Raw genomic sequence first — 72,089 nt, 5'->3', positions numbered from 1 at the left:
CATATATGAAGTATTATCTCATTATCACAGCTGAAGACAATGGATTTCAATGTTGTTATTTGTCAAATGTCAATTAGCATTCAGAACCAGAATTTAGGTTTCTCTGTGTCAAAATTCTCTTTCCAGTATAACATGTTTGAAGAAACCAGAGTTCATTTACAAATAAGGTTACTGTTTTATTTTCCTCAATGAAAGCCAGTGAAAAATTTATAATTATTCTGTCACTTGTTGAATTACTTAAATTAAAAAAAAATTGAACACTGTTTTTTTTTATACTGAATTTTTAGTCCTCTGCTTTGAATCTTTGTGATGTTTTATGCCAATTCTAGTAGTAATTCATGTGGATGCATACTTTAGTTTAGAAGATATTAGGCTAGATGGCATCAAGTTGCTAAGTGAGCTAGTTTCTTACTAGATTTAATACCCACGCTGCCTTGACTCATGTTATTCTGAGGCTTTGTCTCCATCCCAGACTTCCACAGTCCACAAATTTGTCATAATGTTTCAAATTGTATATCAGCACAAGAAAATCAGCCAGAAGTCTAAAAGAGACATCTGTGTCATCCTTGCTTAGAATTCAATCTTGACATTTTAATACATATTTATGTAATATAAAAATAAATGTTATTTATATAAATAATTCAACTGAAAATTCAGTTATCTGTTAATTAACAGGTCGACTAAAATAAAGCAGTCTTCCCATACTCAGTTGGCTAGCTAATTGTCTGCTTATGTCTTATTAATAATTCAAATGATAACCTTTCTGTGTTAGTACTGAGAATATACTTTTCCTTTAGTGGTCAGACATGAGTATAAGGTTACTGTAGATATGTGAAAAGACACAAAACAGGCCCAAAGACTTAAATTACTGGAAACTAAAGAAAAAAAAAAAAAGACTGAAAAAATATTTATCCTCTTATACCCAAGGCTGTATAAGAGGCTCCATGAAAGCGGGAATTTTGTGTTTTAAAATGTCACTATTAGAAACAGTGGTAACTACATGCATTTTGAAAAATAATGGCATTTAAAATTTTTCCTAACTTCAAATATGTTGTGTAATTCCTACATATACTTTTTCCTACACAGTAATACCAGGAGCAAAATACCCCATGCATTCTCCACAATTACTATAAAGTCTGTTTATTTCACATATCTACAATGAGACACATATGAATGTGTCCTTTTTCTTCTTCTTTTATCTTCAAGTACCTTCTCAATTAAAATATGAAGTAATTATCAAACATAGATCTAAAATGATAGGAATCATGGTAAATTGCTTTACTTTGATAATAAAGGTAAATATTAGCTTCAAATTACTTAAGCAAAAATTATTATTTTACCTTAGAGTTTTAAAACAATGTTAAAACCTTGGATAGTAATGCACAAACACACATGCACAAACTTCCTTTCAGTAATATTCTCTCATTTTCTCTCTCCTTACACCTGAAATCTTTATTTCTTGTTATTCCAAAATTATTTTATTACACAATTTTTCTATTACACAAGGCATTGTATACAGACAGCCTGGATTTTCACTGTGGGATGAAGATTAAAGGAAGTCAAATATATCCGAGAGGGCTTCCCTGGTGGCACAGTGGCTGAGAGTACATCTGCCGTTGCAGGGGACACGGGTTCATGCCCTGGTCCGGGAAGACCCCGCATGCCGTGGAGCAGCTGGGCCCATGAGCCATGGCCGCTGAGCCTGCGCGTCCGTAGCCTGTGCTCTGCAACGGGAGAGGCCACAACAGTGAGAGGCCCGTGTACCACAAAAAAAAAAAAAATATATATATATATATATTTATGTATATCTTTGAGATATGATTGTATAAGATTTCTTATGTGATAACAATGAACAAATTGTATGTGTATAATAATCAAGACTATTGAACATTGTAGAGATATGCATTATCTATTTCTTAAATTTATTTTCTAAACAAGCATTTCCAGTATTTCTATAAGATCACTGTGAAATAAATAGGTTCTTTTACTTTTAAATGGTGAAATGAATATCTGTTCACATAGTGAAGTGGTGGTCCAAAGTTTAGGGAAGAAAAAAGCAATTAGGAAAGATATAACTTATGTTAATATTTAAGTGATACATTACCTATTATTTGAAAGAAAGGATTTAAACTTTTATTTATTGTTTTATTTTTCTTCATTCATTATTATAATAGTTCTACTTTCCATTTGTAAATAAGACATTTCATGTTATTACTTTAGTAGCAACATAGTGAACCTCTATGAAAAGTGTAATTTGTCTATCATCTTGTACTCCATTGCATCACTTCCCTTTAGTCACTTCATTATATCTGGGCCTTTTTCTTTATTTCTGTATATAAATAGATGAAAACCACTATGCAAAACCCATTCCCACTTTCAAACAAAACTGTTCATTTATATTAAAAATTTGTACTAATTTTTAACCAGTACAAATTTGCAATTGGGTGCCCATATTATTGTAGAAAAACTTCAATGAAAGAAAACTACCTCAAATAATTTCAGACATTTTTAATGATGTAGCAAAGAAAGTATCACCAAATAACCAAAGTTCCCACTGCTTTATCTTGTTATTTTTTCCTTTGACTAGATATTCAGTTAGACAAAAATCTGGAAAGCCTCCTTAAGGAAACATGACCTTTATTTCATACGTCATTGTTATAATTCATTTATTCCTTCTATAAACATGTACCTTTAGCTCTGTACTACATTCTACTTTATGAAAAATTAATTTAGAAATTAATTCAAGAAAAGTCATAGAGTAGCATGTTTGGGTTTCCCCTCAAACAGACTGTGACGCAAGAATGTAAGTGCCTATAGTTTATTTTGGAGTTGCATGAAACACAGAAAGGTGAGGAAGTGGGAAGTGAAATGGTAAAGAAATGTAGTTAAAAAAAGGATGTTATTGATCCCATAAGGAAATTCTGGGAAATGCTGGAAAACACCATTGAGATATGAGAGATTTGAGACATTTAGGTTGAAGCTACTTGGGTGGGCTGGGAGGTAAAGATTTGGTAGCTTAAGGGAGCAGAGAGAACTTGGTTGGAGGGTGGGAGATGGTAATTCACAGGCACATTTTGTCTTTCTGGATACTGGGCCAGAAAATGTTCTATAAAGCCACCTAGTGTCCTAGAAAGAGTATAGAAATAGATGCAGAAATTGGCTGTTTGGATTAGGTTAGAGGGATTTGGGCAGGACATTGGCATCATCTCCTACAACATGACAGATGTCTTTAATATGAGTGTTTATATTAGAAGTGATCCTTTGTGTAGTGAAAAAAAGCCTAAAAGATGGAAACATTAATCTGGAAGTTAAATCCGTATTCTGATTCCATATTGATGACTATAATGGGCTTTGATGTTCTTATTTTTATGTAATCTGTGGTCAACAGATATATTCATAAATGGAAAATAAACAAGAGTTATATGATTTTACATGCATTGTGAGAACTAGAGCTCCCTTCACACCTCTGCCAGCTCATTCTTTGATTACGTAAGTAGTATTTCACAACTTGGCCAAACAGTGCAAGTTGACATACTCTATTCTTCATGTTTCCAGCTCCATTTCACTAGGGTGTTATCTTGTATTATAATGCAAACTCAAAGTGGCAAAACTAACACCAATGGCCACTAAAAAAGTGATGCTGCTGCCAACACCCTTGCTGTGAGTGACCTTTATCAAGTCCTTGAAGGTCTACATTAAAGTTGCAATCATGTGCTCTAAAGGTGTCTTCTACTGCAGAATTTCTGAGATTTTCAATGTCCCAACATACACTTTTCAAAATTCTTTTTGCAGGCCTTTTGCTTTACTACATGAGTGCATGAGGGGCTGGGTCAGAGGATATTCTATGTGAGATATGATGGTGTATTAAATATCTTTTAACCATTCTTCCTTTTCTGAAAGTTGTGTGAGATTCTCTTAGAGGATAAAGGTTGATTCACCATAGAGCCTCTTACTCAAGTTTCTCTATCTGTTCAGAGAGTCATCCAGTATTACTCAAACATGCTACAATCCTGGGATAAACAAAGTTCAATCAGCTTGCCCTGATTGTGCTGTAATACTAAAAAGCTATACATCTCTAAGTGTATCTTAAATATATCTGAATAGTAATATAGTGAGTTAAACTCCATTAAGTCTCTGGTATAAAGGTATTATATGTTTTTCAAATTTCAACACTAAAATGATGTGTATGTCAGTTTGATGAATGATTATTCAGAAAAATCAAACTGGAAAACACCCTGTGAGTTTTTTGCTGAAAATTTATCATGATTGAAATAGAATGTCTTCTGAATTTTTAACATAGATAATAGTTTGTCCTTATGTTCTCCTTCAACTAAGATGGTGTTGCTGACCTCCCACAACTCACATCCATCATAAGATAAAACTCCATTAGCAAAGTTCTCATCAAAATTCATTGTCATTAATGCAAGTTTGTCACAAATAATTCCCTGTCCTCCCTTGTGAGATTGTGAGGTAGTCATTATGGAGAAATGCATCGGATATACTTAAAGAAATAGTGCATTGTTGTGATAAACTCATTAGTACTGCTATTACTTCAGAATATTTTTTAATATCACCTATAACATAGAACACACAGATACCAAATTTCATTAAAATTTCAATGGTTATCCAACACTCAACAATTTATCCCTCTTTGTTCACAAGAAGGTACCATCCATATATTTTTGTTACTGACAAAACAAAAATATATTCTGTATATTTATTTTCCCCATACTTTCCCTTAGTTCTTAAGAATGCTTTATCTGGATGGTAGAACACAGGTTCAATTGTACTGAACCAGGAAGAGGTGTTTCTAAAGGAGAAAATTTATGTTCTTGGTTTATTATTGAAGGCGTTTTTTTTTTTTTTTTTTTTTTTTTTTTTAATACCAGAACAGTCCAAAATGTAACTGACAGATGGAAGCTGGAGTCTTGGAGGGCAAGGCACTAGTTTCATCTAGTTTGATTCTATACAGAACAAGCCCAATGCCAACTATAATGCTTTCTGATGGATTTTGATTACCTGTGCTTGGCTAGCTCCTCTTTACATTACTTCAGTTCACACTCATTTTAAAGACTAGATGGAATTTCTCCATAGCAGTGGCATGTCCATTTGGGGCAGGGGATAATCAGGCCTAGACATTATTTCTCCTGTGTGCTCACATACACAATAATCTGCTTCCCCTGCTGCTTCACAATAATTATTGAAACATTTTCTCCCTGTTGCCAGCTGCATCAGTCTCTGTGACATCCTTATATTTTGATTCTAAATATTATTTCCAAAAAAATGCATTATTCCTTAGAATCCAAAAATAAGACTGGAAGTCACCTTGAGTTTCACTTATTATTTCTCTTGTCTTCAGTGTAAAGCATAAGAATTTTATTCTTAATAACTTCAAGGAAAGAAGAGTCCAATACCCTTCAAAATTCTATCCTCTATTTATCAAGCTGCAATATTGACTTTTTAAACCTGCTTCTTGAGATTAGGTTTATCTCACTCTATTTTTTTTTACCCACTCAGTGAAGATGGGAAAATATATCTGTGTCCGGGGTTTTCTTTCTCAAGCCAGTGTGTTTTCATTAATGTTTATATGACTTGCAGTTAGGTAATATTTAGCCTATTTTTTTTTTTCTTTTATTTTCTCATTGAATTACTGTTCTATTCTTAGAGCAACTAAAATAGCCACTTTTGAATATCCAGAATATGGAGTCATTACATTCAACTTAATAAAGTTAAATAAATATTATATTTTTGAGCTTAAGATCACATTAAAATTTAAGTATTCTAAAGTGTTAATGTAAAGATTGATACTTAAAGTTTTCTATATATGACATACATTTTTTCTCACAATTTTCTTAAAGTAAGAGATATGGGGAGAAGTCATTTGTCTCAGAAAAGTAATTCATTGTTATTTTAACACATAAGTCAATTATTTTATTTCAATTTTTAGTTCAAATTAAGCACATATAAAAAGTTCACAAGATAGTGAGTGAGGGGGGTCAAAAAGTATAAACTTCCAGTTATAAACTAAGTCACAGGTATGTGATGTATAGCATTGTGACTATAGTTAATAATTACTTATTGAATATTTTAAAGTTGTTAAGAGAGTAGGTCTTAAGAGTCTTCATCACAAGAAAAAAAATTGTTACAGTGTATGGTGATGGATGTTAACTAGACTAACCTTCGTTAACATTTTGCATTGTATCTATGGTTATTCTGACACTTATACACATACATTAGGCTCTTTTTAAATTGTACCCTTTGAGCAACGATTAAAATTAGTATTAATATTTTCTTACTATCCTGATATTTGCCTCTCACACATTGCATAATTATTTTTGTTATTATTGCTCTTGTTTTTAAGCATTTTGTATTTTCTGATATACCTCACCTCCGTTTTTATTAATTTTGCTTTCTTGTTAATCTTTTCATCTATTTGCTTATGTCCGTTGCTCCCTTATTACTATAAGACATGTTTTAATTTTCCCAATTGGTTTCTCTACCTGGCAAATTAATTAAGATTGTCACTTCCTCACTCCACTGTTCAGCCTGATTAATCTCATTCTGTACACATGAGGTAATGGAATGATTGGTTAAAATAGCAGGAGAACTTACTTCTTGTTTGTCAGGAATGATTCTGATTAATCAGAATTATAAAAAGTAATAATGAATATGGAACCATTGTTTGAGTGTAAACAAGTATCTGAGGTAAAACCACAAGAAACTGGTCATTGAAATTTCGAACTCAGGTGTGTGTTTGACTGCAGTGATAGTGGCTTAAGGGAAAAGTAGAAATGATTTTGTGCGTGTGTTTGTAAATAAACTTCTCAAAAAGTTTCTAAAATACATCCTTCAAGTAAAGTCACAACATATTCTGCTTTATTAACATATTAAGAAAAATAAGAGTATATTCCAGTTCCAAGTAACTTCCCATGCACTGAGATAGGAACATATGCACATTGTGAAATGTGAGGTACCCCAAATCTCCATCTTATCAACATCTCTCTTTTGGAATTCTATAATGTATACTACATAAATTCACTTTTTAAATATGACTTTGTAGATCCCTATGGAATTCAAATTAATTATCTGAGAGAATGTATAATGAACAAACATTACATTTTTGGACTGATTGTAATAAATAAAATAATATATTAGGTCTCTGCTCTGAAGTCAAGGAAACTGGATTTATACAATTTTATACTTTGAGGAGTAGAAGAAAAAGGAAAATACTGAAATATTGGGATATTCTTGAGAAAAATATATCACAGATCAAACAGGGGACCAGCTCAAAAATATGAGATAACAACAATAATGATAATGGTTTAATCATTGAATATTGTTTCTCATAATGTGGTTTATAAGTAACAAATATTAATTTTATTCTCACAACTTCCTTAGGTAATAAGTATATCATTGATACCAATTTTACAGGCAATAAAATATAATAAAAATCAGTTTCAGATAGATAAATATTACGTGCTAAAGGAGTTTAGTTTTAGTATTACTGATATGGGGAGCATTGGGGACATCAAGATTTGAGTGACATCATTTGACATATTTTATGTTAGGGTTACTCTGGCTATTAGGCTAAGAATAGAGTGAAAAGGGCAAGAGAAGAAGCTGGAAATTATCAGGAGGTTATTGTAATAATCCAGGCCAGAGATTATGGTGGCCTGAATTAAGATAATAACAATTTTGGTGGTGGAAAGTGGTTAGATTCTAAATGTGCTTTGAAGATAAAGCCTATAAAATATATTGATAGAATGAAGGTGGATTCTGAGAGAAAAGGATATATCCGGGATGTCACTGAGGTTTCTATTTAAAGCAAGTGGAAGTTTTTATTTAAAGCAAGTGGACTTCCCAATAACTGAAATAATGAAGAGCAGTTTTGACAGGGCAGGGAGAATGGGAGCTGAATTTAGGACATGTTAAGAGTGTAAGAGTATATTGTATCCTTGTATTATTCCTGAATTTAGAGGAACGGCTTTCAGCTTTTCACAGATAAGTATGATATTAGTGGTGAGTTTGCTATAAATGGCCTATATTATGTTGAGATATGTTCCCTCTATACCCACTTTGATGAATTTTCATCATGAATGGATATTGAATTTCATCAAATCTTTTTTCTGTGTCTATTAAGATGATCATATTGTTTTTGTCTTTCCTTTTGTTAATGTGGTGTATCACATTGAATGATTTGCATGTGTTGAACAATCTTTGTGATGCTGGATACACCAACTTGACCATGGTGTAAAAAGCTTTTTATGTATTGTTGGATTTGGTTTGCTAAAGTTTATTGAGGATTTTTGTATTCATATTCATCAAAGATACCTGCCGGTGATTTTCTTTTTTTGTAGTGACTTTGTATGGTTTTGTTATCAGGGTGATGATGGACTCATAGAATGAATTTGGGAGTGTTCCATTTTCTTCAATTTTTTGGAATAGTTTGAGAAGGATAGGTATTATCTCTTCTTTATATGTTTGGTAAATTCCCCTGTGAAGCCATCCAGTCCTGGACTTTTATTTGCTGGGAGTTTTTTTTATTACAAATTTAATTTCACTATTAGTGATTGTTCTCTTTAAATTGTCTGTTTATTCTTGATTCAGTCTTTGCAGGTTATATGTTTCTAGAAATTTACCCATTTCTTTTACATTGTCCAATTTTTTGGCATATAGCTGTTCTTAGTATTTTCTTATGATTTTTTTATTTTGGGGGTATCAGTTGTTATTTCTTCTCTTTTATTTCTTATTTTGTTTATTTGGGTGAGTGAAAGCATTTAATATCCTGTATTTTATCACTTCTTTGTAATTAGTAATTTATAAATCTCTATAATGGTTGGCATTTTTCTCATTATTCCTCTTTTACTGCATCTGTCACTGATACTCTTTATAGATTCTTGACCGATGGCTTTTGCTTATTTGTAGTTTCTTCTTACTCACAACTTACTATCAATCACTGTCTCTCCTGTTTCATATCTTACATTTATACCCAGTTTAATTGTCTATTCTAACAGCTGCTTGATTATTTTATATTTTCTAGTTGTGCTTGCCAAAGTGGAGGATGTCCTTGTATCCAACATTTTCTCTCTCTGAGAACATAGTTATTTTCATGCCAAATTGCCTCATATGTTGCTGGTCAGCTTCTGAATTGTGAGTCCTGGGTCAGTTGTTCTTCCCTGGCCCACTCAGTTGTTGTCAAATGATATGTTATGGAATGTGACCCTTTACAATTTCTCTCAAGAAAGAAACTTGGTTTAGGTTTTCTAAGCGAATATGCATGGTAGCTTTCATGATAGACCTATATACAATAATCAAAGTCTGAGGAATATTTGTAAACAGTGAGGTTTTATATGATAATTCATTTATTATTGATCACATTTTGACCCAATCTCTATCTTATATGGAGCAGATAGATTTCCAATTTTATCTGCTTATCACTTACTTTTGCTGATATACACATAAATATTCTTTTGGAATTCCTTTAAAGAACTCAGATAAAATAATAAAACTCCAGTGTTAGGCACTGTATAGAAATACAACATCATTAAATAAGTTGTTCAATTCTACTAAACTCTGTTAATTTAAAGTAGTAAGTGATCCTGTTCTTTCAGTTTTCATGCTTTCTTTCCATATACTACTTGCAAGAATGAAAGTGGAGGTTTGATTATAGCAGTTAATAGTAATATATCATAGTTTTTTTTAAAAAAAGGGAACAACTTAAGAAAGATGAATTACTTTCCAAATGCTAAAATCTGCTTTGAACTAACAGATCTTTAAATCATTTTTTCAGACTTTATTTGTATATAATATGGCAGTGCAAATAGGTCACAAGCACTGTTACACAGAAACCTGTATAATTTGGTCTTATATTTTACACTTCATATGGACATGAAAAAGAAGATTATGAGATAACATTAATAATGACTTGGCACCATTTTATTGAGAATAAAATGTGAGGTTGAAAAATAGAAATTGTGATTATGTAAGATTTATTATTTATTTCTTGGAGTCCAAACCATAAACTTAAAAATACAAATTTTTCTATCTTTTATTTTCTTTTGGTCAGGAATTTATAAGTAGCTTAGTTGAAGTGTCTCTTCCTCTGTTTCAGAGATTTTCATGAGTTGACAATCAAGCTGTCAGAATGGGCTGCTGCAACCTGTAAGTTTAGGATTAGGCATAGGCTGAAAGTTCCTCTTCTGAAATTGTTCACTCAGAAGGGTGATTGGGTTCAATTTGATAATCCAGAGTAATATACCTATTTTAAGGTCTGTAGCCTTAATTACATCCACAAGTCCCCTTTGAGATGTAGTATTACATATTCACAAGTTTCACTCTAAGAGGGATGACTTTTTAGCACAAGAAAATGTTTTCATGCTTCCAATTTGTGTGTGTATCTTTTCAATAATTTTTGATACTTGGAGGTAGAACTTTTCTATTCCCAGAGTCCAAAAAGTGTTTCACAAAAATTTCAGAAAATAAATGCACGTGTGTTTGTGTTTTTTGTGTCTGAAGGGTGTGGAGTACATTTCTATTTATACACACACCTATGTGGTGATGAGGAAAAAGGTGGCATTCATCCACATTAAATATTTTCCCTTTAATTTGTACCCCTCCTTCCTCTTTAAGTAAAAAGTACCATCAGTTTTACAAGGCTATTTTGGTTTTTAACTAATTATCTGAAAACCATGATAAATATAACAAAAAGGAACAAGTGTACAGGAATTATTTTAAAAGTAATTTTATTATTGATTTTGTCACTTGATTTTCATTGAAATGAAAATAATTGTCACTTGATTTTTACTGAAATGTAAATAGAATGAAATTTGCCCTTTCTTAGCTGCCCTCTTAGTCCTGCACTGATTTGCTTTCTCTGACTCTTGTCTTGAAATTTCATCCTGTGGAACACTTTCTTCTCAACATAGTATTCTATGCATATATGAATGATAACATTTATCATTCTCTCCAATGACCTTGACTTCTTATCTCTCTCTTCTTCTGTTCATTACTTCAGAGTTTTAAAGGAAAAAGACAGTGTCTAACTCATTTCTAAATTTTCAGAGACTAACGTGACAGAAATAAACTAAGAATGTGTATGTGTGAGTGAGTAAATGAATGAATGAGTGAATGTACATACTTTGGATTTTCTCTTCTCTCTTTGGTGAGTCTCCATCTCAGTACACTACCATAGCCTAAGGAGGTACAGTAGGCAATATGTGTCAAATGTTCACACAATAGATCCAGAGAGATCCTAAAAAGTAATTTACATCTTACAACAAACTTCTTATTATCTCAAATGTATAATATATAATACAGCAAAGTTATGTTATGCATTTCCTCATATGCTGTCTGAAATTTAATTTTTAACACGTTGATAATTTTTTGCTGAAAATACATTGCTTTGTAGAAGCACTAAAATGATCATTGGCTTAAGCATAAATAAAAAAATTGTATTTCACTTTCCTTTTTATCATCAAAGTGGTTACTTTTTTCATTTAAACTCTTAGTAGGTTCAACCAGTTTCGACCTATCAAGCTTTCATTTCCTGCTGTCTGAAATGAAACATCTTTCTCACCTATAGCTGACAAGAGTCACATATCTTGTGGGATTGATTTCTTTCATCTTGTCCTTTCTTATCCCTTATCTTTCTTTTACTTCTTTTCCTTTCAGTGATAAGGTCTCTACATTTTCTTGTTGTGTTCATCTTCTTCTTGTTCTTCATTTATCAATTTCCAGCTTCTTAATTTATATATTTTGCCTCCATTTTTTCTCCATTTGCAATGATTTTACCTTTTCTTTTCTCTTAACATTTTGTATTTCCCCCCCTATTTATTATGCTGAAAATTTTCCCTCTTTATATTGCTATCATTGAATCTTAGGTCACTGTTTCCATTTATTATTATTTATAATTATATACCTCTTGGTCAACTTTTCTAACTTTATGCATATTTTCATCTTATTCAACTTTCTAACCTCATTATCTGCCCTCACTATTCATTTAACCTTAACCAGTGTTTACCAGATTTTTAAAATCTAGCCATGTATTTTTAGTCTCCTTATTATGTAATTGCACATACTCTTTTTCTCTCCTATATCATAGCCATGGAAATTTTCCACTGCTTTGTAGCAAAGCTTAGGATAACTGGGAGTCTGATATTAGCATAGAAAAGTATGATTATTTGGCTTCTAGGAAAAGCTTCTGTGGTACAGTATCATCAGTTTCAGAAATCAACTGTTCCTATAATAAATAGGAGGAGATGTAGAAACCAGTAAGAGAAGTATGAAATGCATAACATCACTGTGTATCTGTCTGTGGCCAAATATGCCTGAATTGAATAAGAAAAGATATATGTTGCACCCACTTGCTCTAACCTAATTGTTCTCTGATAGCTATCTTAAAAACTTCCTTACCTTTTAAGATTGTATGATGTAATTTAAAATATTGCAGTACCATAATGTATTTACAAATATATTGATTTTATATAAATCAAGTAAATCATGTGACAAATAAGTGACTATTACAAAGAAGTTGAATATTTCCATTATAAATTTTTCCTCAAGGGGAAACTGTCTTTTGACTAATCCTTTATACACTGTTTCACAAGGTCCTCCTGTTTACTGTCCATCTCTACTTTGTCAGTAAAGCATGAGAATAATCTCCCTGCCTTGTGACCAATTTCCTTGTGAATTACACCCTAAGCAACCGAGGTAACTTAGAAAAGTAGTATATTACTCTGATTCTGGAAATCAATTAAATGTTTTCTATGAAAAAAGAAAATCTTGACTTGTAGTAACTCATATAATGTGGCAGGCAAGGATTTGGTGTACATTAACATGTCTTGGACACATATTGTAGAAGCAGTTAACATTCTGAAGTATGCCTTTTAATAACTGATATCAAGTTCTGGAATATAGCATAAATTAAAGAAACTTAAAATGTCTAATTTCTATTTTATCTAATTTAAGCAACCTCAATTATAAGACAAACTGGTATTTTATGTACCTCTGAGAAAGAAACTGTTAAGAAAAAAAAAAACAAACTGTTCCCACTAAAGTATGGTAAGCCATCAATTGTTGGACAGGTTAACTTTATAGATATTTAAATATAAAAAATATGAATCTTAGAACTGATAAAATCCAATATAAACATATTTATACAATCCAATATAAACATACATAATATACAGACATATTGATTCTAAAAAAACAAGTTACTTCATTTTCAAATTATTCAACAATATTTTTATTTTCATTCTCAAGTGGAATGGGAGATATTTTCCTTTTACGATCTTTTTAAAATTAATTAATTTATTTATTTTGACTGCATTGTGTCTTCATTGCTGTGTGCGGGTTTTCTCTAGTTGCAGCAAGTGGGGGTTACTCTTCATTGCAGTGTGCAGGCTTCTTATTGCAGTGGCTTCTCTTGTTGTGGAGCATGGGCTCTAGGCATGCGGGCTTCAGTAGTTGCTACACGTGGGCTCAGTAGTTGCAGCACGTGGGCCCTAGAGCATGCAGGCTTCAGTAGTTGTGACACATGTGTTCAGTAGCTGCAGAACGTGGGCTCTAGGACGTGAGGGCTTCAGTATTTGTGGCATGGGGGCTCAGTGGTTGTGGCTCACAGGCTCTAGAGCACAAGCTCAGTAGTTGTGGCACACGGGCTTAGTTGCTCCATGGCATGTGGGATCTTCCCAGACCAGGAATTGAACCCATGTTCCCTGCATTGGCAGGCAGATTCTTAACCACTGTGCCACCAGGGAAGTCCCTCCTTTGATGATCTTAATTGACTATGTTGATATAGAAAAATGTTTGGCACACACAAAGTGTTAATAACAACAACATTTTAAGACTATCTGAAATCAAAATGGATTAATCCAAGTGTTACGCACAATGGTTCTCAATCCAGAAATTAATATTTAATTTCTTTAAATTAATACAATCCTGATTAAGAGCACCCACACATAATAAATGAGAAAAATCCATATTATTGATTACTGAAACCACACCCACTTTTCTTTCTAGAATATAGAATGATTAAGTGGTGCTTAATTAGCAAGAGCAATTTCAATGCATCAAATACAGCTACTGCCAAAATTCAGTTTGTTCAAATTCTCAGTGCTCTTTTGTGTCAAGCAATTCTGCTTATCTATGAGCAATGGGAAACTTTTCTGAGTACAAAAACCCCCTACCTGTGCCAGGCAGACATCTTCTCTGAGGTCATACTACATCCTTTGTGCAGTGCTATGAAGCAGCACTCAGCTTCATCTTTCATAATACCCACGAAAATCTTGGGGTTCTAAGTCTCTACTTCCACTAGTTTCACAAAGGCATTTTTGCCTACTCCACTCCATCTAAATTATTAATCATAATCTCTTCAGTGAGTTTGGGCTATTTATAAAATACAAAAGATAAAAAGAGTCATATATTTAAGGCAGTTATTTCTTACTACCCTTTCATATTTCTGCAAGCAAGAAAATACTATTCAAAATCAGGAATCAGGATAATACATAGCTAGCTATTATTATAACTATTATTCTTTGGGTGATATACAAAATCTTGGATGCATGAATTCAGTTTGTGAGGTAAAATAAAATGAAGGAGTGTGAAAACACAACAATCAAGGTGAGACAGTGATAGAGAAAATGTTAATAAATCGTGTGCTATGAAGGTTATTTTCATAGGCCCTCTGAGATATATGCAAAGTGCCTTCCTGATTCTTTATTCCAAAGGATGAAAGCCTAGAGCATGTAGACCTTTGCTCCCCTCCCCTGTTTTTTTAATATTGCTCCTGGAGTTAACTTTGGGTGGGTGAAGGAAAAAAGAGCTCTACTTTGAAGCCCAATATGGTGCTCAGTTTGAGGAGGTTCAACTCAGAAAACTAGATTTCTCTGATCATTAGCCATCCAAATCTAGAATGGGAGTAGGACAGGAAATAATGTCTATTAATCAATACCTCAAGAGCAGCTGCAGAAGAAACTGTAGCTTATTCCAATCTAGTTTTCTTGGCTAGCCTACTGTAGCCATGAGGCCAAAGGAATGAGAAGAAAGATAGAGGAAAGTATAACAAAGCCATGTTACAAAGGGGTTTGGCCTAGTCATTGAGGTAACTTACATGTTTTGTCCTCCAGTTTTAGCTTCAATCCCACATGTACCATTTCTATTGTACAATGTGTTGCTGCAATGCTTGCCTGACAATTATGATTCAGTAGATTAGAAAATACTTATGTAGTTCATTTTTGACAGCTCCAATCCCATAATCACTTGATGTCCCACGGGAGGGTATTGTCTCTACCATAGATTCAGGAGGTCTTTTACAAATTTTAAGTTTTCTTCTGTTGTAAAAGGCATGGCTTTGCTGTAGATTCTTAGTGGTTGGTGTTGCAACTCTCCTATTGAGATTTTCCAGAAATTCCATCCATTGTATTTATCCTCACAAAGCAGAGATATTTATTCACCATCTCTAATTTATCCCTTATTAAAGATTCCTTCAGAGGCATTTAATTCTTTTCTCACCCAAGGTTGTAGCTATGTATGGTGACCAAGCTCCTATATAAGTTCAGAGCAAAGCCTTGAAACAGAAAAACAGATTCACTTTGCAGTAGCCAAAAATGGAGGGAGCCACAGGGATGTGAGGCAGGCCTATAGCAGCATGAAACCGGAAACAAAACATCCTAGGAATTTCTTTAATCATTCAAGTAAGAAATATCACAGTTTTGTAAAACTATATAAAGAAAAGGTAAAAATAAATGAGGTTGGATTGGAGACTTGTTAAGATGTCAATACTACACTTTCCAAAACTTATAAGAGAAACCTGTGAATTTTTCTCATTTTTAAAGTTTTTAATGAACTGGATAGAATTATTCTAAAAATATCATAATGTTTAAGCTTTCATAGTGTTTAATGTTTTCTCAATTGAAATTGACCTATTAGATATTTTGGATATATTTTGTTGATCTCATCCTTTTTTTCTTGGAATAGATGACAGATATATTTTACTCTTTGAAATCTTAGTACCAATATTGAAGATGTATAATCTGCCCTTTAAAATGAAATTTTTTATTTCTTATGGGACATTCTGTATAAAGGTGTGCCAGTGAATGAAAAGTTTCTCACCAAATTGTACATAAGCCAATCCTCATAATGATGAGGGATAAAACTGGCAGCACCTTTATTCCTGTCTCAAGTTGTGGTCCAGAAGTGTATTAATTAACATGTTAATGCTCTTTAACTTACCTACCTTAGAAAATCTCTATCAAGTAAAAATTTATTTCTTAATTTAATCCTTAATGTAGAATTCTTATCTTGAACATTTGACACTTGTGATTCAAATGATGAAAAGGAAGGGGAGAATTTAAAATACCAAATTAACATTCATCACACTAATTTAGTCAGGATGGGCACCCAACTTGATTTCAAAAAAGGGTCAAAAGAAGATTTCTATTCGATAGTACATGGATTTTTTTTTTCATTTTTAATGTATGGATGAGCTTAGAATGTTAATAGCATATTGGTTATTAGGTAAACGTCTGATTTTTTTCCATCCTACACCTATTTTTTAGTAGACAACTTGCACTTCCTTCACTTTCAGCCTATGTATTTTGGGTGAAGTAACTATCATACCTTCCTTCAGGAGACTGCATGTGGCTATTGACTAATTAATGAGAATACAATGCCCACTGCCATAATGACTGGTTCTGTAAATATTAAACTATCTTTGCTGATGATATCAGGGAAAATACGATCCCTATCATTTACTTTGCAAACAGTAGGATGTACAACCAGAAGTAGTAATTATCTTTGCTACTGTACATAGGTCTCAGGTATGAAAAGCCTGCCTATCATTAAAGTCAACACACTTGTAACAGAATATCCAAAAATCAGGTAGACAGTAATGAAGTGGTTGGAATTTTGGACTCAACCTTGCCTAATATACATCAGTATTTTTTAGTTAGATGAGTCAATAACTCCTCTCCCACAGCCTAGTATTTCTGCTGTAAGCCAATTTCAGGTGGAATTATATTTAACCTGTTAAATACTCCCTGTTCTCTATTGTAAAGTAAAATTTGTCATAAATGATAATTGTCTCCCTATTCCCTGGAAGTTGATCCAATCCTGTTTATGTGAGTCAAAGAATGAGGCATTTGTACTTTCAAATTAAAAAAAAAAAAAACAAACAGATTTCAGTAGTACAGATATCAGGCAAGAATAAGTAATAAGTGTAATAAGCAAATAGATGTTTATTTCATCAAATTTACTTTGACATATGTATATCAAATTTAGTGCATTTAAGTATTAATTTACTAATGGTATCTGAGGCACCTGAATTAATTAAGTAAAAAATGTAACTTACTTATTCTATTTTATGAAGTGGAAAGAATCTGGGTCATTAAGTGCTTAAACATTCATGATGGGTGATACCCACCATATATGAATATAAAATTCTTTTAAGATACAGATTTTTTTAGTTGTTTCAATATCCATCTTTTCAGCAATTAAAATGTCTGCAGATATTCTTCTTTTTATATCTTCTGATATTCTCCTACGTAAAGGCAAGGGATGGTAATAGCATAGTAACAACTCTTTCCTAAAAGCTCTTAGATGTGGCACATATTTACAATGGATACTACTCAGCCATAAAAAGAAAAGAAATTGAGATATTTGTAGTGAGGTGGATGGATATAGAGTCAGTCATACAGACTGAAGTAAGTTGGAAAGAGAAAAATAAATACCATATGCTAACACATATATAAGGAATCTAAGAAAAAAAAAAGGTCATGAAGAACTTAGGGGCAAGATGGGAAATAAAGACACAGACCTACTAGAGAATGGACTTGGGGATATGGAGAGGGGGAAGGGTAAGCTGTGACAAAGTGAGAGAGTGGCATGGACATATATACACTACCGAACGTAAAATAGATAGCTAGTGGGGAGCAGCCGCACAGCACAGGGAGATCAATTCAGTGCTTTGTGACCAACTAGAGGGGTGGGATAGGGAGGGAGACACAAGAGGGAAGAGATATGGGAACATATGTATATGTATAACTGATTCACTTTGTTATAAAGCAGAAACTAACACACCGTTGTAAAGCAATTATACTCCAATAAAGATGTTAAAAAAAAATCTGTGAAAAGTGGTGAATTGTCTGTATTCTTTAGTGAAGACCTTTGTTAGTATTTCAAAAGTGGAGCATCAGGCTTCCCTGGTGGCGCTGTGGTTGAGAGTTCACCTGCCGATGTAGGGGACACGGGTTCGTGCCCCGGTACGGGAAGATCCCACATGCCGCAGAGCGGATGGGCTTGTGAGCCATGGCTGCTGAGCCTGCGCGTACGGAGCCTGTGCTCTGCAATGAGAGAGGCCACAACAGTGAGAGGCCTGCGTACCTAAAAAAAAAAAAAAAAGTGGAGCATAAAATCTCTTGCTTGGTAGCTCAGTCTCTATGCTAAAAGAGGATTTATGATTCACAGAGCTATTGACTCAGACAATGACATCAAATCAAGATAACAAATCAACACATATTTTATAAGTATGTAGTATAAGTAAATCGTTTCCCCACTTAAGCATTATGTTGCTGCTAGGTATTTTCTGATAGAAACCCACATCATAAATTTTCCCTTTAGAAAATTCCTCTTCAACCATGAAGTTTCACCTTAAGCATTGTATTCCTTTGCATAAATAATCAGATAAATTATTTATAGTGTGATGTATAATACGATAAAAAGTACAGGATACTATCAATTCACCTAAAGAGAATACATAATCTAAGCTTAGTGATGGTGGTAGTAGTAGTGATGGTGGTTGTGGTGATGGTGGGGTGCATATATGGTCATATTTCATTTTCTGGAGAAAGTACTATCTAAAGATTATCTAGAGTTACGAGAATGTAAAGTCAGAAGAGATCATTTGTTTCTGATTTTTTTTTTTATTAGCTGCTGTATCATCAGAGCTTAAATTAGTGTCTGATACAAGACAGGTGCTCGCAGGGAGATCAGGTTGGTGCTCTGCAATGACCTAGAGGGGTGGGATAGAGAGGGTGGGAGGGAGGCTCAAGAGGGAGGGAATATGGGGATCTATGTATGCATATGGCTGAATCACTTTGTTGTACAACAGAAACTAACACAGCATTGTGAAGCAATTATACTCCAATAATACTCCAATAAAGGTAGACAGGTGCTTAAAAATGTTGACTAAATGAATAAATTAATTATTTAAATAAAAGAGTTACATTTGCAGTATGAAGGTATATTTGGAGGAAAATGGGAGGATTATATTTTAGAAGGAAGTGAAAAGAAACATCAAAATACTCACTTGTGCATGGAATACTCAATAATGACTATGCCAGAATGTGCATGGATTTGTGAGAAGATACTGGCTAAGCAGAGGTTGCAGAGTGACATTTTGATAGAGCTGGGGAGAAGATACTGAGGAAGTATTTTAAAGTCACATGACATGAAGATTTTAATTTATTTTGTTAAGCAATGGTAAACTACCTAAGAGTGTTAAACCCAATAAATAAAATAATAAGCTTTGGTTCTAGATAATAAAATGATGTAAGGGGTATGTTGATTTTACTAGTTTAGAATAAAATAATTAATATATATTTGTTTTAGAAAACTGCCATTTTTCAATGATAACATTATCACATTTAAAATAATCTTATAAAAATAACATTAAATAATTTGTTAGTAGTTTTATTACTTTTGGCTGCTATGAATACTGTTTCTAGGAACACTAATGTACATGTTTTTTGTGTAGACATATATTTCAGTTCTCTAGGGTATTTTCTGGGTCATGGTAACTTTATGTTTAAAACTTTAAGGAACTTCCCATCTGTTATCCCAAGTGGCTGTGACATTTTACATTCTCACCAACAATGAATAATAATGATAATTTCTCCACATCTTGATTAACACCTTTTATCATCTATTTTTAAATGATTGCTTCTCTAGTGGGGGTTACCTCATTGTTTTGATTTGCATTTCCTTATTGACTAATAACATTGAGCATATTGTCATGTGCTTATTAGTTATTAATATATTTTCTTTGAGATATGTTTATTCAAATCACATGCCTATTTTAAAAATTGAGTTGTACTTTTACTATTGTATTTATATTATTGCATTTTAAAATTTTCTAATAGTTCTTAATATACCCTGGATACAAGTCTTTATCTGATACATGATGGGTGAATATTTTCCCAAATTTTGTGGATTACCTTTTCACTTTTTGCATGTTATCCTATGAAACCTCAAACATTTTAGTTTTAATTAAGTCCAGCTAACCAACCTTCTCTTTTATCACTCGTGCTTTAAGAGCTGTAGCTAAGATATTGTCTAACACATGATCACCAGCTTAATTCTTATTTTTTCCCCAAGATATTTATGGATTAACAAAATATCATGTATTTATACCATGAAATATTATTTAGGCAATAAAAATAACATATGAATATATTTTTGAACACTCTGAAAGATGAACTTCACACACATTTTATGAAGATTTATATGAAGGGCTGATCTGAAAAATAAGAGATTCTGAGACAGAATTCACCTGGCTTCTAAATGAAGCAATACTCTCCCTGAATTTATTTATTACCAGCATATTTCATTGTGAGAGATAGTATAAAAATTTGGAACCTAAAATTTGGATAGAAATATGAAGGTGACCTTGCTGCTGATGGGTTATTTGCCACTGCTATTGGGTATTATTTCATCTGCTATGAGGTAACAGCATGATACTGCCAACAGGGGGAGCTACAGACAGAAGACAAATGAAACTGGTTTTGTTTAGGACTAATTTAGCTGAACTGACAATATATTATACTTTAATAGCCTCTCAGAGTGAATTTAATTGATGACCCAAATTAGATATTTTCTTAGAGTATCTTTGTACTGGATTTGGATGCAAGCTGGGTGCTTATGTTTGCTTTCCTGCATTTAACAGTCCACTGCCATCTGGAGAAGGTAACTACTAATAAGTTACTCGAAGTTTTTTCTATTGCTGCTTCTTCTGTGAAGAACTCAAAAGTTTCCGATAAGGCAAGAGAAAAAGACAAAACTAATGCTTTCCTCAGTGAGATCTAAGAAGGTTTAGTAGATAGACAAAATCACTAACACTTTAAATGTGTTTTTAGCTTCATTTTCAGTCAGTAAAATGAAAGTTTGTATTGGATAAATTGTTTTTAGTGTTGGGACTGTCTATTATACATTTATATACACAAACACCAAATAATAATTCAGGAAAGAAAATATTTAGAATAAGGAAATTACAACTGAGTAATCTTGCTTGATAATTAAATCTAATGGCAGATAAAAATAATTAGATTCTTATACTTAAGAATGGTCAGAGAATAACTAGTCGTTCTTAATTATAATAATCTTGTTTCTGATACAACAAAGAATGGGAACAAAAGTTAAGACCAATCATTTTTATCTACTTATGTGTATACCTGAGATTTGGGGCATTTCATATTGTGGCAGTATACAACAATGTTAATTAAAAATGTGGTACAATCCCCCAGGTCAAGTTTACTACACGACCACAGGTATTTTTCTGATGTGATATTCATTCATTTGTTTATGCACCAAGAGTTGCATAGTCTATGTGTCAAGCATTAAGTTATGTGCAAGAAAAATAATGACTCAGACATTGTTCTCTGCCTTCAAATTGCATGTAGCTTAGTAGGAAGAGACAGTTATTTAAATATATGACTGAAATAATATTACAGATACTAAGTTGGAAATATGCAAAATATACACCAGAAGTGGCTGTAGTGCTTAATTGTCAATTGGGATCTATCTAGAATCTATTCTATGAGGAGCATATTAGGCATATGTCACTTTGAGGCTCTGTGATTGCTGTTTAGACTGCAAAAGGGCCTTGCACTTTAGGAACTCACATATTAATGGACTCACAATATCTTAGTACATTTCCAAGTCGGCTGATGGTGTTTTTTGAATGTTCCGCTGACATCTTAAGGTCAATATGCGCCAGACTAAACTTCTCTTTCTTCCTATTTTCCTACACTTGTGTCTCCATTATTTTTTCTATTCTCCAAAGCATGAAGATGCAGAGTTATTTTCTTCTTCTCACTTATTTGTCACATGCATCTATTCTATGCTCTTCTTTTTCTGTTATCACTACACAGTACAGATACTGTTGTCATACTACCTAAAATTATCAACACCTCTAGTCGTTTTTCATTCCCATTCCAATTTATATTAAAACCACTTCTGAATGAAGTATAAGAGAAACTGATCTGAACTTACTATTCTTTTCCAGTCTCAAATAATGTTATTGATTGCCCTCTATAGTTAGAAAAAAAATCCTTAACCTGCAATTTAAGTTACTCCATACTCATACTCCATATCTAGCATATTTTTCAATGTGTCTCATTTCCTGGCATTTTCCAATATTTTATTTAAAGGGAATTGCACAACATGGGGGATATAGCCAATATTTTGAAATAACTGTAAATGGAATGCAATCTTTTAAAACTGTATAAAAATTAATTAATTAAAAATAAATAAAGGTAGTTACATAGTATTTCCTCTAATGTGTAGTTTCCTGATTTTCTGCTTTTTCCCCCCTTGTCATTTATACTGCAACATATTTCTCAATGCAAAAACCTCATTTTTACTTGTTATATCAAAAATGCTATTGCATCTGTGAGACTTTCCTCCGTACAATTCTGTTGATAGGTTGATGGATTTCCTCATAAGTTCACATTATTTTGTGTGCACCTGTAACATAGAAGTGATCATTTGAGGTTTCTTTTATGTAATACAGAAAACATTAGATTTAGAGTTAGACCTTGAGGTTCAACTGATGTGAACCTGTCAGTTACTATTGCTTCTGTGAATTTAGCTAAATCTTGTTCTATCATATTAGTCATCAAAGAAGTAAATAACAGCTATCAACAACAACAATAATAATATCATTAATAATTGATAATAAAGTAAAATATTTAACACATTTTGGAGAATGTTAAATATAAATGGGAGATAGACGTAGTTGTTAATCTTTGGTTCTCATCTTCTACATGAAAAGATGATTTATTTTGGGTTCATTTTCTGTTACCCTTGGGCCTACATAATAGTCATTTCAGGTTTAAAGCAAGAATAAAGGTGAATGTGAATAATTGGTTTTATATTTAATAATCACTTGAGAGATATTTGTTTGCTGAATAAATAAATGACTGAATGAATAAATGAACTTTAGTAAGAGATACTGCATCTCTCCTAGGTAGCATTAGGCTATACATAAAAGTCACTAATTACATATGGTCTAAATTCCTTTAAGAAGAATATATGATTTGGCAGTTAACAGCATGTTCAAAATCATCATTGATGAGTCTTAATTTTTTCAAGAAGAAATAAAATATTGGCTACGTTGAGAAGAGCAAAATTAGTTTATCTAGAGAGATATGAGACCATTTTTTAAAAGGCATAGGTAACTTCTTCAAAAAATATTTATTGTGTTCCCTCTTTGACCTATATATTGTGGTAAAAGTTAGCTTTACATTATTCTTCTTAAACTGATGGGTGCTTAATTATTTTACTTCTCTGTTGATCTATTACCAGAAAAGTACAATTCAAAAATAAAACAAACACAAATGAAACCTAACTCAAGCAGCTGCTATATCCTCACTGTCATTTCTTCAACCTCCAACTCAAACTGCCAAAAAGATTGTAATAAATGTGAAATATCATGGCATATCACATTAGATGGGAACCAGGAGAATACATTTTCACAGACAGGGACTTTTAAATGACAATAAAATAGTTCCTCTCTTTAAAAATAAAATAATAATCTAACTCAGAGAACAATTTCAATTTCACAAATAATTTTCAGATGGACCTATAGATTGTTATTTTTATTTATTTAAGTGGAGTCACTTCCTTTAGAAAGTTTTCCGCAGCTAAAGCTGAAGAACTTTTTAGGACTATTTGATTTGAGACCAGAAGCAACCTCTGCATAAATGCCAAAACATGCTTTGATTGGATATACTTCCTGGCACTCATGTTAAAACATAAACTCACTTGACCAACTTCAGAGCAATGGGGATTTCACTGAGTTCTTTCATACTCTATTAATCTTCAACAAATGTTTGATAGAATTATAGAATTTATAGCCTAAAGGAGTCTTTCTTTCGTTCAACCCAGCCAATTACAGATATGTAAACTGTGGTCCACACAGATTGAGAGAATTGTCCAAGTCCAAGGTTAAATACCTTCCTATTAAGAGCAGACGGAAACTAGGTTCTCTCTCTCTCTCTCATTTTAGGATAGATATATAGTCATTTTTTAGTCCTGTCTTCTGACACTAATTTGTCATCCTGTACTTTCATACATAAAAGTCATAAGATATAAAGTATCTTCCATAAAACTATGAAATAATTCCATAACTCTAAATGCATCCATAAATCTTATTTCGAGTTCAATCATATACTATAGTAATCAACACAAATATGGATTTTTCATGACTATGCTGCAGTAAGAGACACATAGAGACAATTTTATATATTCCTTGGGATTTCTCAGTTCTTTTCAAACTACAACACTCAAAATTGTTAGAACAATTTGACAATAATTGGTGAAGATATGCATAGGACACATACTCTCATTTTTTTGTTTTATCTTATTTTGGCAACTGGTGCATCATGGTGAAATTCATTAGGGGAAAAAATAGAATCGTGAACAGAAGAGAAATGTAAAATGAACTGCAAGCATGTTAGCAAGCTTTCCTTTAAACCAACTTTTGTCTGGCATTAAAAAAAAAAAATCTTTCAATGAGCTGGGATGAGATCTGATTTTTGAGATACAGTTTTAAAAGATTTTAATATTCTTGATTTAAATACAGTCTATGGCATGATTACTTTTATTTTAGCATGGTTAATTAAAATATAAAGATAACTACAAATAATTAAGTCCTATGAAAGTGAATAATTTTATCAGTGAGCAAATAATTTTAAACATTTACAATGCATCTGAAAGCCAGTTGCTAGATATTGAAAAAATATATTTAAAAAATAAAACATTATATTATATATGTATGCATTTAATTTTATTAAAATAGTAAAGGAAAATTATCAAGTAGTGTCATTACCTCAAATATTTAGACAAGGGAATAAAAGCTGATGAATACTATTATTTACTTATGGACTGTAACCTCACCTCTTTGGGGCTTACCCTACAGGCCCTGTGGGCTGTATATAAGACATGGTAACCTCTTGTTCATTAGCTAATAGAACTATTCGAGTCCTCTCCATCTATATTCCTATATACGTTGTTGCTAATGTATTATACCCTTTACATTTTATATTTTGAATTACCTTATTTAATTTACTCTATTTTTAATTAAGGAATTAAGCTCTAGACAAATCTTAAAATCCCATAGAAAATAACTATTATTAATTGAACCTTCTTCTTAAGCTGGAAGTGAGATCAAATGGTGAGAGAGCATTATATTCAGGAATTGCAAATTGTACTTCACAGTTCTAAAACCCCTTTATTCAAAGAGTAAAACTGATACAAGTGTTTTGAAGTATATGAAACACTTGGAACTACATGGTTTAAAAACCATTGATTTAGTGTAGTCCAGTGCAACAATGCTTCTCAAACTAAATGTGGTGAAGTACCAAGTTTTTGTTTAGCTTTATTTTGCTTGCTTGTCCAGTCTAATATTTTTGTAAAACAAAATAAAAATGAATAACTAGAAAAAATTTAATGAAAAAAGATTTAAAATTTTGTCTCAATTTCTAAATATTAGATTTAACAAGGCTTACATAATATTTCAATAAATAAATCAGAAAAATATCACACAGTGAAAGAAGAAAATAATTTTAAAATTGTATGCATACTTTATTGAATGTATGCCAATAGCTGAATACTTTAGAACATCATTATTACATATTTAACATTTTGTTGTTTAGGAGTGAAATAAGGATCCTGCATGTTGAATGTCTATATGCTCACATTAAACAAACACTGTGTATACCAATATTAAAGTTTTGATATAACAAAAGAGTTTGCTTTTTGCTTGTTAATTATTTTAGGATGTAGTAATAACAATGTTATTCACAAGGAATAATGTACATTGAAACTGGTTCTGTGGTTCCACTAATGCTGACTGTTTTAACTGTCAAAGTAGAGAAACCTGTCTGTTGGGATGAAAAGAAGAAATTCTGTGGTTCCACTGTGGTTCCACTAATGCTGACTGTTTTAACTGTCAAAGTAGAGAAACCTGTCTGTTGGGATGAAAAGAAGAAATTTTAAAGTAATACAGGCAAACTAAGTATATTCGTTTTTAATTTTATCCATAATGAAGGAAGTGATATAATCTCAAACACTTCTTTCTTAATCAGTAGTCAGTGCTATCAACTTATTCTGTTGTTATATTGAAGTTTCAATGATTTTTAAGTGGAAGAAATGGGTCATAGTTTAAAATTAACCTTAAAATATCATGTTTTAACATAGTTCTATATGCACCTACAACCAATGACAAACCAGGCAGGTTCAAAATGCCTGAGCTCGTCTGTACCCTGTCCAATTAAACACATTTCCTCATCACAGACTTGTATGCTTCAGCAAGGTCAAATTGCTCTACAAATTTAAAAATGCTTATTCTCAATTTCTTTATGTATCTCATCACAGTTTAGGAACAGTGGAATGTCACTGATCTGCAGAAACTACTTGGAGAAGAACCAATGCAAAACTCAGATATTGGTAAGATACAGCTTCCATTCTACCATCAATTTTAAACCTTTCAAACTTCCTTTGGTGAACGATCTTTTCCTCTTTTTTTTCTTTTTTTAAATTTTATATTGGAGTATAGTTGATTTACAATGTTGTGTTAGTTTCAAGTGTACAGCAAAGTTATTTAGTTATATCTATCTATCTCTCTCTCTCTCTCTCTCTCTATATATATATATACACACACACACATTTACCTATTCTTTTTCACATTTTTTTCATAAAGGTTATTAAATAATATTGAGTAGAGTACCCTGTGCTATATAGTATGTCCTTGTTGATTATCTATTTTGTCTATAATAGTGAGTATATGTTAATCCCACCCTCCTAATTTATCCCTCCCACCAAACTTTCTCCTTTGATAACCATAAGTTTGTTTTCTAAGTCTGTGTGTCTTTGTCTGACTTATTTCACTCCATATGACAATCTCTAGGTTCATCCATGTCACTGCAAATAGCATTATTTCATTCTTTTTTATGGCTGAGTAATATCCCATTGTATATATGTACCACATCTTCTTTATCCATTCATCTGTCAATGGACATTTAGGTTGCCTCCATGTCTAGGCTACTGTAAGCAGTGCTGCAATGAACATTAATGTTCATGTATCTCTTTGAAATATGGTTTTCTCTGGATATACGTCCAGAAGTGGGGTTGCTGATCATATGGTAGTTTTAGGTTTTCTTAGTTTTTAGGAACCTCCATACTGTTCTCAATAGTGGCTGTACCAATTTACAGTCCTATCAAAAGGAGGATTCCCTTTTCTCCACACCCTCTCCAGCATTTATTTTTTGTGGACTTTCTGATGATGGTTATTCTGACTGGTGTGAGATGATATCTCATTGTAGATTTCATTTGCATTTCTCCAATAATTACTGATGTTGAGCATTTTTTTCATATGCTTTTTGGCCATCTATATGTCTTCTTTAGAGAAATGTGTATTTAGATCCTCTGCCTATTTTTTGATTGGGTTGTTTGTCTTTTTTACATTGATCTGCATGAGCTAGTTTGATATTTTGGAGATTAATCCCTTGTCGGTTGCATAATTTGCAAATATTTTCTCCCATTCTGTAGATCGTCTTTTTGTTTTGTTTATGGTTTCCTTTCCTGTGAAAAAGCTTTTAAGTTTCATTAGGTTCCATTAGTTTATTTTTATTTTCATTACTCTAGGATGTGGATCCGTAAAGATATTGCTGCAAATTATGTCAAAGAGTGTTCTATGATTTCCTCTAGGGGTTTTTATTATCTGGTCTTACATTTAGGTCTTTAATCAATTTTGAGTTTATTTTTGTGGATGGTGTCCAAGAATGGTCTAATTTCATTCATTTACGTGTAGCTGTCCAGTTTTCCCAGCACTGTTTATTGAAGACACTGTCTTTTCTCCATTGTATATTCTTGCCTCCTTTGTCATAGGTTAATTGACCATAGGTGCATGAGTTTATTGCTGGGCTTTCTATCCTCTTCCATTGATGTATAACTCTTTCTTTCTGTCAGGATCATACTGTTTTGGTTACTGTATCTTTATCATATAGTCTGAAGTCAGAGAGCCTGATTCCTCCAGCTTTCTTTTTCTTTTTCAAGGTTGCTTTGGCTAATAGGTGTCTTTTGTGTTTCCATACAAATTTTAAGATCTTTTTGTTCTATATATGCAAAATATGCCATTGGTAATTTGATAGGGATTACATTGAATCTGTAGATTACCTTGGGCAGTAAAGTCATTTTGACAATATTGTTTCTTCCAATACAAGAACATGGTATATCTTTCCATCTGTTTGTGTTATCTTCGCTTTCTTTCATCAGCATCTTAAAGTTTTTGGAGTATGGTATTTTACCTCCTTAGGTAGATTTATCCCTAGGTATTTTATCCTTTTTGATGCAATGGTAAATGGTTGTTTGGCCTGAGGAGTTTCAGTACTGGAGCCTTAGGGCTGCTGGGTGGAGCCAGGATTTGGTGTCAAAATTGTGGCTTCCAGGACAGCTCACACCAATAAGTACTCCTCAGTACCTCCACCACAAGTGTCCTTGTCCCCACAGTGAGCCACAGCCTCCCCTTGCATCCACAGGAGACCCTCCAAGACCACAAGGTAGGTCTGGCTTAGGCTCCTATGAAGTCACTGCTTTTTCCTCTGGGTCCTGGTGGAGATGAGAACTTGTGTATGCCCTCCAAAAATGGTGTTTCTTTTTCCACCAGTCCCATGGAGCTCCTGCCATCAAGGCTTGATGGCCTTCAAAGCCAAATGCTCTGGGTGCTCCTCCTCCTGATGCTGGACCCCCAGACTGGGGAGCCTGACATGGGGATTAGAGTTATCACTCCTGTGAGAGAAACTCTGCAATATAAGTATTTTCCAGTTTGTCAGTCACCTACCTGGTGCATATTGGATTTGATTGTATCGCAAATGCACCCTTTTTACCATCTCAATGTGGATTCTTCTTTGTTTTTGGAAGTAGAGTATCTTGTTTTTGTAGGTTCCAGTAATTTTTTTGATGTTTTTTCAACAGTTAGTTGTGATTTTGGTGTTTTAGTGAAAGGAGGTGAACTCAGGTCCTTCTACTCTGTCATCTTGTCCTGGGATCTAATTCAATTATCTCCTCTTTTTAAAATAAACTTATAGTTTGGGTAGAATCAATTCATTTCCCAAACACCTATTTGGCTTAAGCCGATCAGTTTGATTCCATGTCCTATGCAGTAGTGTTGGCTCAATTTTATGTAGGTGTTGGACTTTAAGTTAGCCATATCAAAATAACACTCAGAAACTTAATTTTATTTTCTATTTTTATTGAAGTATAGTTGTTTTACAATGTTGTGTTAGTTTCAGGTATACAGAAAAGTGATTTAGTTTTATATATATATTCTTTTTCAGATTCTTTGTCCCATATAGGTTATTACAAAATTTTGAGTATAGTTCCCTTTGCTACATGGTAACTCCTTTTTGGTTATCTATTTTATATATAGGAGTCTGTATATGTTAATCCAAACTCCTAATTTACCCCTCCCCCTTTCCCTGTTGGTTACCATAAGTTTGTTTTCTATGTCTGTGGGTGTATTTCTGTTCTGTATATAAGTTCATTTTATCATTTTTTTTTAGATTCCATATATAAGTAATATTATATAATGTTTGTCATTCTCTTTCTGGCTTACTTCACTTAGTATAATAATATCTTGTTCCATCCATGTTGCAGCACATGGCATATTTCATTCTTTTTAATGGCTGAATAATATTCCATTGTATATATATATACCACATCTTCTTTATTCATTCATCTTTTGATGGACATTTAAGTTGCTTCTATGTCTTGGCTATTGTGAATAGTGTTGGAATGAGCACTGGGGTTCATGTATCTTTCCAAAGTAAGGTTTTCTCTGGTTATATGCACAGGAGAAGGATTGCAGGATTATATGGTAGATCTATTTTTAGTTTAATTTTGGAACCTCTGTACTGTTTTTTCTCCATAGTGACTGTATCATTTTATATTCCCACCAAAAATGTAGTAGGGTTCCTTTTTCTCCTCCTCTCCAGCATTTATTATTTGTAGACCTTTTAATAATGGTCATTCTGACCTGAGTGAAGTGGTACCTCATTGTAGTTTGATTTGAATTTCTCTAATAATTAGCGATGTTGAGCATCTTTTCATGTGTCTTTTGGTGAACTGTATGTCTCCTTTGGAGAAATGTCTATTTAAATCTTCTGCTCACTTTTTGATTGGGTTGTCATTTTTATATTGCTCTGTAGGTGTTATTCGTATATTTTGGAGTTTAATCTCTTGTCAGTCACATTATTTGCAAATATTTTCTCTTGTTTTGTAGGTTGTCTTTTTTTGCCACTTTCATTCAGCATAGTTTTGAAAATCCTAGAAATGTCATTCAGGGAAGAAAAGAAATATAAAAGATACAAATTGGAAAACAAGAAGTAAAACTGTCAGTGTTTGCATATGACATGGTACTATACATAGAAAATCCTAAAGACACTAGACACTAGACACCAGAAAACAAGTAGAGCTCACCAATGAATTCAGTAAAGTTACAGTATACAAAATAAATGTAAAGAAATCTGTTGCATTTATATGCACTAAGAACAAAAGATCAGAAAGAGATATTTAGGAAACAATCCTATTTATTTATTTATTTATCTATTTTTTGCATCAAAAAGAATAACATATTTATGAATATACCTACCTAAGGAGGCAAAAGACTTGTACTTCAAAAACTCTAATAAGATGATGATGAAAGAAATCTAAGATGGCACAAACAGATATAAAGATATTTTACTTTCTTGGATTTGGAAAAATCAATATTGTAAAAATGACTTTACAACCAAAAGCAATATACAGATTTAGTGCAATCCCTATCAAATTACCAATTCCATTTTTCACAGAACTAGAATAAAAAAAAAATTAAAATTTGTGTGGAAATCTAAAAGACCCCAATTAGCCAAAGTAATCTTGAGAAAGAAAAATGGAGCTGGAGGAATCAGGCTCCTTGACTTCAGATTGTACTACAAAGATACAGTAATCAAAACAATATGGTACTGGCACAAAAACAGAAATATAGATCAATGGAATAGGATAGAAAGCCCAGGAATAAACCCACACATTTATGATCAATTAATCTACAACAATGAAGGCAAGAATATACAATGGAGAAAAAAGACAGTGTCCTCAATATGTGTTGCTGGGAAAACTGGACAGCTACATATAAAAGAATGAAATTAGAAAATTCTTTAACAGCATATTCAAAACTAAATTCAAAATAGATTAAAGACCTGAATGTAAGACTGAATACTATAGAACTCCTAGAGGAAAACATAGGCAGAACACTCTTTGACATAAATAGCAGCAATATCTTTTTGGATCCATCTCCTAGAGTAATGGAAATAAAAACAAAAATAAACAGATGGGACCTAATTAAACTTAAAAGCTTTTGTTTGGAGAGGGGGAAGGGTGAGCTGTGACAGGGTGAGAGAGAGTCATGGACATATACACACTAACAAACGTAGTAAGGTAGATAGCTAGTGGGAAGCAGCCACATGGCACAGGGATATTGGCTCAGTGCTTTGTGACAGCCTGGAGGAGTGTGATAGGGAGGGCGGGAGGAAGGGAGACACAAGAGGGAAGACATATGGGAGCATATGTATATGTATAACTGATTCACTTTGTTATAAAGCAGACACTAACACACCATTGTAAAGCAATTATACCCCAATAAAGATGTTAAAAAAAAAAGGTTTTGTTTATCAAAAGAAACCATAAACAAATCTTTTCTGTAGTTTGTAATTGCTAAGGGAGAAATTAGCATGAATACAAAAATGTGTCCCTATAAATTATGGCACCAGAAAGAGAGGTGGCCTTAGAATGAAACTGTGATTGCAAAAGGCAGAGGATTAAGATAGAAAAGGCATTTGGTCAAAAATATAATCTACCTTAATTAATATGCATGCATATAGAACAGCACTCATTTCACAAAAGTACATTAAAAAAATATACAACATATATACATTAGAATGGCTGCCTATACATGGAATGAGAAGAAAAAATAAGTCAAAATTGGGTTAAAATCAAGAAAAAATTAGATGGAACTTATATAGGAAAACAGTGTATGCGCTTAACTGAAATCTCCATCATCTACTGTCATGCATAAATATACCTAGGTCTATATCCATATGTGTATCTATATCCATATTTACAGCTCTATAAAAAAGTAGCATTCTTTTTGCCATTGTTGAGCCATTGGATCAAACCATCTTTGACATCTTCCTGATTATGGAAAATAGAATGAGCCTGAAAACACCTTAACTTGTAGGATAGTGTTTTTGTGTACTTTAGTTCAGTTTTAACCCAAAGGTAAAATTTTTGCTCTACAGTCAATAATCATTTTTATTAACCAAACATTTAATATTTATTTGTTCTTTTTTCCAAAAATATCCTTGTTTGATTATTTTCCTTCTTCTAGAAAGATAACTCTCAAAATGTTCTTTAAAGGAAGATTTTCAATGGCAAAATCTCTCCAGTTTTCCTAAAATAAATTTATGGTTGTTCCATTATTAGAGGTAATTAAATACTAGGTTGAAAGTCATATTCTTTCAGCAAACTAAAAAACTATTATCTCATTATATTCAGATAACCAATGATGAGAAAATAGATACTGGTAAATAAGACATTTTGGAAGATATTCTGTTTCCATTCTTCACTCCACACTCTCACTCCCAACACTTCAATCTGCTCTTTAGATTTTCCCTTTTCTTTTTGGATTGGCAGGTTTATTCTTATGTTATAAATGTGGATTTATTCTTATTTCTCATTTACGAGTTTTATAGGGATTTCTATGGATCAGAGTCTTAAGAGATTTTTTCAAATTTTATTTCTTCAAATATACTTCTGATGGTTTCTCTTTTCCTTTTCCTATGGAACTCTCATTAAATATATGTTGCAAAATCAATCTCTTTTTCATATTTTCCATCTGTTTTTCTCTCTGGTCTCGATCTGTTAGTATTTCTTCAGATTTATATATAATTTCACAAATAATTTTTCAGTTAACTCTAATCTGTATTAAATTTTTCTATTGTAAGTTTTCATGCATGGCCATCTTCTTCGGTAATTTTTAAAATTTATAGCCATTTTAATATTCCCATCCTTTTTCTTTCAACATACTTATATTTAATATTTTCTGCGTGACAGAGAATTTCTATTTTTTGAGATTCTGACCAAGCTATCTTCAGTTTTTTCTTACTCAGTGTCTTATTTTCATGTTTAGTCTATGATATTTTTTACTCTAATCTCATATATTTAAGAGCTTGATTTGTCAGAAAATGTTGAGGTCTATTTCAAAGATGGCTTTCTTCAGAGAGAATTTGCATTTGTTGTTGCCTGAATCCTGGTGGCAATCTCACACTGTTTCCATTTTTAATGAAATCAATGTAATACAAATTCAGGATGCAATCCTTTTATTTTTTAAAAAGCCCTATTTAACACCAAGCTTTCAGTCAGAAAATTTTGTTTGAAATCTTCTAGGGATAGTTTTTATGTTTATTTTATTTGTATACCCTAATACAAGGGCCAATTTTTATACACTTATAAGAGGGTAGCCTTTGTCTTCCCAGTTTTGTAAAAGGAACAGAGGGAGGTGCTCTTTCATATTAGACTGCCCACATTGGGTGAACCCTGGTCTCAGTCTTGATTGTTTCAGAAACTTTGAGCCTAGGAAAATTGAACTTTTCTTATCTGGCTCAGAAAATAATCTCTGTGTTCAAGGTTGTGCTTAGTTTTGGCCTCTGCATAGTATACTTTGTGTGTGTGTGTGCTACTTAATTTACACCTACACTTTCATTTGGAGATTCAGTCAGGATGCCAAATCTGCTGGAAGTGGAATTCCCTCTTATTTGCCTTTGAAATATTTAAATAATATTTAAATATTGAGTTTTACATGTGTACACTATTAATGTTTTTGCAAGAAATATGTGTGGTGACCTGTAAACTAATTTTGTATTATATTCCTTATGAGTATGAGTGAGTATGGCCAGCTGACTTGTTAGGACTGTCAATTGAATCAAGCTTTATATTATTTTCCCTTTATGTGTGAATAAAGGGAAAATACAGACACACTGCCTCTTAAGGTGGTTTAAAATTCACTTTTTGGTAAAAGTTATCACATTTCTAATGACAGTGAACATGTCAAGAAAAGCAATGGTTCTTAGCATAAAAATAAATTGGGAATAAATAAAATAGTGTAATATTAAAAGCAACTATACCTTAAATCCATGATATAAAAATGTTTTTGAGGTGAGAGTATAAGCAAACATTTCTAGAAGAAGGGAGAGTGGTGGTGAGCAAAATGAGTGTTGAGAAGGGGGCTCTAATTAAAAACAACTTAAGAGGTTTTTTTCCCATAATGCATAAACTTGCTTACTCTACATTTTAGATTCTAAAACAATCTTTGAAATGAAGAGTGAAAGTAGAAAATGAGAGAGAGACATGAATGCATGAAAAATTTTATTTATAACATTCTCTTTTATAGAAGTTAAAACTTATTAAATTATTTTCCTATTTAAAAATATGAAGTACATGTATGCTATATAACAAAAATAGTTTAATTCCACAAATCATTATTATTCACCTATGTGAATAGCAAACATCTAATAACTTCTCTCTAAAGAATGAATAAATGGTGAATAATGTCCTATATTACTTATAGATATGTACTTGTGCATGTGTGCTTTTACACCTTTATTTATCTATCTGTTTTTTCTGGGTTAAAGTTAGCACACATATAAATGGACACTCAGACTTAAGATAACTACTCATTCTTATTTGGTCAGAATAAGTTAAAATAAATAACATCTTTAAAACTAAAATTTACTTACTTGTCAATACCAAATTTATTGATGCAATAATACAATTCTCCTTGCCCATGATATTTTATATGTTGTTTGACAACTGCATATATATACAATGGAATATTACTCAGCCATAAAAAGAAATGAAATTGAGTTATCTATAGTGAGGTGGATGGACCTAGAGTCTGTCATACAGAGTGAAGTAAGTCAGAAAGAGAAAAAAAATTACCATATACTAACACATATATAGACTCTAAAAAAAAAAAAAAGGTTCTGAAGAACCTAAGGCCAAGACAGGAATAAAGATGCAGATGTAGAGAATGGACTTGAGGACATGGGGAGGGGAAAAGATAAGCTGGGATGAAGTGAGAGAGTAGCATTGACATATATACACTACCAAATGTAAAATAGGGAACTAGTGGGAAGTAGTTGCATTGCACAGGGAGATCAGCTTTGTGCTTTTTGACCACCTAGAGGGGTGGGATATGGAGGGTAGGAGGGAGATGCAAGAGGGAAGGGATATGGGGATATATGTATAGCTGATTCACTGTGTTGTACAGCAGAAACTGGCACAAAATTGTAAAGCAATTATACTCCAATAAAGATGTTAAAAAAAAAATACATGACTTCATCAAGTTAAATCCATGAACCTTTGCTGTCAGTTTCACAAATAGCTGACAGTGTTTCACAATGTGAAATTTCCTCATCCAAAGTAGAATGTAACATAGGGAATGGTAAGTTTTTAGGTCATTTGTTGACAAAAATGGACCATGCTGGAAATAAATATGGTCCATGTATCCAATAATACTCAACTGACCTTTAATTAAATTTACACCATTGGAAGAAGGTACTGTATCATTAGTAAATGAATTGAACTCTGTTTATACACTGATCTGAATGTATTTAGTAGAGATGGAATTAAATAAAATCTATTCTTTTAAATCTTGAATTACTCAACTTTTTCAAGTATGTAAATCCAGAATATAAATTGTTGAATGCAATGGAGCTACAGAAGAGCTACATAATAAAACAGTTCACAAAGATAATGTACTCTGAACTTATATGAATACTTGGTCATTCAATGCATTGTTTAATATATATTTTATTGAAATGTTTATGAATAAAATTAGGAGATCATGGCACATTCTTTATTTATCCATTGATTTAAAAAACAATCATTTACAATTCATACATGGAAATAATTAATCTGACTTCATCATCTATGTATTAATGGTCTAAACTTCAAGTTCCTGATTCCTTAATTCAATTTTGCAAGACAACTTTTTTCATCATTATCTACAACTTCTTTTCTGTTAGAAGCTATAATTCAGATAATAGCTTTTGTTTACTTCATATTACTAAAATTAAAACCTGCTTAGACCAACAAATTTGACAACCTAGCAGAGATGTACAAGTTTTAAAAACACAGCCTACCAAAACTGAGTCAAGAAGAAACAGGTAATTTGAACCCACCAATTACTAGAAATGAACTAGAATCTGTGAAAACAAAACAAAACAAAAGTTCCTGTAAAGAAATGTCCAGGACTAGAAGGCCTCACAGTGCATTTCTACCAAACATATATAAAAGAACTTATACCTTCTTTTCAAACTATTTTAAAAAATTGAAGAAGAGGAAACACTCCCAAATTCATTCTATGAGGCAACCTGATAACCTTGATATCAAAACCAGACAAAGACACTACAAAAAATATTTCAGGTCAATGTTTTTGATGACTATGTATGCAAAAATCTTCAACAAACTATTAGCAAACCAAGCCCAACAATTCATAAAAATGATCATACTCCATGATCAAGTTGGATTCATTACAGGGTCACAAGAATGGTTCAACATATGCAAATCAAACAATGTGATACACCACATTAACAAAGGGAAAGACAAAAACATCATGATCTTCTCAATAGACAGAGAAAAAGCATTTGACAAAATTCAACATCCATTCATGATAAAAAATTCTCACCAAAGTGAGTATAGAGGTAATATATCTCAACGTAATAAAGGCCATTTATGACAAACCCACAGCTAACATAGTACTCAATGGTGAAAAGCTGAAAACCTTTCCTCTAACTCACAAACAAGACAATGGTGCCCTTTCACTATTTCTATTCAACATAATATTGGAAAACTTAGCCACAGCAATCAGACAAGAAAAATATAAAAAAATGAAACATACCTAAATTGGAAGGAAAGAAGTAAAACTGTCAGTATGGAAGGGTGACATGATACTCTATATAGAGAAATCTAAAATCTCCACACAAAAACTATTAAAACTAATAAATGAGTTCAGCAAGGTAGCAGGATACAAGGTTAATATATAGAACTCCATTGTGCTTTTTTATACTAATAATGAAATATCAGAAAGAGAAAGTAGGGGTTTCCCTGGTGGTACAGCAGTTGGGAGTCTGCCTGCCAATGCAGGGGACATGGGTTCAAGCCCTGGTCCGGGAGAATCCCACGTGCCACGGAGCAGCTAGTCTCATGCACCACAACTGCTGAGCCTGCACTCTAGAACCCACGCTCCACAAAAAGAGAAGCCACAGCACCACAACGAAGAGTAGCCCCCACTCTCTGCAACTAGAGAAAGCCCGCACGCAGCAACGAAGACACAACACAGCCAAAAATAAAATAAAAATTTAAAAAAAAGAGGAAAGAGAAAGTTAAAAATCAATCCTGTCTAAAACCATATCAAAAAACAAATACCTAGGAATAAACTTAACCAAGGAGGTGAAAGACCTCCTTGATTAACACTATAAAACACTGATAAAGGAAACTGAAGATGACTCAAATAGATATGTCTCATGCTCTTGGATTGGAAGAATTAGTGTTGTTAAAGTGGCCGTACTAGCCAAAGCAATCTACAAATTTAATGCAATCCCCATCAAAATATCCATGACATTTTTCAGAGGGCTAAAACAAATAATCTTTAGATTTATATGGAACTACAAAAGACCCAGAACTTTCAAATCAACCCTGTGAAAAAAAGAACAAAGCTGGAGGCATAACACATCCAGACGTCAGACCATATTACAAAGTTACAGTAATCAAACAGCATGGCATTGGCACAAAAACAGACATATAGATCAATGGAAAACTATAGAGAGCCAAGATATAAACCCATGCAGTTAAGGTCAATTAATATATGACAAAAGAGGCAAAAATATACAATGAAGAAAAGACAGTCTCTTCAACAAGTGGTGTTTGAAAATCTGGATAACTACACATAAATCAATGAAATTAGAACACTTGCTTACACCATATATTAAAACAAACTCCAGTAGGTTAAAGAGCTGAATGTAAGACATGACACCATAAAACTCTTAGAAGAGAACATAGGTAAAACATTCTCTGACATAAATCATAGCAATGATTTTTTAGATCAATTTCCCAAGGTAAAAGAAATAAAATCTAAGATAAACAAATGGGATTTAATCAAACTTAACAGCTTTTGCACAGCGAACAATCAACAAAATGAAAAGACAACTCACAGAATGGGAGAAAACATTTGCAAATGATATGATCAACAAAGAGTTAATATCCAAATCACAAAAACAGTTCATACAACTCAGTACTGAAAAAAACAGCTTATACCACTCAATATCCAAAAATGGGCAGACCAAGGGGTGGAGTAAAGATGGTGGTGTAGGAGGATGCAGAGTACTTCTCCTCACAATTAGGGCAGCTACCAGATATGGTGGGGGACCTCAACATCCAATAGTATGGGAGGAACCCCCAAGAGACCAGGTAGGATGTGGGGGGCGGGATGAAGTGGGAAGAGAAGTGGAGGCTGGATGGGACCAGTGCCCTTGAAGGGTGGCTGGGGGAAAGGAGGTGTTGCCATGCCTGGAAGGTCTATCATTTGTTTGGAGGATTGTGGGAAGAATGTGGTTAGTATTTGCCCTGCCCACTCGGGCCCCAGGAAGACTGCTGGGATCCTGGGCTTGGTCCTTCACTGTCTGAGGTCGCCACCAGCAGTGTGGGTCCTAGCGGCATGGGGGAAGAAGAGTAGAGGCGAACAGAGAGTGACCCTCTGGAATGTGGCAAACATTTTCCTTGTCCACTCAGGCCCCAGAGAGCCTGCTGAGGTCCCTGGCCTGATCAGCTGCACTCTGAGGCTGGAGGAACTCTGAGGCCCTTCAGGTTGCACTAAGCCTACGCCCTGCTCCTCACACCCCCAGAGTCTTTTCTGGCTGTGTGAGTCCTAAGCCTAGACCCTGCCCCCACCTAAATCCCACTTCTGCCTAAGCCCCACACCCACTAAACCTCAGCCACCCACAACCAAGGCCTTTTCTGGCCTTTTAGGTTTTTTTCTTTTCTGCTATTCTGGTTCTGTTTTACTTTCCCATTGTTTCATTTATGTTTTTATTTTTTCAAACATATATGTTAATTTTCTAATCTTATTTCATTTTTTATTGTTATTGTTCCACTTTTTTTTTTCTGCCACCCCATGTGGCTTGCAGGATGTTTGTTCATGATGTGGGGGTTGGCCCTGAGCTCCTAGGGTGGTCACACAGAGTCTGAACCACTGGGTTAATAGAGACTCTCAGACCCCGGGAATAATCATCAGAATGAGGTCTCCTGGAGGTCCTCATCTCGGCACCAAGACCTGGATCTACCCAAAAGAACAGTCTACAAACTCCAGTGCTGGAAGCCTCAGGCCAAACAAGCAGTAAGACAGGAACATAGTCACACCTATCAAAAAAAAAAAAAAAAGAGAAAACAAAAAAAATATGTTACAGATGAAGGAGAAAGGGAAAAACTACAAGAACAAATAAATGAAGAGGAAATAGGCAAAAATAATTCAGAGTAATGATAGTAAAGATGACACAAAATCTCAGATACAGAATGGAGGCAAGGATCAAGAAAATATAAGGAATGTTTAACAGAGACCTAGAAGAACTAAGGAACAAACAAACAGAGATGAACAACACAATAATTGAAATGAAAAAATACACTAGAAGGAATCAATAACAAAATAACTGTGGTGGAAGAAAGAATAAGTGAGCTGGAAGATAGGATGGTGGAAATAACTGCCAAGGAGCAGAATAAAGAGAAAAGAATGAAAAGAATTGAAGACAGTCTTAGAGACTTCTTGGACAACATTAGATGCACCAGCATTTGAATTATAGTGGTCCCAGAAGAAGAAGAGAAAAAGAAAGGGTCTGTGAAAACATTCAAAGAGATTATAGTTGAAAACTTCCCTAACATGGGAAAGGAAGTAGCCACCTAAGTCCAGGAAGCATAGAAAGTCCCATATGGGATAAACTCTAGGAGAAACACAGCAAGACACATGTTAATCAAAATAATAAAAATTAAGTTCAAAGAAAAAATATTAACAGTAACAAGGGAAAAGTGAAATAATATACAAGGGAATCCCCATAAGGTTATCAGCTGATTTTTCAGCATAAACTGTGCAGGTTAGAAAGGAATGACAGGAAATACTTCAAGTTATGTAAGGGAAAAGCCTACAACCAAGATTACTCCACCCAGCAAGAATCTCATTCAGATTCAATGGAGGAATCAAAAGGTTTACAGACAAGCAAAAGCTAAGAGCACCGCCAAACCAGCTTTGCAACAAATGCTAAAGGAACTTCTCTAGGTGGGTAAAAGAAATGAAGAAAAAGACCCACAAAAACAAAACAAAATAATTAAGAATATGTTAATAGGAACATACATATTGATAAGTACCTTAAATGTAAACAGATTAAGTGCTCCAACCAAAAGACACAGACTGTCCAAATGGATACAAAAACAAGATTCGTATATGTGCTGTCTACAAGAGACCCATTTCAGACCTAGGGACATATACAGACTGAAAGTGAGGGGATGGGAAAAAATTTCCGTGGAAATGGAAATCAAAAGAAAGTGGGAGTAGCCATACCTATATCAGATAATAATAGACTTTAAAATGAAGACTCTTACAAGAGATAAGGAAGGACACTACAAATGATCAAGTGATCAATCCAAGGAGAAGAAGATATGAAAATTTTAAATACATACACACCTAATATAGGATCAACTCAATACATAATGCAAATGCTAACAGCCATAAAAGGGGAAATTGACAGTAACAATAGTAGGGGTCTTTATTACCCTACTTAAACCAATGGACAGATCATCTAGACAGAAAATATATAAGGAAACACAAGCTTTAAATGATACAATAGACCAGATAGAATTAATTGATATTTATAGGGTATCCACACAAAAGTGGCAGAACACACTTCCTTCTCAATATCACATGGAACATTCTGCAGGATAGATCAGACCTTGGGTCACAAATCAATCCTCAGAAAATGAAAGAAAATTGAAATCAATTCAAGCATAATTTCTAACCACAACACTGCGAGAAGAGAAATCAATTACAGGAAAAAAAAAAACTGAAAAGACACAAGCAATGCAGTGCTAAATAACCAACAGGTCACTGCAGATATCAAAGAGGAAATTAAAAAATACATAGAAACAAATGACAACAAAAACATGGTGACCCAAAACCTATGGGATGCAGCAAGAGCTGTTCTAAGAGGGAAGTTTATAGCAATTCCATCTCACCTCTAGAAGCAAGAAAAATCTCAATCTAACCTTACACTGAAAGCAACTAGAGAAAGAAGAAGAAAAACAACAAATATGTCAGTAAAGGAGAGAAATCATAAAGATCAGAGCAGAAATAAATGAAATAGAAATGAAGAAAACAATAGCAAAAATCAATAAAGCTAAAAATTGTTTCTTTGAGAAGATAAACAATATTGATAAACATTTAGCCAGACTCATCAGGAAAAAAAGGGAGAGTATGCACATCAATAAAATTAGAAGTGAAAAACAAGAAATTACAACTGACACCTCAGCAATACAAAGGATTATAAGAGACTACTACAAACAACTATATGTCAATAAAATGGACAACCACAAAGAAGTGAACAAATTCTTGGAGAGATACAATTTTCCAAGACTGAACCAGGAAGAATTAGAAAATATAAACAGACCTATCACAAGTTATGAAATTGAAAATGTAATTTTAAATCTTCCAATAAACCAAAGTCCAGGACCAGATGGCTTCACAGGGGAATTCTATCAAACATTTAGAGAAGAGCTAACACTCATCCTTCTCAAAATCTTCCAAAAAATTGCAGAGGGAGGAACACTCCAAATTCGTTGTATGAGTCCACCATCACCCTGATACTAAAACCAGACAAGGATATCATAAAAAAAAGAAAATTACAGACCAATATCACTGATGAACATAGACACAAAAATTCTCAAGAAAATACTAGCAAACAGAATCCAACAACATATTGAAAGGATCATACATCATGACCAAGTGGGATTTGTCCCAGGAATGCAAGGATTCTTCAATATACACAAATCAATTAATGTGATACACCATACTAACAAATTGAAGAATAAAAACCATATGATCATCTCAATAGATGCAGAAAAAGCTTTTGGCAAAATTCAACAGTCATTTATGATAAAAAGCTCTCCAGAAAATAGGCATAAAGGGAACCAGCTTCAACACAATAAAGGCCATATATGACAAACCCACAGCAAACATCATTCTCAATGGTGAAAAACTGAAAGCATTTCCTCTAAGATCAGGAACAAAACAAGGATGTCCAATTTTGCCACTCTTATTCAACATAGTTCTGAAATCCTAACCACGGCAATCAGAGAAGAAAAAGAAATAAAAGAATACAAATTGGAAAAGAAGAAGAAAAACTGTCACTGTTTGCAGATGACATGATACTAGGCATAGAAAATCCTAAAGATGCCACCAGAAAACTACTAGAGCTAATCAATGAATTTGGTAAATAGCAGGAAAAAAATTAATGCACAGAAATCTCTTGCATTCCTATACACTCACAGGAAAGGATCAGAAAGAAAAATTAAGGAAACAATCCCATTTACCTTTGAAACACAAAGAATAAAATACCTAGGAATAAACCTAGCTGAGGAGGTAAAATATCTGTACTCAGAAAACTATAAAACACTGGTAAAAGATATCAAAGATGACACAAACAGATGGAGAGATATACCATGATCTTGGATTGTTAGAATCAACATTGTGAAAATAATTATAATACCCAAAGAAATCTACAGATTCAATGCAATCCCTATCAAATTATCAATGGCATTCTTCACACAATTAGAACAAAAAAATTTACATTTTGTATGGAAACACAAAAGACCTCAAACAGCCAAAGCAATCTTGAGAAAGAAAAAAGGAGCTGGAGAAATCAGGCTTCCTGACTTTAGACTATACTACAAAGCTACAGTAATCAAGACAGTATGGTACTGGCAAAACAGAAATTTAGATCACAGGTACAGGATAGAAAGCCCAGAGATAAATCCATGCACTTATGGTCACCTAATTTATGACAAAGGAGGCAAGAACACACGATGGAGAAAAGACAGTCTCTTCAATAAGTGATGCTGGGAAAACTGGACAGCTATATGTAAAAAATTGAAATTAGAATGCTTCCTAACACCATACACAAAAATAAACTCAAGATGGATTAAAGACCTAAATGTAAGGCCAGACACTATAAAACTCTTGGAGGAAAACATAGGAAAATCACGGTTTGACAGAAACCACACAAAGATTTTTTGACTCACTTCCTAAAATATGAAAATAAAAACAAAAATAAATAGGACCTAATAAAACTTAAAAACTTTTGCACAGCAAAGGAAACAATAAACAAAATGAAAAGACAACCCTCAGAATGGGAGAAAATATTTGCAAACAAAGCAACGGAGAAAGGATTAATCTCCAAAATATACAAACAACTCATGCAGCTCAATATCAAGAAAACAAACAACCCAATCAAAAAATGGACAGAAGACCTAAATAGACATTTCTCCAAGGCAGACATACAGATATCCAATGGTTCCATGAAACTATGCTCAACAGCACTAATTCTTAGAGAAATGTAAATCAAAAGTACAATGAGGTATCACCTCACATCAGCAGAATGTCTATCATCAAAAAGTTTACATACAATAAATGCTGAAGAGGGTGTGGATAAAAGGGAACCCTTATACACTGTTGGTGCAAATATGAATTGGTGCACCCACTATGGAAAACAGTATGATGTTCTTTAAAAAACTAAAAATAGAGCTACCATATGATTAAGCAATTCTACTCCTGGTCATATATCCTGAAAATATGAAAACTAATTCAAAAAATTCATGCAGCCTAGTGTTCATAGCTGCACGAACTACAGTAGCTAAGATTTAGAAACAACTCAAGTGCCCATCAACAGACGATTGGTTTAAGAAGATGTGTGTATTTTACTCAGACATAAAAATGAGTGAAATATTGCCATTTGCAGTAACATGGATGGACCTAGAGAACGTCATACTAAGTGAAGTAAGTCAGACTGAGAAAGACAAATATTATATGATATCACTTATATGTGGAATCTAAAAAATAATAAATATGAACCTATATACAAAACAGAAGCTGACTCACAGGCATAGAAAACAAATTTATGATTACCAAATGGGAGAGGTGGGGAGGGACAAATTAGGAGTATAGGTTTGAAAGAAACAAACAACTTCACATAAAATAGATAAGCAATAAAGATTTACTGTATAGCACAGGGAATTATAGTCAATATCTTGTAAAATCCTCTTATGGAATATAATCTGTCAAAACCCTAAAATCGTTATGCTCTATACATGAAACTAATGCAATATTGTAAATCAACTGTACTTCAATAAATTTTTTTAATTAAAAAAACTTCTCTATTATCTTTGTTGAAGACTGCTTTAAAGAAGTGAGAATGTCTTTATCAGTGTAAAATGGCACTGATTTTAAGTCTAAGAAAGTCTAAGAAAATGATGGTTAGCTCATGTTCTATTATTTCAATGTAAATATTGCACTGAATTTAAGAAATTTTGTACGTAAAAATTCATTAAAATTAACAAACCCTGACAAAATACACATTGTTCCCCAAAATTTGTGGTTTAGAATGATCTATTATAAAAACTTTTGGGTTTTATAATAGATGGTTTCCTTTACATGGAAACCATCTATTATAAAATTATTATAAAATCTATTTAAAATAAATTCTATTATAATATTATATTATTTTATAATATAATTATTTTATAATTATATAAAATTATAATATAATATAATTATATAATATATAATATTATATTATAATATATATAATGTTATAATTATATAATATATAATATTATATTATAATATATATAATGTAATAATTATATATATTATAATAGATGGTTTCCTTTATGTGGATATGATTATAATACTCTGTAAGTGTATACTGCTTTGGAATGAAAATTAATTTTAAAATATAGAATGTGATATTTCATGTCTAATATGGGCTATAGTGGCAGCAGGTATACATTAGTAATGGGTTTTGAGCCCAGTTTTTAGAAAAGTACCATCTTCCTCATAACTTAGGACATCTGGTCTTAGACATACTACTAATCCTCCATGGGAAGAACTGCCATGGAGAGAAACTACAATGACAAGAAGAAAAAAACCCTGATAAATTAGGTTATGCTGAGAAGGAAACTATAATGTAGGCCGTTGAGCATGGCTCAGGAGAAAAAATTTGTCAATCAACCATAGACTTTCCCTCTTGGCAAGGTCATTTGAGTACGGTTTAACTTTTTAAAAACAGTTGCTTTTTGGGTTTCCCTGGTGGCGCAGTTGTTGTGAGTCTGCCTGCCGATGCATGGGACACGGGTTCATGTCCCGGTCTGGGAAGATCCAACATGCTGTGGAGAAGCTGGACCCCTGAGCCATGGCTGCTGAGCCTGCATGTCCAGAGCCTGTGCTCTGCAACGGGAGAGGCCACAACAGTGCAAGGCCCGCGTACCACAAAAAGAAAAAAAACAAACAAAAAAAAAAGTTGCTTTTTAAAAATAAAAAAGCAAAGAAATAAGTCCATCAGAAAGATTGGGCAGTATAGCAGATATTAGAAAAAAAGAAAATAGACTCTCTGATGTGCAGGAGAGACTGTATTTAAGATAATAACTCAATTTTAGGCTTCATCTACTGTGGGAACTGATTATGTGTAGATCCTCCAGTCTTGGTAAAAAATCTAGGTAATCACAGCTTGGGTGTCAAGGGCTACAGACCCAATTCCCAGAGCAATTATTTTAATAACAAAAGCTACACAGAATATTATATAGCACCAATAGAAGGCCACAACTCATTGGATCAATATAAAATAATATGACTGTAAAAGTTTTTTTTTTTTTAACTTTGAGAGGTGTGTTTCATAAAACATTAACAAAATCAGTAAAACACACCATAGACACTAGCCTATCTAATTTAATAGTCAGGGCTTATAATTAGGATGGCCAAGGTAGGACTGAACAAATATCCTCTTCCCCCTGGGAAAGGTGAAATACACTATGAAAATTTATTTCACTATGTCGTTGAGATTCTTTTCTCTTAGACTTTTTCTACCACTGTCTTCATTGACATGTGACCCTTCATGTAGAAATATGCTGCATTTCTAAATTTTTGAAATATCTTGAACATTGACATTGTTTTGATTAATGAGCTCATTGTTATTCATTCTAGTTAGATCTTGATGAAAAAACTCTCCTTTTCTTAACTTCAGCAATGACTCACTATTTTTAGGGTTACCACTGAGGCACTCAAATGAGACACTGTGCAAGTTCTCAGACAACTTTATAAAGCAGAACCTCAGAACTCTGAGCTTCTAATCAGCAATCCTTTTTATTCAACAAAAACTTTTGCTATATAGCCAAAATATATAAGAAATTTTACTGTTTTTATTTAATCAATCTACATAATAAAGTTGGTCTTCTAAATTTGACATTATATCATCATTACAATGAATACACTGTTACATCACGGTATCCCAAATTCATATGTCTCACATATAATTATTATGTTCATTATACATTTAATGACATTCTACCTTTAATCACTATATCTAAGAAGAAGAGGTTAGTGTAATTCCTTACTGTGTCACATAGTAGTTTGAGTGTACTAACTAGTTTATGTAACTATTTTATGTGAGTTATAGTTAAATATAATTTGATGTTTTTGTTTGGGTGAAACCAAGGTAAACTAGAGAAAGTTAGTATAACATCTCCATGATGGAAATTTACCTAGCTTAGTCAAAAAGAAGAGAACCTGAAAATGTTTTCACTGTTATGTTCACATCTACTTTCCTGCAACCTGATGGAAACATTAAGATTTCAATTTCATTTTATATTTGTAAGTTGAACAAATGTGCTTTGTTATTATTTATTTTCCTGTATTGCTTACATCATTAATTATTCACTGAAGCAATAGAATTTACTTAATAGCTGCCAAGGTTTTATTCTGAAGTTGCTCTGGACAGGGGCATATCAATTCATTTATTTTTTCTTTCTACATATCTCTGTATATACATTGTTGCCATCAAATTGATCAAGAAACCATAGCATCGATTGGTAAGGTGGCCAAATTAACTGAAGTATTTTCATATGGACATAGCTAATGAACTTTTCACAGAAATGTTATGACTTAGTGACTCTGATCTAAAGGCAACTTAAATATAAACAAGACTCTTGGTATTAATTTACTATAATTGGTCAATTATCTTCAAATTTGCTTATGTGAATATATTTTCGAGTATAATGTAGTTTCTGCAAAACAAAGTATGATTTAATTTTATACTTCATTTTAAATGTAAAATATTAACTTTCTTGTAAGCATCCCTGATACAGAGAGAACACTGGAAAACATACTGGAAATTAACATAATTATATCAAGAGTTCCCTAGTGGTCAAAAGCATTAGTGCACAAATTACATTATGAATATGCAAATCTAGTATTTTTAATTTAGGTCATTTGTCACTGGTATTAGAAATTACAAGTCACTGATGCTGACTACTTTTGAAAGAGTATCAGATGACTGGTAATTTAATTTAAAAGAACATTTTTGTTCATCAACATTCTATCCAAAATATATAAGATCCATTAATAGGAAAATAGTAAGTTCTTTAAATGTTTGAGTACAGAATTCTCTTAAAAAGATATATATTGGGCCTGAGTAATAATAGCTTCTTCTAAGGGAAAGCTTATTTATTTACACACCTTGCTAAGAATTCTACATTCATTCACAATTCAACACATAATGTGTTGTTATTGTGAATCCAAATTTTATATTCTTAAACACTATAGCATCTTCTCCACCTCACAGAGGTCTAACATTATCAATAAAGCTTTGAAATGTCATATTGGAAATTATTTCAAATTAGGAAAAGAAGAATCAGATACATGTGCAGATATTATTTATAGTTTTTAAGAATTCCCAATTTCTTAAATATCATAACAGTGTATTAACACAGTGGACTACGTTTGAGATGATTGGGCAAAGTTTTAAACAGTCTTCAACCTCCTCTGAATTTCTTTGAAAAGTAAACTTTAAATACATATAATTAGTGGACAAAAAAGTACATATATTTTCTATATCTAATTTTCATTTTTCAGTTAATTGCAAAATTAATGTAGACTTTGTATATTACAATACAAATTTTATTTTTAAACATTCTTGGAAATTTCAAGACATTTCAAGAAATTCTTCTGAAGAATAGACAGACCCAGATTTAGAAGAATTACATTCTTTTACTGTAAGAAGTCTATAAAAGTTACTAGTATTTCCAGTCTAAAGCCAGGGATTGTATAAGAAAAAAATTTGGAGAGGGAGGCTTTGGTAGTTAAAATGCAGAGAAGATGACTAGAAGCCTTCATTCCTAACACTATCACTACAATTGTGTTAAGAGTTGAGTTAAGAATACACAATATTTTTCCCCAAGAAATGTGACTGCAATTGTGGCAAAAATCCTGGAGAGTGGAACAAGACACCCAATAACCCTTCCTTCTCCCTCTCACTCTGCCAGACTTCAAAAGTTTATCCTTTTATTTTGAATTTAGAAACTACCACAAGTGAATAGATATTACATGACCACATAGTTTTCCTAACTGAATCATCTACACACACATTTAGAACTCTCCTTAACCCGCTGGACATCTGCACTTAGGTCCCATGTACAAAAGCCATAATTAATCCTTAGATTATTATCCTATAGAGAAATGTACTGAATTCCTAGTTGTAACTGCAAAGGTATTGTGTTATGTTAGACAAAATCAGAGTTAAATTTAATGTTCTGTATTTATTTGTAACCATGCTGACAGTAAACTTTGCAAATGTGATGAATAAAATTTAGGTGACTCAGGGCACTTGGATAAAAATTAAAATGCATGAATCAGAAATTTATGTTTAAAAATTACACACAATTTTCCAGGGAAACATCCTAGACTATATAAATATTATTTTGATAAATCGAGAATCACTAGATTCATATTTTTCTATACTTAATTTTATTTCTAATGTCACATAATAAAAATATGGTATTTAGAAGATTAAAGATTTGTATGCATTTTTAATTCTCTAATAGGACTACTAAAATGTGAACAGATGGTAAACTCAAATCTTAATTGAAAAACAGACCTTATAAGAAATAATTAGGAAAATATTTATGTTAAATATACTTATGTCACTTTTCTAAATATTAGTTTATGAAAACATCTTTAATGTTAAATGGGTTATCATTTTACATGACCTTGCTTAAAGAGTGAATGTTTATTTATATATAGAGAGATTGGTAATTATCAAATGAAACAGGTACAATTATGTTTATGGTAATCATTTAATATTACTTAATAATCTCCACAGATTGGAGCTACCAATCCAATTATTACATTTCCTCCTGCCTAAAGGTCATAACAAAGTATTTCTTCTCTGTGTCTTTTGTGGGGCAGAAGATGATCAAGCTTTATAGGTATACATTCTTCAGTCTCATTTCCATTAGCTCTGGAATTGTTTCACAGATAAGAACTAACAGAAGTGATATAGAAGTGAAATGTATTCTTCTTAATCTTCATACGTCCTGTGAGGGAAAGTAGCTCACTGTTGCCTTAGTTGACATATAATACCACCATAATAAAAGGCTATGATAATGTTATTTTAATAACAAAACAGTCAAAAAGGAGAGAGTTACCAGGGATAAAGAAATAAAATAATAGAATGAAAAAAATAGACTAAAGTATCATTTAGGCATTAAAAAAAAGGTGATAGACAATATATAAAGTTTGTTATTGAGATCTGAATTGCAATTTTATAAACATCAGCTCCTGACAGCAATATCTCAGTAACTAATAAATGAGAACCTTGTTATTAAATAGGCTGAGTACTTGGGAAAACAGAATGCTTCCAACACAACTCCACCTAAACAAAGACGTTTCAGGTAGGGTGGAGATGTAGGAAAGAGGATGACTACATATAAAGCTGCCATTGAATATGAGTCTGGTGTTTGTGTCCTGTGTGGCTTCAGTTATCGTATCTTAATACTTTGTTGTTTTCAAACAAAGTACACTTTGTCAAAAGACTAATTAGGATAGTAGTCATCTACAGATTAATTTTTGGATTGTGGGAGAGTAAGAGCATCACCTAATCATATAGAACATTTTTTAGTTAATTGTTCAAAATGTACAATAGTATTAACTACTAGGCCTCCAGAACTCAATTCAGGTTTTTGAGCTAAGAGTACATAATATGATCATGTTTCTTTAAAAGTCATTCAGTATTACAGTGCAAAAGTTGAAATATACATATTTTATCTTGATGGGTACTTCCATTATACTTTAGTCACCCATATTACATTCTGAAGCCTTTAGCACAATCAAAATTCATCATTAGGTACAGTCCCCCTCAAACGAGGGCAGTACCAAGTTTAATTGCACATTCATTTAAATACCCTCATGAATCTTAGTGTCCTTGGAGATAACAGTAGATTTATTTTACAAATACAAAAACTGAGGGTCAAATAATTTGAGTAATTGTTCAGCATCACATTAGTCGATTGTAAGATGAGAACTAGAAAACAGATCACATTGTCAGCCCACTTTTATTTTAAAAAATTTTATTTTAAGATAAAAAATTTATCTTAAAATAACTTGCTCAAATGTAAGCTCTGCAAGGCAGGGAGAATATGTGTGTTTCTTTGCTGTACTCAATATCCTTAGACAATATTTGAAATATAGTTATGCTCAATAAATATTTGTTTAAAGATTGTATGGAGGTTGATATTCAAGATAAGAATTTTTGTCAAAACAAGATTTGTTTACAAAAAGAAAAGAACAGTGACAATAATTTCCTTTGTTTTTGCATGGAGACAATTGTTTTTTTTTTTTTTTAACATCTTTATTGGGGTATAATTGCTTTACAATGGTGTGTTAGTTTCTGCTTTATAACGAAGTGAATCAGTTATACATATACATATGTTCCCATATCTCTTCCCTCTTGCGTCTCCCTCCCTCCCACCCTCCCTATCCCACCCCTCCAGGCTGTCACAAAGCACCGAGCCAATATCCCTGTGCCATGCGGCTGCTTCCCACTAGCTATCTACCTTACTACGTTTGTTAGTGTGTATATGTCCATGACTCTCTCTCGCCCTGTCACAGCTCACCCTTCCCCCTCCTCATAACCTCAAGTCCTTTCTCTAGGAGCTCTGTGTCTTTATTCCTGCCCTACCCCTAGGTTCTTCATGACATTTTTTTTTTCTTAAATTCCATATATATGTGTTAGCATACGGTATTTGTCTTTTTCTTTCTGACTTACTTCACTGTGTATGACAGACTCTAGGTCTATCCACCTCATTACAAATAGCTCAATTTCGTTTCTTTTTATGGCTGAGTAATATTCCATTGTATATATGTGCCACATCTTCTTTATCCATTCATCCATGATGGGCACTTAGGTTGTTTCCATCTCCGGGCTATTGTAAATAGAGCTGCAATGAACATTTTGGTACATGACTCTTTTTGAATTTCGGTTTTCTCAGGGTATATGCCCAGTAGTGTGATTGCTGGGTCATATGGTAGTTCTATTTGTAGTTTTTTAAGGAACCTCCATACTGTTCTCCATAGTGGCTGAACCAATTCACATTCCCACCAGCAGTGCAAGAGGGTTCCCTTTTCTCCACACCCTCTCCAGCATTTATTGTTTCTAGATTTTTTGATGATGGCCATTCTGACTGGTGTGAGATGATATCACATTGTAGTTTTGATTTGCATTTCTCTAATGATTAATGATGTTGAGCATTCTTTCATGTGTTTGTTGGCAGTCTGTATATCTTCTTTGGAGAAATTTCTATTTAGGTCTTCTGCCCATTTTTGGATTGGGTTGCTTGTTTTTCTGTTATTGAGCTGCATGAGCTGCTTGTAAATTTTGGAGATTAAACCTTTGTCGGTTGCTTCATTTGCAAATATTTTCTCCCATTCTGAGGGGTTTCTTTTGGTCTTGTTTAGGGTTTCCTTTGCTGTGCAAAAACTTTGAAGTTTCATTAGGTCCCATTTGTTTATTTTTGTTTTTATTTCCATTACTCTAGGAGGTGGGTCAGAAAGGATCTTGCTGTGATTTATGTCATAGAGTGTTCTGCCTATGTTTTCCTCTAAGAGTTGGATAGTTTCTGGCCTTACATTTAGGTCTTTAATCCATTTTGAGCTTATTTTTGTGTATGGTGTTAGGGAGTGATCTAATCTCATACTTTTACATGTACCTGTCCAGTTTTCCCAGCACCACTTATTGAAGAGGCTGTCCTTTCTCCACTGTACATTCCTGCCACCTTTATCAAAGATAAGGTGTCCATATGTGCATGGGTTTATCTCTGGGCTTTCTATCCTGTTCCATTGATCTATCTTTCTGTTTTTGTGCCAGTACCATACCGTCTTGATAACTGTAGCTTTGTAGTATAGTCTGAAGTCAGGGAGCCTGATTCCTCCAGTTCCTTTTTTTGTTCTCAAGATTGCTTTGGCTATTCGGGGTCTTTTGTGTTTCCATACAAATTGCGAAATTTTTTGTTCTAGTTCTGTGAAAAATGCCAGTGGTAGTTTGATAGGGATTGCATTGAATCTATAGATTGCTTTGGGAAGTAGAGTCATTTTCACAATGTTGATTCTTCCAATCCAAGAACATGGTATATCTCTCCATCTATTTGTATCATCTTTAATTTCTTTCATCAGTGTCTTATAATTTTCTGCATACAGGTCTTTTGTCTCCTTAGGTAGGTTTATTCCTAGATATTTTATTCTTTTTGTTGCAATGGTAAATGGGAGTGTTTTCTTGATTTCACTTTCAGATTTTTCATCATTAGTATATAGGAATGCCAGAGATTTCTGTGCATTAGTTTTGTATCCTGCTACTTTACCAAATTCATTGATTAGCTCTAGTAGTTTTCTGGTAGCATCTTTAGGATTCTCTATGTATAGGATCATGTCATCTGCAAACAGTGACAGCTTTACTTCTTCTTTTCCGATTTGGATTCCTTTGATTTCCTTCTCTTCTCTGATTGCTGTGGCTAAAACTTCCAAAACTATGTTGAATAAGAGTGGTGAGAGTGGGCAAACTTGTCTTGTTCCTGATCTTAGTGGAAATGCTTTCAGTTTTTCACCATTGAGGATGATGTTTGCTGTGGGCTTGTCATATATGGCCTTTATTATGTTGAGGAAAGTTCCCTCTATGCCTACTTTCTGCAGGGCTTTTATCATAAATGGGTGTTGAATTTTGTCAAAAGCTTTCTCTGCATCGATTGAGATGATCATATGGTTTTTCTCCTTCAATTTGTTAATATGGTTTATCACATTGATAGATTTGCGTATATTGAAGAATCCTTGCATTCCTGGAATAAACCCCACTTGATCATGGTGTATGATCCTTTTAATGTGCTGTTGGATTCTGTTTGCTAGTATTTTGTTGAGGATTTTTGCATCTATGTTCATCAGTGATATTGGTCTGTAGTTTTCTTTCTTTGTGACATCCTTGCCTGGTTTTGGTATCAAGGTGATGGTGGCCTCGTAGAAGGAGTTTGGGAGTGTTCCTCCCTCTGCTATATTTTGGAACAGTTTGAGAAGGATAGGTGTTAGCTCTTCTCTAAATGTTTGATAGAATTCGCCTGTGAAGCCATCTGGTCCTGGGCTTTTCTTTGTTGGAAGATTTTTAATCACAGTTTCAATTTCAGTGCTTGTGATTGGTCTGTTCATATTTTCTATTTCTTCCTGATTCAGTCTTGGCAGGTTGTGCGTTTCTAAGAATTTGTCCATTTCTTCCAGATTGTCCATTTTATTGGCATAGAGTTGCTTGTAGTAATCTCTCATGATCTCTTTTATTTCTGCAGTGTCAGTTGTTACCTCTCCTTTTTCATTTCTAATTCTACTGATTTGGGTCTTCTCCCTTTTTTTCTTGATGAGTCTGGCTAGTGGTTTATGTATTTTGTTTATCTTGTCAAAGAACCAGCTTTTAGTTTTATTGATCTTTGCTATTGTTTCCTTCATTTCTTTTTCATTTATTTCTGATCTGATTTTTATGATTTCTTTCCTTCTGCTAGCTTTGGGTTTTTTTTGTTCTTCTTTCTCTAATTGCTTGAGGTGCAAGGTTAGGTTGTTTATTCTAGATGTTTCCTGCTTCTTAAGGTGGGCTTGTATTGCTATAAACTTCCGCCTTAGAACTGCTTTTGCTGCATCCCACAGGTTTTGGGTCGTTGTGTCTCCAATGTGATTTGTTTCTAGGTATTTTTTGATTTCCTCTTTGATTTCTTCAGTGATCACTTCATTATTAAGTAGTGTATTGTTTAGCCTCCATGTGTTTGTATTTTTTACAGATCTTTTCCTGTAATTGATATCTAGTCTCATGGCATTGTGGTCAGAAAAGATACTTGATACAATTTCAATTTTCTTAAATTTACCAAGGCTTGATTTGTGACCCAAGATATGATCTATCCTGGAGAATGTTCCATGAGCACTTGAGAAAAATGTGTATTCTGTTGTTTTTGGATGGAGTGTCCTATAAATATCAATTAAGTCCATCTTGTTTAATGTATCATTTAAAGCTTGTGTTTCCTTATTTATTTTCATTTTGGATGATCTGTCCATGGGTGAAAGTGGGGTGTTTAAGTCCCCTACTATGAATGTGTTACTGTCGATTTCCCCTTTTATGGCTGTTAGTATTTGCCTTATGTATTGAGGTGATCCTATGTTGGGTGCATAAATATTTACAATTGTTATATCTTCTTCTTGGATCGATCCCTTGATCATTATGTAGTGTCCTTCTTTGTCTCTTTTAATAATCCTTATTTTAAAGTCTATTTTGTCTGATATGAGAATTGCTACTCCAGCTTTCTTTTGGTTTCCATTTGCATGGAATATCTTTTTCCATCCCCTTACTTTCAGTCTGTATATGTCTCTAGGTCTGAAGTGGGTCTCTTGTAGACAGCATATATAAGGGTCTTGTTTTGGTATCCATTCAGGTAATCTGTGTCTTTTGGTGGGAGCATTTAGTCCATTTACATTTAAGGTAATTATCGATATGTATGTTCCTATTCCCATTTTCTAAATTGTTTTGGGTTCGTTATTATAGGTCTTTTCCTTCTCTTGTGTTTCTTGCCTAGAGAAGATCCTTTAGCATTTGTTGTAAAGCTGGTTTGGTGGTACTGAACTCTCTCAGCTTTTTCTTGTCTGTAAAGCTTTTAATTTCTCCATCAAATCTGAATGAGATCCTTGCTGGGTAGAGTAGTCTTGGCTGCAGGTTTTTCTCCTTCATCACTTTCACTATGTCCTGCCACTCCCTTCTGGCTTGTATGGTTTCTGCTGAGAGATTAGCTGTTAACCTTATGGGGATTCCCTTACATGTTATTTGTTGTTTTTCCCTTGCTGCTTTTAATATGCTTTCTTTGTATTTAATTTTTGACAGTTTGATTAATATGTGTCTTGGCATATTTCTCCTTGTATTTATCCTGTATGGGACTCTCTGTGCTTCCTGGACTTGATTAACTATTTCCTTTCCCATATTAGGGAAGTTTTCAACTATAATTATAATCTCTTCAAATATTTTCTCAGTCCCTTTCTTTTTCTCTTCTTCTTCTGGAACCCCTATAATTCGAATGTTGGTGCGTTTAATGTTGTCCCAGAGGTCTCTGAGACTGTCCTCAGTTCTTTTCATTCTTTTTTCTTTATTCTGCTCTGCAGTAGTTATTTCCACTATTTTATCTTCCAGGTCACTTATCCGTTCTTCTGCCTCAGTTATTCTGCTATGATCCCATGTAGAGTATTTTTAATTTCATTTATTGTGTTGTTCATCGTTGCTTGTTTCATCTTTAGTTCTTCTAGGTCCTTGTTAACTGATTCTTGCATTTTGTCCATTCTATTGTCCATTCTATCTCCAAGATTTCGGATCAACCTTACTATCATTATTCTGAATTCTTTTTCAGGTAGACTGCCTATTTCCTCTTCATTTGTTAGGTCTGGTGCATTTTTATCTTGCTCCTTTATCTGCTGTGTGTTTTTCTGTTTTCTCATTTTGCTTATCTTACTGTGTTTGGGGTCTCCTTTTGCAGGCTGCAGGTTCATAGTTCCTCCTGTTTTTGATGTCTGTCTCCAGTGGCTAAGGTTGGTTCAGTGGGTTGTGTAGGCTTCCTGGTGGTGGGGACTAGTGCCTGTGTTGTGGTGGATGAGGCTGGATCTTGTCTCTCTAGTGGGCAGGTTCACATCTGGTGGTGTGTTTTGGGGTGTCTGTGGCCTTATTATGATTTTAGGCAGCCTCTCTGCTAATGGGTGGGGTTGTGTTCCTGTTTTGCTAGTTGTTTGGCACAGGTTGTCCAGCACTGTGGCTTGCTGGTCGTTGAGTGAAGCTGGGTGCTGGTGTTAAGATGGAGGTCTCTGGGAGATTTTCGCCATTTGATATTCTGTGGAGCTGGGAGGTCTCTTGTGGACCAGTGTCCTGAAGTTGGCTCTCCTACCTCAGAGGCAGAGCCCTGACTCCTGGCTGGAGCACCAAGAGCCTTTCATCCACACGGCTCAGAATAAAAGGGAGAAAAAGTAGAGGGAATTAGTAGAAGTATGAGGAAAGAAAGAAGGAAAGGAGGGAAGGAAGGAAGGAAGGAAGGAAGAAAGAAAGAAAGAAGCAAAGAAGGAAAGAAGGCAAGAAGGAACGAAAGGAGGGAGGGAGGGAGGGAGGAAGGAAGGAAGGAGGGAAAGAAGGAAAAACAGAAAGAAAGAAGATACAGTAAAAATAAAATAAAGTATAATAAAGTTATTGAATTAAAAAAATTCTTATTTAGAAAAAAAAAAAAGGGACGGATAGAACCTTAGGACAAATGTTGGAAGCAAAGCTATACAGACAAAATCTTACACAGAAGCGTACACATACACCCTCACTAAAAGAGGTAAAAGGGGGAAAAATCATAAATCTTGCTGTCAGAGACCACCTCCTCAATTTGGGATGATTCGTTGTCTAAAGGAGGGAAGGAAGGAAGGAAAGAAAGAAAGGACGAAGGTAAAGTATAATAACGTTCTTAAAATTAAAATGATTATTAAGAAAAAAATTTTAAGAAAAAACCATGGACGGATAGAACCCTAGGACAAATGGTGGAAGCAAGACTATACAGACAAGATCTCACACAGAAGCACACACATACACATTCACAAAAAGAGGAATAGGGAAAAAAATCATAGATCTTGCTCCCAAAGTCCACTTCCTTAATTTGGGATGATTGGCTGTCTATTCATGTATTCCACAGATGCAGGGTACATCAAGTTGATTGTGGAGCTTTAATCCGCTGCTTCTGAGGCTGCTGAGAGAGATTTCCCTTTCTCTTCTTTGTTCTCACAGCTCACAGGGGCTCAGCTTTGGATTTGGCCCTGCCTCTGCGTGTAGGTCGCTGGAGGGCGTCTGTTTTTTGCTCAGACAGGACGGGGTTAAAGGAGCCGCTGATTCGGGGGTTCTGGCGTACTGAGGCCGGCGGGGAGGGAGGGGCAGGGAATGCGGGGCGGCCTGCGGCGGCAAAGTCCGGCGTGACCCTGCACCAGCCCGAGGCCCGCCGTGCGCTCTCCCGGGGAAGTCGTCCCCGGATCCCGGGAACCCGGCAGTGGCGGGCTGCACAGGCTCCGCGGAAGAGGGGCGTGGAGAGCGACCTGCGCTCGCACACAGGCCCCTTGGTGGCGGCAGCAGCAGCCGCAACGTCTCCCGCCCGCCTCTGGGGTCCGCGCCTCCAGCCGCGGCTTGCGCCCGTCTCTGGAGTCCGCGCCCTCAGCCGCGGCTCGCGCCCGTCTCTGGGGTTCGCGCTTTTAGCCGCGGCTCGCGCCCGTCTCTGGAGTTCCTTTAAGCAGCGTTCTTAAACCCCTCTCCTCACGCACCAGGAAACAAAGAGGGAAGAAAAAGTCTCTTGCCTCTTCGGCAGGTGCAGACTTTTCCCCGGACTCCCTCCCGGCTAGCTGTGGTGCACCAACCCCTTCAGGCTATGTTCAAGCCGCCAACCCCAGTCCTCTCCCTGCGCTCCGTCCGAAACCGAAACCCGAGCCTCAGAGCCTCAGCTCGCAGCCCCGCCCGCCCCGGCGGGTGAGCAGACAAGCCTCTCGGGCTGGTGAGTGCCGGTCGGCACCGATCCTCTGTGCGGGAATCTCCCCGCTTTGCCCTCCGCACCCGTTGCTGTGCACTCCTCCGCGGCTTCGAAGCTCCCCCCTCCGCCTCCCGCAGTCTCCACCCGCGAAGGGGCTTCCTAGTGTGTGGAAACTTTTCCTCCTTCACAGCTCCCTCCCACTGGTGCAGGTGCCGTCCCTATCCTTTTGTCTCTGTTTATTCTTTTTTTCTTTTGCCCTACCCAGGTACGTGGGGAGTTTCTTGCCTTTTGGGAGGTCTGAGGTCTTCCGCCAGCCTTCAGTAGGTGTTCTGTTGGAGTTGTTCCACGTGTAGATGTATTTCTGGTGTATCTGTGGGGAGGAAGGTGATCTCCGCGTCTTACTCTTCCGCCATCTTCCTGCTCTGAGCTGTTTTTTAATTCATAAATTTATTATTTGTTAATAAATCTGGCAGTCATAGCTGTTAATTTTTCAACCACGCATATGAGACCAAGAAGTACCAGAGCTCTTCCACTGACTTGACATTGAGATGGAGGCAATTCTTACATAGCTGTTCTGAAAGAGCTTAAACATATGTGTCACCTACAAATTGGCACTTGCCATATACTGCTACAAGGATTAAATTATGAGCCACTGCAGCTGCTGACCTTCAACACCCCCTGAAACGAGTCCAGGGTGGAGATTAGGAATGAGGCAACCTATGTTCTGGGAAAAACTGGCAAAACAGGTCTTCAGATAGTTAGATATTTTCAGGAGACAGTTTTATGAGCCCAATTCTTGCATCTCCTCATATCTAGAAAAGCACTAAAATTCTTCATGGTGACGTTTGTTCCTCATGACTAGCAGTAACCTTCATGAGATCAGCAGAAACCTTCTGCAAAAAATATATGCTTGATTGCATGTACTTCCACTTCACCAAAATCACATATATACTGATCTTCCCCCCTACTTATTTGGAGCAGTTTCTCAGCTGTCTCCTGGGTTATAGTCCTCATTTTGCTCCAAATAAAAATTAACTCACAACTCTCACACTGTGCATTATTTTTTCAGTTGACAGATTTGGCGACCAATGAAGGGAAAGAGAATAGACTTCTCTCCATCTGAACTCTACAAAGAACTAGAACTTTGGTACCAGCAGAGGTCCCTTGCAGCTGTTCACTCCCTGTGGAGCCCAGATGAATTTGTGTGAGTGTCCCCTGGTTCTCTGATCTCCCATATTGGTTGATGATCCTAAGTTTTATTTGGCTGAATATAACAGGTACTTGTCCCTCCAGCTGAAAGATACTGAGGATCAGTTGAAAGATACTGGGGAATGCCCACCCAGTTGAAAAGTGCTGGAGAGGTGCTCAGTTGAAAGATTTTGTGGTTTGCTCAGTTGAAGAAAACTGAGTGGTATGGGCTAGTGGTTAGGCATGAGGCTGATCTGATACTTTTCAGTTCGGCTGCCAGGGGTGGTAAAGTCAGAGTCCTCATACCATACAGTGGTCCCATAGGGGAACCCACTCATTAATTAAAACTCTTACTCATCTGGGGGTCACATATAAAAGTTGTCCATTCAGCGATCCGAGCACCTGCTCTGACCTTGGACCACTAAAGGAAGAAACTGAGACACATGAGAGGGATGAAATGACTCTAGGGTGATGCATAGAGGAGTTAAGCTCACAAGCAGCACAGTGACCCACAACACAATTTCAGTAGTAAATTTTATCCCTGACAAATTCAACTTAAAATGGGAAATAGAGTCTCTCAAACAGAGAAAAAAGGGGTGTCAGAAAACCAACCTCCAGCCTCCAGCTAACACCCCAGCCAGATTCATATACAGTACATATGGAGCTCATACTTGCAAGTACCTACTTAAATGGGGAAATTATACTAAAGTATATCTCGGTCTCATATGGCCAAATTGGGTTTCTTTTGATATTCAAAAATTCATATTTTTACACACACAGTTAGAAAAAGCTGGCTGTATCATCAAACAGACTAAATGGAATATTTACTTTAATTGGTATTTAGGAGCTTCTAAAAGAGGAAATGCTAGAGTAACTTCTTTGCAGGAAAACAATAAGAAATTGCTTGAAACTATATCAGAACTAGAAAAGGTCACTAGCACTGACTCTGTCTCTCCGTCTGCTCCTCCCACATATCCTCTTCTATCTGAACTGCTTGGCCCATATGCTATATCTTTTTCTCTTCCAATTCTTCTACCTCCTGCTATTCTCCCTTCCCCAGCAAAGGAGGATAAAAAATCAGAAATGAATTTAGCTCATTTTAAGGAGAACCCTATTACAGGGAGAGGTGAACAATCCTTGGTGCTTACATGCACACTCTGGACCTGAGCAGAACTTAGAGCCTTGGCTAAGGAATTTCCCAGTCCAAGTCAGGATCCATTGGGATTTGCTAAGGGATTTGAGTTAACCATCTGGACCTACAAGCTCAGGTTTTCAGATCTATATCACTTATATAGCTATTAATTTCTGAAATCAAAGCAAGGGAATGGATAGAGAAAGCATAGTCCACAGGCTTACAATGAATGGAAGGAATTAGCTTTGAAAGTACTTGAACTTATCCTAGAAAAATTTCCAAAAAACATAGACTGGATAAAGATTCAACAGTGCAAAACCGGATGAATCAATTCTGGACTATTATGAAAGCTTTGAACAACCTTTTAAGCAGTATTCTGGCTTGATGCCTGAATTATTCTCTAACCTGTAAGTTAAGAAGGAGAAACCTAGAAAGAAAAATGGATTTTAGACAGGAATTTCGAGTTAAACAAGAATAGGGCTGCTCCAAGGGAACATGGGGAGCCTTTCCCCTTCTCATCTCTAACACCCTGGGAAAAGTAAAAATGATTATACAAGGAGAAACAATTAAAGCCCTAATAGATACAGGGGACACCTTTTCAGTTTTGAACACTACCAAAATTAAAGCCTTTCTCCCTCAGAGTAAAACATCAGTACAGATGGTAGGGGTTTCTAATACACATTTTAAGGCTCTTAAATCATTACCTTTAGAATTCTACTTAGGGGAACTTAAAGGAAGACTCTCTTTTTTTCTAGTAGAAAATGCTCCTGTTTACCTGATAGGTAGAGACCTATTAGAAGCTTATGAAACTCATATTTCCTTTACTCCTAAGGGAGAAATGTTTCTAGATCTAAAGGATCAGACTTCCTTCATCATATAATGTTTGTGACCCATGATGAGGATGCCACTGAACAAGACAAATTGCTAGGCTCAGTACCTAAAGAATAAAGGGCACTTGATTCTACTGACATTGGAAGGATACATTCTGCATCACCCATCAGAATTCCTATAGATAAGGATAAGACCCTGCTTATCATTAATTAAGGTAGGAGGCCATAGAAGGAATAAAACCATTAATATCAGCTTACATTGAGAAAGGTCTTATTGTGCCTTCCACCAGCCCTTATAACACTCCCATTTTGCTGGTTAAAAAAACAGATGGCAAGGGTTGGAGATTCGTACAGAGCTTGAGATTTATCAATGCTATTATCCCTCAACATTTTGTAGTACCAACACCCCATATCTTACTGTCCTATTTTCCTAAAAACAGTGACTTTTCTGTGATAAATCTCTGTCGCACGTTTTTTAGTATCTCTGTACTTCCTGACAATCAGTATCTTTTTGCCTTTACTTGGAATGAAAACGGCAATATACATGGACTGTAATGCTACAGGGCTTTACTGAAAGCCCCATTTACTTCTCCCAGATATTAAAAACCAATCTAGATGATCTGGATTGTCCTCATAAGTCAGTTTTGATACAATATGTAGACAATTTTCTGCTGTGTTCAAATTCTTTAATAAACAGCCAGCAAGACACCTGTATTTACTTCAGAAGCTAGACTTAAAGGGACATAAAGTGTCCAAAAAGAAATTGCGTTTCTGAAGGCTAGTATAAAATATTTAGGACATAGGATATCTAAAGAAGGACTTTTAATTGATCTGGATAGAGCAAAAGGCATTCTAGCCTTTCCTGCCCCCAAAACAGAAAGATAATTAAGATGAATTTTAGACCTTGCAGGCTACTGTAGGAATTGGATTCCAAATTTTTCCTTAATAGCTCAGCCATTATATAATCTACTCAAATAAGACCAAACTGAACCTCTTTGCTGGGATGTAGAACATTCATAAGCCATGGAGAACTTAACAAAAAAACTTCTGGCCAAGGCCCCAGCCCTGGGGCATCCAAATTATGATCTACCCTTCTTCTTCTTTGTTCATGAAAACAAGTGAACTGCACTAGGAGTACTAAACCAGCAAGATGGTTGTTACTACTGGCCAATAGATTGGGTAGCCATGGGCCTCCCCCATGCCTCCGGGCTGTCACAGCGACAGTTGTGCTATGTCAGACCATAGAAGAGATAGTCATGAGTCACCCTTTTACTATCTTTGCTCCTCACTCCATGGAAATCTTACTAAACTCATAATACATAACATTATTCGGCAAGTCAATTAACTTCCCATGAGATTGTCATGCTCTTGCCAAATATAACTCCTCACAGATGCAACAAGCTTAATTCAGCCACCTTGCTACCAGAAGAATCAGAAGTCAATGACAAAAAACATGATTGTGTTGTTTTAACTGACAATCTCTTATTTCCTAGGACTGATCTCCAAGAAAGCCCTATGAATAATCCTGATTTTATATTATTCACTGACAGTTCATATCTTCGAGGACCACATGGAAAGTACCAGGCTGGTTATGCTGTCATTTATCCAGTATCAATCCTTGAGAATTGTCCCTTACCTAATGTCTCTTCTGCCCAAAAGGCTGAATTAATAACACTAACAAGAGCCTGTCAGTTGGCAAAAGGGAAATCTGCTAACATTGACACCAACAGCCACTATACTTTTGGGGTAGCACATGATTTTGGCAAGCTTTGGAAAAAAAGAGGATTTTTAACATCCTCAGAACAGCCTATCAAAATTGGAATACAAGTTGCAGAATTGTTGGTTATCATTATTAGCTATCATTAAGGTATCTGGTCATACAAATGCTGATACCACAGAAGCAAAAAGCAACTCCTTAGCTGATCACACTGCCAAGACAGAAGCTCTGCAAAATGATAATAGACAGCTCACAGCTGTTTTCTCTTTTCAGCCTCCCTGTTAAATTTTCAGGAAGCGGCACCAAAAGGAGAAAAGGATACTTGGAAACAAAAAGAAGGAAGGTTTGACTCCAATAAAGTGCTCCAGATAGGCCCAAACGGAAAGCCTATCTTTATATTTGCAGCTTAATACACCGTTTTACAATATATTCATGAGCTAACTCATTGAAACACAGATAAGATGGTATTGTGGGTAAACAATATTTTTGGAAGCCTTCCTTCACTATAGCTAGGACAGTTTATTCTAGATGCACCACATATCCAAAATACAACCAAGGAAAGCCATTATATAGGTCTCAAGGAAACTTTCCATTACCTGCTGGTCCTTTTGAAATTTGGCAGATTGACTTTATCCAATGTCCCCTCTCAAGGCTACCAGTACGAACTTGTCATGATTTGTATGTTTTCCCATTTGGTTGATGCATTCCCATACAGAGGGGCCACTGCACAGTTGGTAGGCAAATGACTACTAGAAAGGGTGATTCCCATCTGGGGAGTCCCTGCAGAAATACAGAGTGATAGTGGAATCCATTTTACTGGATAAATTGTCAAGGAAATTTGTAAAATCCGGCCAATTATGCAGCATTTCCATTGTGCTTAACACCCGCAGTCCTCTGGGCTAGTAGAAAGAACAAATGGAACAATTAAAACCCAATTGGCTAAAATTGTAGATGTTTATTTCTTATCCTGGCCAAAGGCCATTCCATTGGTCCTCCTCAACCTAAGATCTACTCCCTTTGAGAAACATCATTTGTCTCCTTTTGAAATTATCACTGGGAGACCAATGAGAATAGATGAAGGATAGTATGAACCGAAACTACACTCAGAGCAGGATGTGAAGAAGATCACATCAGAAGTAGGCAGCTTACCCAAGGTGCTGGGCCTATTTCATATGATCATTTATAGTGTTTGCTTGACTTCTTGGAATTTTGCATGTGAATCAAATGTTTTCCTATCATGGGCACAATCTTATGCTAATTTTAAAAATCCATCGGTTGTTGGGTTTGCTGCCAATTACCTGTGTCTAGTACTTCTGAGTTACCTTGATGGATTTCTCCCCTCCAAGGCTCTGATTTGATAATCCTTAGAAAATTTATTGTAGAAGAAAGAAATTCAGTCCAGTTCAGGCTACTATTGATATTACTAGATGGGATCCTCTCACCTGGACAATAATAATACCTGCCTTGATTCTAGCCATAAATACAAATTTTATTTCGGGGTCACTCAAGCTCAATCAGAACAACAAGCTAAGTCTCAATCAAAAACTGTAACCTCCTGTTTATTAGAAGGAAACCTCGCACACTTATGGGATGGATTTATGTGGTTAACACCAGGTTATGGTCATTTAAGCTTAAAAGCTCCTCTATGTTGGGAAAAATCAAATCATATTGATGATCAGCCTAGTAACATTAGAAAATTAGGCTGGGAGCCTTATGAACAATGTCTACATATTATTACCCTTAGAGGTAGTGATTTGTATGGAACCGATTGGGTCAGATGACCAGAGACACTGGGTGGCACCTAGTGGAACTCAGTAGATTTGTGGTAATAATTTATGGCCTTGGTTTCTACTGGGATGTATAGGAAGATGTACCCTGGGACTCCCTTGGACTCAAGGTCATATAAGTAACAATTTAGAGATGACTCCAGCCAATCTACCATTGGTATGAGCCTGATGGATCAAGAGATCTGTATTTCTCTGGTATGACCAATTAGCAGCTATTTTTGTACTTTCAATAGGATTGGAGAATGTAATAGGCCATACTGAAGCCTTAACAAAATTCACTCAATATCCTTTACATGATAATAACCAGGCTATTAGCTTACTGAATTCTGACATCTCTATGATGAGAAAAGCAGTGCTATAAAACCACATGGCCCTTGATGTCCTTACAGCATTTCAAGGAGGGAGCTGTGCCATAATTCAAACTGAATGCTGTCATTTCACAAATGAATAGTCTAATATAACATGTTTAATGAACCATATGAAAAATCAGATTTCTGCCTTAAGTGACCCGTTCCCTAGTCTTGACCACCTCTTCAAAAACTGGTTTGGTATGGGAAATTCTTGCCTTAAATATTTACTTATAAGTCTATTAATGGTATTATTTGTATTTTGCCTGTTTTACAAGATTTTTGTTTCTTCTATTACCAAATGTGTGACTGAGCCTACAAAAAATTAATGATGACTAGGCCACTTGAAGCAGTTGATCAAATAAATAGTTCTGTATGAGATCAATGATTGTTAATAGTGTAACTATAGATATGGAAAGATTCAACAAGAGAGTTTTTTTTTTTCCCCTGGACAATAACAGACTAGTAAGAAAGGTGGTCCAGAGATCTTTGGTTACTGTTAATAAGGCCTAGTCCAGTAATAGCACATTGAGTGGCTTATCAGTAAAATCTTCACCAGACCTGGGAATGAACCTTCCTAACACCATGAGATTAAATAATTATGAAATGCCCCCCTACCATGGTCTTAATTATGACTATGAGGGGGCATTGTCACCTACAAATAGGCACTTGCCATCTACCTCTACAAGGATTAAATTATGAGCCACTGCAGCTGCTGACCTTCAACACCCCCCTGAAATGAGTTCAGCGTGGAGATCAGGAATGAGGCACTCTGTCCTCTGGGAAAAACTGGCAGAACAGGGCTTCAGAGTGTTAGATATTTTCAGGAGAAAATTTTATGAGTCCAATTCTTGCATCTCCTCATATCTAGAAAAGCACGAAAATCCTTCATAGTGACATTTGCTCCTCATGACTAGAAGTAACCTTCTGCAAAAAAATATGTGCTTGATTGCATGTACTTCCACTTCATCAAAATCACATATATACTGACCCCTACCTCTTTGGAGCAGTTTCTCAGAGCTATCTGAAATGCTGTCTCCTGAGCTATAGTCCTCATTTTGCTCCAAATAAAACTTAACTCACAACTCTTATGTTGTGCTTTTTTTTTTTCAGTCAACATAAGTATGATTGAATTAAAGTATGGCCTTGCAGATATTCTTAAGAATAAAACAGTTGAGTAGTGATATGTCTGTTAAAACATTAATCATTGCTAAAAAGTCAAGACACTTGTGTCACAAATTTGAGCAAGGACTAGAAATGTTCTTAACATGAGCAGGGTGACATAACTGTAAAAGAAACTGAATGTTGCAATTATGGTTCTCCAACATGCATTTAATATGCATTAAATATACTTATAATTAATACATCATCAGCAGTTCTTCTTATTAGGCAATACCATGGGCAAATTCAGTTGTTGACCTTCAGAAAATGTATAAATGAGCAATTATAAAGCAGTCCTGGAAATAAAGCACTGTGTTCCACCAAACCAATTACTTAAGTCTAAACTAAGATTATTCCCCCATTTAATTAACTGCCTTAACATTTATTCTCTCTCTTAAGCACAACACTTGATCATTTATCTCTGTCACTTACAAAAAAAAATAGTGTTATGTGAGAAAAAATCAACTAATTGTTTGGCAAGACAGAGACAAAATCAAGTCATCAATCACAAATATATAATTTTTCTAATGTTGGTAGTGGAATATATAGTTTATTTTGAGTTAACTTCCAACATTTCTGATTTGGTTATCTAGATAAATATAATGTGTATATATTTGCATATTTAATTTAATAAATCAAATAAAGAAATTTAATTAAATATATCATCTAAATTTGGAGAGTTGCAAATTTTAATTAGATGTAAAATAAACCTCATAGAGGAAATGCAAGTAATATTAAGAATATTCTATCATGTATATAAAAACAAACCATTATATATGTTACAAAATAAACTCTGATAAATTTATTTCAAAGTTCTTTGAGTATTTTAAAATTATATAATATGTGTCATTATATTTTTATTGGAGGTGAATAATAAGGAATTTAAACCATCAGCCTGTTTTACGTGCTTTCCTGTGATTTACCAGGGAAGTCAACAGCCATTTAAATTTTCTTCTGGCAGTAAAATAGGGAAATGTATGTCCAGGGAACATAAATCTACTGTCACTTTTTTGCACAATTTTATTTGTTCTACCACCATTGATTCCAATGTGTTACACGGTGTAAAATAATGGAAATTAATACTATGTTGGGACTGCCAAATTCATTTCATACAGCAGTAATTATAATAATAATCAAAATAATATATAATCACCCATGAGAATAAGCACAATTCCATGTATCAACATCCTGAAAAAATCAGTCCCAGTCTAAAGAAAATCTAACAAATGTTTTTAAAGATACTAATTTTCTGTTCCATTCTTTGTTTTGTTTGTTTTCATGAGCATCTCTTATGTGGGAATACTTTTGTTTTACAGTATTTTAAACAGGCCGATGTTTGTATGTTTTCATTCTGGTAATTGGAGGAGCAATTAGAAGTAATGAGAATGGCGACAAGGAGGAGGTTTGCCAAAATCTCTTCGTTAAGTTGAATTCCAAGAAACTACCTGTGAAACAGATTTTACTCTATTTATTCAAGAAGAATACTTAAATACACCTCATTTCAACCCTTTGCCCAAAAATCACTCCATCTGTAAGTGAAAGACATGCCATTTTGGTTTGGGGAGATGTTAACAGGGATAAATCTAATTTATGACAGCATGTGAAATTTCTTTTCAGTCTTTCCTTTGTATTTCAATTTTCTCCTTTATTTATATCCATCTATAAATCCTTTTCTTTTTTCTTTTGAAACAAAGCCTTCTTGAGCCTCTAATTCAATGTGTATCACTGTGCCATATTCTAGTTACATATCCAGGCTATCCAATGTCTCAGATTTTTCTCATTGCTTCTCAATGGAAATATTAAGCACATGAAGATATCCATTCAAAGAGCCTGTCTTGCAGAACAATATGAGATGCCGATATGTTAAGCCTAAAACAACTCAGCATAAAATCCAAATATTGGGGAAATTTATAGACAATATTGAAATATACTCTAATATTGACTAGTGGCAGCATTTACCAAATTTATGAGAGAAATAAATATAAAACACTTGATATTGAGAACTATAAACATTTGGTCTGAGAGATATTTTCTTGAATAACACAAAAAACACTAGAATACATGTAAGTTCCCAGAAATTTAAAAGTAAAATATTATGTATAATCTGGAGAGTAAACAAGAATAAGAAAGAAGACCTTCACAGAATAAGTAAGTGGATGGATGGTCAATAAATATAAAGAGGTTCTCAATCTCACTATTTATCAGAGAAACTAACAACATATTACATGTACTTACCCAAATAAATGTGAAAACAATTAAGTTGAATTCCAATCTAGAGACAAAATGACAGTGAAGAAAAATGTCTCCTATACTGTGGATGGTAATGTAAATAATTCAATCATAATAAAGAGTGAGGTGGCAGTATCAGTTAAAGAGGAAAACCATACCCCAACAATTCACCTCTGCTAACTCCAGAATTCTTTTACAGTGGCATACAATACATATGAAAATATATACATGAATATACTTTATGCCATTGGTCATACAATTAAAATATGGAAATAAGAAATATGATGTGTAGTAATAAATAAATGTGATGTTGTCACAAGGATGTGCAATATATGAGAATTAAAAGAAAGTACATTTATAACTAACTACAAATTTTTAACATTGCTGCCAGTCTATGAAACATTTTTGTTTTTATCAACTAATTGATTTGCTTTGCATCAGGGATGAGAGAGAGGCAGCTTTGCAGATAGGAATTTTACACAAAGTATTTCTCCTTTTTGAATATTCAAGTTTCCTCATTCTAGATATAAACCAGAAGAGAGAAGCCCAAATATAGTCTCTGTATTAGTTTTTCTAGATTCTAAGTTTCAATCATGACATTTTGAAATAATGACATAGCATTATTAAATACTGATAATATATCAATATTAAATAATGACATAGTAAGTTCAGAGATGGATGTGAAATGTGCCTTTCAGATGAACTTACTTTCAGTTAATGACCTGGTTAAAAATCTCAGTTTTTTAAAATAGTACTAGTCAAGTATAATGTCTGATTTACTTTACACAGTAACTCTGAAAATATCACATTTAAGAAACACTAACTGAATGCTGCTTTCAAATTCTGAGTTGATAAATTTATATCAAGTATGTACATAGGCAGAGAAAACGATACTGAGAAGCATTTATATCTCACATAGCCCTCTTCAATTACTATTTTCTCCCCTTGCTTAATTTTTCTTCATTATTCTCTATTCTCCCATCTTGCCTTATTTTTTTTCTGCATTCATCACCCCTTGGCATAGTAGGTTTGCATCTGCCTCCCCTGCCTCCCCCCAATAGAATATAATCTCCATGAAAGCAGGAACTTCATTTTATTCCCTGCTGTCACCATCACCCATACTAGAGGCTTAATAAATAGCTACATATACAGAACCGCTTGAATGTGTCAGGCAGGATCCTCAACACTGGAGATATGGTGTTGAATAAGATAGATATAGCCCTTGATTTCATGGAATTTACCTTTTTTTGAGGGTGAAAATAAGCTGTCAAACAAAATTTTTTAAAAAGACATAAAAAAGATGATGCGACAGAGAATACTTTAGATTAAGGAGTGATATTGTGACATTTGTGAATGATATGTAAAAAAACAACAAATAAATGGAGCCAAAGTGGCATTAAAAGTTTATTCAGGGACACATATAGAAATAGTAAAATACTTAGATTGTTCTGACACTGAAATTTCCTCACTACTACTGGCCTGTATGAAAACACTAAGTAGAAAGACTGGTTTGTTGCATTAAAAGGATAAAAAAATGAGTTGAAACACAGAAATTGAGCAATTCTTAGAAAAAGCCTTTTTTTCTTTCTAGCAGTATAGTTTTTTTTTTTTTTTTTTTTTTTTTGCGGTACGTGGGCCTCTCACTGCTGTGGCCTCTCCCGCTGCGGAGCGCAGGCTCCGGACGCGCAGGCTCAGCGGCCATGGCTCACGGCCCCAGGCGCCCCGCGCCATGCGGGATCTTCCCAGACCGGGGCACGAACACGCGTCCCCTGCATCGGCAGACGGACTCTCAACCACTGCGCCACCAGGGAAGCCCTAGCAGTATAGTTTTATGTCACTTTTGAGTGACATATGATTAACGCTAAAACATTGTTTCAAGAAGAGAAATACTCTCTCTTTAATGCTTTAAATTGATTCCTAAAAGAATAAAGCACCTTATACAGTGAAGGATAGTTTCACTATAGAACTGGATAATCCAAGTAGATTTCCAATGTGCTGGCACTGACATTTCATCATAGTACAAAATGATTCCAGGTTCTCACATATTTATGCTTATTTGAACAGTGTTTATAAAATAAAATTCCCCTCCAAATCATTCACATTGTTATATGTATCTCTATATATGCATACATATACACACATATATCAATTTTGTTTAAAAATTAACAGTAAATTTTGTTCCTATTTTAACATCTGTATTTTTCCATTTTTCCTTCATATTTACTCTTACAACTTTCATTAAAGCTAATGAAGAATTTCAGTTGACCCCATAATGCAACAATAGGTTTTAAGCAACTGAAACCTATGGGTAATAATAATTTTTAAGGACAAGACTGGGGTGGGTGGAAATGTCTCTATATCTCTTAATTCCCAGATATTTTATACTATTTTAGAAATGAATACAGAAATCAGAGCTATTATAAATATCAGTGTAAGTCTATCTCTGATTCAAAGCAATGTATACATTAACTAATGCTTGTTATTGTTAAAGGCGCTGTATCTCAAGTTGAATTTTCCCAGTTTCTCAGAAGTGACAGTTAAATTATAATCTCAGCATGTCCATCATGCTTAATGGACTCCTTGGGGACACCAGAATATCTTTTTTTTTTTTTTCCTTCTTTTTCTTGCAGTACACGGGCCTCTCACTGCTGTGGCCTCTCCCGTTGCAGAGCACAGGCTCCGGACGCGCAGGCTCAGCGGCCATAGCTCACAGGACCAGCTACTCTGTGGCATGTGGGATCTTCCTGGACCGGGGCACGAACCCGTGTCCCCTGAATCGGCAGGCGGACTCTCAACCACTGCACCACCAGGGGAGCCCCAGAATATCTTTAACACAATGAACTTCCCATTCTTAAGTAGATGAAGTTTTAGAGTCCTTGATGGAACCTGCTTTTTCACTACAGTTAGCAAATGTCCGCCATTTAATTATACATGGAGTCTTAAGCTGAAATTTAAACTTCAGTCATTTGTGTTGTGACATCTGCAAAGTGCTTTGGAGGAAATGTGAAACCTAGTTGTTTAAATGTAGTTGAAATAGTTAAATTTATTTATTTATTTCTGCATTGGGTCTTCGTTGCTGAACGTGGGCTTTCTCTAGTTGTGGCAAGAAGGGGCTACTCTTCATTGTGGTGCACAGGCTTCTCATTGCAGTGG

The sequence above is a fragment of the Delphinus delphis genome, chromosome 18 (assembly GCF_949987515.2).
Source record: "Delphinus delphis chromosome 18, mDelDel1.2, whole genome shotgun sequence".
Taxonomy (NCBI): Eukaryota; Metazoa; Chordata; class Mammalia; order Artiodactyla; family Delphinidae; genus Delphinus; species Delphinus delphis.
This window is presented reverse-complemented; position numbering follows the sequence as displayed.